Below are 72,089 nucleotides of genomic sequence, written 5' to 3' on the forward strand. Positions count from 1 at the left end.
CTGGGATAATTGTGCACCGCCCTATGGGACTCCCAATCACGGCCGGATGTGATACAGCCTGGATCAATCAGTTTATTCCAGTTCAGAATAAAAATGATGACTTCCATTTTAACAGCAACAGCTCCAACCCATACTTTCTTTCGACAATAATTTCTACAGTAAGATGTACAGTAGGCCTGATCATTTTTCATCTGCACTATTACTTAGGGTTGCACTATCAAAAAGCCTGTGTGTGTGTTCTGCTATTCATCTGTGTGATGTGATCAATCAGTTTGTTCCAGTTCAGAATTAAAATTATTTATTGGATTTTAACAGCAACAGTTCCAACCTAGACAGAAATGTAAGAGTTTTTAAATGGGGGAAAATAAACATGAATAGCTAGTTATATGGCTATTTCATTTCATTGTTATGGTCTATATTGCATGTGTTTTGTTTTAGGCATAAGGGCAATGAAATGTACCAATATTTACATATAGTTGCATATGTTTCCTTGGGTCCCAAGAAAACACAGAATTTCTCATTTGGGTCCCAGGCTGAACAATTTTAAGAACCTCTGCACTACATGAACAACAGTTTGCGGACACCTGCTCGTCGTACATCTCATTCCAAAACCACGAGGCATTAATATGGAGTTGGGCCCTCCTTTGGTGCTTTAACAGCCTCCACTCTTCTGGGAAGGCTTTCCACTAGATGTTGGAAAATTGCTGCGGGGACTTGCTTCCATTCAGCGACAAGAGCATTAGTGAGGTCGGGCACTGGTGTTGGGCGATTAGGCCTGGCTAGCAGTCTGCGTTCCAATTCATCCCAAAGGTGTTCGTTGAGGTCCAGGCTCTGTGCAGGCCAGTCAAGTTCTTCTACACCGATCTCAACAAACCATTTCTGTATAGACCTCGCTTTGTGCACGGGGGCATTGTCATGCAGAAACAGGAGAAGGCTTTCCCCAAACTGTTGCCACTAAATTGGAAGCACAGAATCGTCTAGAATGTCATTGTGTGCTGTAGCGTTAAGATTTCCCTTCACCGGATCTAAGGGGCCTAGCCCAAACCATGAAAAACAGCCCCAGACCATTATTCCTCCTCCACAAAACTTTAGTTGGCACTATGCATTGGGGCAGGTAGTGTTCTCCTGGCATCCACCAAACCCAGATTTCGTCCGTTGGACTGCTTGGTGAAGCGTGTGTATTGAACACGATAGGAGACAGAGAGCTGGTTTCAAGCGCAGGGCGCAGCAGGTGTTTATTTGTAAAGGACCACAGGAGGAGGCAGGTAGCTGGGTCCAGGGGCAGGCAGAAGGTCATACACAGGGGGGTCCAAAAAGGCAACAGTACAGGCAGGGAAAAGGCTAGTAACGTCGTCTGGGAGATCAGGCAATAGATATGCTAAAAGGTACAGGCAGGGAAATGGCAAAAAGCATCATACCCAGGAGGATTAAATTACGGTGAAAAACAGAGCGCCGACTAGAAGTGCGTCACAAAACAAACAATACCTCAATGACGGGGTGCAAAGAACTGAACTAAATAGTGTGTGATAATGACATACAGGTGTGTGAATAGGTGATCAGAATTCAGGTGATTGTCAGTGTATATGTAACAGTTTGGGCCGCCTGGCTCGTTGCGAACTAATTTGCCAGAATTTTACATAATTATGACATAACATTGAAGGTTGTGCAATGTAACAGGAATATTTAGACTTATGGATGCCACCCGTTAGATAAAATACGGAACGGTTCTGTATTTCACTGAAAGAATAAACGTTTTGTTTTCGAGATGATAGTTTCCGGATTCGACCATATTAATGACCTAATTATTAAGTATTTATAGGTGTTATTATGTTATAATTAAGTTTATGATTTGATATTTGATAGAGCAGTCTGAGCGGTGGTAGGCAGCAGCAGGCTCGTAAGCATTCATTCAAACAGCACTTTTGTGCGTTTGCCAGCAGCTCTTCGCAATGCTTCAAGCATTGCGCTGTTTATGACTTCAAGCCTATCAACTCCCGAGATTAGGCTGGTGTAATCGATGTGAAATGGCTAGCTAGTTAGCGGGGTGCGCGCTAATAGCGTTTCAAACGTCACTCGCTCTGAGACTTGGAGTAGTTGTTCCCCTTGCTCTGCATGGGTAACGCTGGTTCGAGGGTGGCTGTTGTCGATGTGTTCCTGGTTCGAGCCCAGGTAGGAGCGAGGAGAGGGACGGAAGCTATACTGTTACACTGGCAATACTAAAGTGCCTATAAGAACATCCAATAGTCAAAGGTATATGATATACAAATCGTATAGAGAGAAATAGTCCTATAATTCCTATAATAACTACAGCCTAAAACTTCTTACCTGGGAATATTGAAGACTCATGTTAAAAGGAACCACCAGCTTTCATATGTTCTCATGTTCCGAGCAAGGAACTTAAACGTTAGCTTTCTTACATGGCACATATTGCACTTTTACTTTCTTCTCCAACACTTTGTTTTTGTATTATTTAGACCAAATTGAACATGTTTCATTATTTATTTGAGGCTAAATTGATTTTATTGATGTATTATATTAAGGTAAAATAAGTGTTCATTCAGTATTGTTGTAATTGTCATTATTACAAATTTAATTAAAAAAATAAAAATAAAAATCGTCCGATTAATCGGTATCGGCTTTTTTTGGTCCTCCAATAATCGGTATCGGTATCGGCGTTGAAAAATCATAATCGGTCGACCTCTACCTGTTAGCAACTGGTGTGGCTGAACTAGCCACACATTTGAAGGGGTGTCCACATACTTTTGTATATATAGTGTATTGTGGGTACATCTTGCTCTGAGGGTTCCCATGGGGACTCCCAAAGAGCTCTGTCAGAGGCGAGAGGTCTCTAACCCCGATCTCATTCTTTCACTGTTGATTCACTGCTTATGTTTGCTCGACTTTAGAGACTAATATACCAGTATAGGCCTACTGGATGGAGACAGGTGAAATGGTCTCTGACACAGGGGTCAGTGAGTGCGGTTTATGGAACAGTACATGATGTAGCCTGACAGGGACTGATAGCCTCAGTGTTATCCTCCATGTTGTTCATAGTAGAGAGGCTCTCCTCTTCACCCCAATTAGGTGGTCCTAAGGTAAGAGAGAAATGCAAGACTTGTAGGCAAACAAACATAGAGGGGAATACAATATATTGTCATCACAACATACTGTAACATCTTGGTTTTTCATATAGCTGTCTGTCATGTCCACTCCTACTCAATTCTGCCATGCCAAACAACCACATAAGAATGAACGCATACAGATTTTGAAGCATAAACAGCTTGAAAACACACTGTGCATCTGATTGACCACTATTCAAAACCTTCCAGCTTCTGAACATCTTCATGAAAACACGTTTTACATATCTAATCTCCTAATCCATTATAACAATCGTCTTTGTAAACAGAGCGATAACAATGAAGTGTATGTGCAGTGGGTCTGCCATGGGAAAAGGATTCCACTCATCTTTTACTCAAAAGCTCACAAACACCTTGTAAACCCTAGAAATCACACAATTACAGGTCAGAACCCCTCTGACACATTGGTGCGGCTGGCTTTCGGGTTAAGCGGGCGGGTGTGAAGAAGCACAGTCTGGCGGGTTTTCGAAGGAAGTATGACTCGACCTTCGTCTCCTGAGCCCGTTGGGGAGTTGCAGTGATGATACAAGATCGGAAAAAAAGGGTAAAATACAAACAAACGTGCTTTTAGGGAGTCCCATGCCTAAACTATTGAAATGATGGACCTCGCAGGCCAACATATTTACAACTAACTCAAGATAGACCAGAGCCTGTTATTTCCAATGGGAACAAATGAATCATATTGGGTGCAGAACCATTAAGTATGTTGGCAGAGCCAAGAAGGAGCTAGTGAGATCCTATTGGCGCTTTCTAGCATTTATTTGCATATTTCCATTAGGGAACACCTATGGACCATAACGCTCTGTTTCAAAAGTGAACGCAGTGTTGTGTTTGGTTGGCGGATCTGCACATCTGTACTGAGACTGAGGTAGGCATGGCAGGTAGCTCAGATGGGAGTACGTCTGAGATGGATGAAAATAGTAGGATTACTGATGAGTCTAACTGTACAGAAGAAAAATAGGAAAAGGTGGGTTGGATGAGGGTCGATTTACCACAGAAAAAATCTGGAACAGAAAACAGGCAGGGAGATGAGGTACAAGAGAACAAAGTAATGGTGCTTTTTTACAAGCCAACCAGCAAAATGGTACATTCAATATTGTTGTCAAAGGCCATCAAATCAGATATGGGACATGTAAAAGATGGAAGGTGCGCGGGGGAAAGGAAAGGTATTGATATTTGCGGTTAATATAGCTCAGAGGGACAAGTTATTGAAAATGGAGGCTCGAAATGGAAGTAGGTTGAAATGCCAAATCCCTGGCAGTAAGGCGAAAGTGAGAGGGGTGATTGCGGGAGTTCCCGACGGAGCAGTGGCGACGTGTCACTCAGTGTAGGTGGTGCAGAGCCCCGCCTGTTCTTTTCCCCTTAAGTCTAGCTCAGTGCTTTCTGTGGTGGTGGGGCAGCCAGCGGAAAATACGGAGCGTAGGGGTTGGTAATGTTCTCTAGTTGCGACGTGATTGGCTCAGTGTTCTGTCACTCATGGGGACACGACGTCACTGCAAAATCTACAGGTAGAGCTCTAAAATTCAAGCCCCTTGGGTGCTGCCATAGACTTACATTAGAAGGGCCCATCCAAGAAGGCTCAAGGTCATTGGCCACAGATAAAACGATGTCAAATAGCTAAGATAGGACTGATCATGTCAACATCATACTTTCAAAATCTTAGCTAGCAAGCTAGACAAGCAGTCACCGTCACGCATCACGTCGGCAATCTACTGGCAAATCATTTTCAATCCTTGTCATATGAAGATAAATTATAGACGTATCGGTGCTCATAGGCCATAAAAATTACACAAGTTGGAAATCGCAAATTCAATGAGTGCAGCCCTGGGTTCGTTCCCATGCCAGCCGCACCAATGTTCAATCCCAGGCTGTGTCACAGCCGGCCGTGACCGGGAGACCCATGATAAGGTGCACAATTTGCCCAGCGTTGTCCTCGTTAGGGTTAGGGTGAGGGTTTGGCCGGCCGGGATGTCCTTGTCTTATCGTGCTCTAGCGAATCCTTGTGGTGGGCCGGTCGGTCAACATCGGTCGTCATTTCGACAGTGTTTCCTCTGACAAGTTGTTGCGGCTGGCTTCCAGCCGAGCAATGTGTTGTTAAGCGAGTTGTTAAGTTGTTAAGCGAGCAATGTGTCAAGAAGCGGTGCGGCGTGGCTCTCGAACTTCGCCGAGTCCATAGGGGAGTTGCAGCGATGAGACAAGATCATAACTACCAATTGTATATCATGAAAAAGGGGGTAACGCCATGGGCCAGAAAAGTTTGAATACATTGGCCATGCTGTCAATTCAGCAGGACTTCTGCCGCATTCTAAACAACTGGAAACTAATAACTGGGAAATCTCAGACTTTAGTGAGTTCAAGACAACTGGGAACTCGAATAAAACTAGCTCCGACTGGAAAACACCAAAAATAATCCAACTCGTAATTCCAAGTCGAGCCTCTTTCTAAGTCGAGCCCACAACAAGGACTGCCGCGCCACCTTCCTGTTCAAGTGAGCACAGCACAACAAGGTGAGTCCAAAAATGTATTGTATACTGCTGCATAAATAATGTAATATCCCAGGGGGATATGTATACTCTAGTCGAGAAAGTAATAGTAAGTGTATGTTGTGTAGTAAGCTGTTAGTAGCCCATCTGCTCACCCTAACAATTTGGTCCCTTTCCCCCTCATAACTTAGCCTACTGTTCTGACTTGGTGGTGCACATTTAGCCTATAGCCTGTTTTAGAGAAAGGTCATCATTGAATATTGTAAACACTTTCATTGTCTGCTTATGTACCCCCTTTATTTATCCTACAGTCTTGACTTGGTGTACAGGGAGAATACTGTAGGAACAGCCCATGTTCTGAATTCTGTTGCTGTATATTTCAAAAGTGCTGAACAAATAGTTATATTGACTATGTCCAAGCTCGCTCATTAATGTCTCTAATAGAAATTACGAATTGCCTCTTATCCGCTCGTCCTCCCCTTATGCCATAGTATATATATATATATATATCTCAATTGTCAGTAGAAACCAAATTTGTTTAAGCAAGAAAAGGGAGGGTGGAGTAGAAAGCACTACAGTGCTGCTAGAGTTTGAAGGGAATCTTCCGACACGAGTACTGTACATCTAGGATTCATCAGCTTTTATGTTAGGGAGTTTGTGCCAGCACCGCTTCGGTGCTATAAGTGCCAGTACATGGGACATGTGGCTAGCATCTGTAAGAGGCAGAGACATTGTGCACATTTTGGGGGACCTCATGAATATGGCAAGTGTGGGGTGGAGGACAAGGCAAGGTGCTGTAACTGTGGTGGGGAGCATAGTGCAGCCGAGGTAGAGATATAAGTTCACAAACAAGGTAACGTATGCTGAAGCAGCACAGGAGAGTTCAAAGTACAGAACCTGTGAGGAAATAGGTGCAGAGGCCTCTGATGGAAGGGGGAGTGAGGGGGAGTGTGGGAGTAGCACAAACTGGGGTTTCCACGAAATGTGTGACCAAGTAATCGTTGGTGGTGAACAGGGTTCATGTGTAGTGTGATGAATTTGAGTGATCAGGTTAAGAAAATGTTTGCGCGTATATATGTGGTGGTATGCACGGCCAAAGATTTCATGGGAATTAGAGAAGGAACTGGAGTAATGAGGCATGATATGTTGAATCAGCTAAGTGGTTGCAACATCCCGTTTAGTATGTTTTTTTTCAGTCCTTCAATGGAACGCTAGAGGTTTAATAGCTAACGGGCAGGAGTTTAAGAAGTTTGTATATGACATGTAGTGCCAGATGTACTGTGTGTCCAAGAGACATGGCTCAAACCTCAACTGGAGTTTGTGAATCCAGGATTCAGTTCGGTATGGTGTGATAGAGTGGAGGGGTCGGGTGGGGGTTGTGCTATGTTCGTTAATCTTAAGGCTAGGGGGCAGTATTTTCGTTTTTGGCTAAAAAACGTACCCATTTGAAACTGCCTATTTCTCAGCCCCCGAAACTAGAATATGCATATAATTGTCAGATTAGGATAGAAAACACTCTAAAGTTTCCAAAACTGTCTTAATATTGTCTGTGAGTTTAACAGAACTGATATTGCAGGCGAAAACCGGAGGAAAATCCAATCAGGAAGTGCCTTCTTTTTTTTTTTACCTCTCTGTTCTTATGCATGCCTAACGTGCATTTAAAGGGATATCAACCACATTCCTTTTTCTATGGCTTCCCTAAGGTGTCAACAGTCATTAGACAACGTTTCAGGCTTGAAAGATCACATTGCGTAAGTGGATAGGTGGGGGCTCTCAGAGTGAGTTGTGCGCAACAGAGAAAGGCGGCCATTGTTTCTCCCGGTCCTAATGAAAAACCAACACTCCCGGTTGATATATTATCGAATATATATTTGAAAAACATCCTGAGGATTGATTATAAAAAACGTTTGACATGTTTCTGTGGAAATTATGGATATTATTTGGCATTTTCGTATGCGTTTTCGTGACCGCTCTTTCCGGTGGATTTCGGAGCATAACGCACCAAACGAATGGAGGTATTTGGATATAAAAGTAATATTTATCGAACAAAAAGAACATTTGATTGCTTTTCTTACTTTCGTGACCAAGCTAACCAAGCTAATATAAGGCTAAGCTAATGTAGCATAGAAAGCTACACTCACAAAAGCTTGGATTTCTTTCGCTGTAAAATATATTTTCAAAATCTGACACGATAGGTGGATTAACAACAAGCTAAGCTGTGTTTTGGTATATTTCACTTGTGATTGCATGATTATAAATATTTTTAGGAATATTTTTTAATCTGATACGTTTGGAAATTTCCGTCTTCCTTTCAGGACCTGAATGATGCTGTCGTTTTTTTCTTCATGACGCACAACCCAAATGGCGTTTTTTTTTGTGATAAAAGTAATATTTATCGAACAAAAATAAGATTTGTTGTGTAACTGGGAGTCTCGTGAGTGGAAACGTCTGAAGATTATCTAAGGTAAGCGATGAATTTTATTGTTTTTCACGCTTTCGTGACTATGCTAATTTCGGGTTAGCTGATGTAGCATTGAAAACTACACTCACAAAAGCTTGGATTTCTTTCGCTGTAAAATATATTTTCAAAATCTGACACCATAGGTGGATTTAACAACAAGCTAAGCTGTGTTTTGGTATATTTCACTTGTGATTGCATGATTATAAATATTTTTTGTAATATTATTTGACTGTGGCGCTATGCTATTCAGCGTTGATGATGACAATTATCCCGGGTCCGGGATGGGTGGTTCAGAAAGGTTAAAGAGGGGATTGCGTACAGACTATTGGAGATACAGGAATAGAAATATGTAGGAATAGAGGTAACATTGTAATAGTTAACTTCTATAACCCCTGCAAACCTTGCACAGTTAGAAGGGATTGATAGGATGTGTAGGGGTAGGAGGATAATATGGTGTGGTGATCTTATTGCCCATGATGAACTCTGGGGAAGTATGCATAATGACTGGGGTGATACCTGCTGGGTGGAAACGTGCGGTGGTGTTCCCATTTGTTAAACCAGATAACAATCCCGCTAGGCCGGGAAAATCTCAGACTTTTGCAGGGGTTATAGAAGTGCTGACATCCAACATGGTTAAATTGATGGAAAAGTTGATACTGAGTAGGACGATGTATCTCTTGGAAGTCAGGGGGTTGATGAGCGTAGCACACAGAGTGGGTTCAAGAGAGGGAGGTCTGCCATGGATGCCCTGGTGACAGTTAGTACAGAGATAGCCAAGGAAATGACAATAAAATACGTGATATTTTAACATTAAGAAAGCTTACGATGCCATGTTGAGGGAAGGGTTGTTGATCAAGTTTAGTGTATTGGGCATTGGGGGACGTCTGTATAACTGGATTGTGGACGTCCTGTTCGATCGAGTCATACGGGTGAGGGTGGGTTCAGAATTGTCAACGGGGTTTGACGTGGACAATGGTACTCCTCAGGGAAGTGGGATTAGTCTGGTGTTGTTCACCCTGATGATAGATGACAAATTAAAGGAGGTGGGACAGGGCGTGGGTGTGGCAGTGCAGCAATATCTAACAAGTAATCTAACAATTCCACAGCAACTACCTAATACACACACATCTAAGCAAAGGGATGGAAGAAGAATATGTACATATAAATATATGGATGGGTCATGACCGACCGGCATAGACAAGATGCAATAGATGGTATAAAATACAGTATATACTTCTAGGATGAGTAGTGCAAGATATGTAAACATCATTATTAAAGTGACTAGTGATCCATTTGTTAGAGTGGCCAATGATTTCAAGTCTGTATGTAGGCAGCAGCCTACTGGTGTTAGTGATGGCTGTTTTACAGTCTGATGGCCTTGGGATAGAAGCTATTTTTCAGTCTCTCGGTCCCAGCTTTGATGCACCTGTACTGACCTCGCCTTCTGGATGGTAGCGGGGTAACCAGGCAGTGGCTCGGGTGGTCGTTTTTCTTGATGATCTTTTTGGCTTTCCTGTGTCATCGGGTGCTATAGATGTCCTGGAGGGCAAGTAGTTTGCCCCCGGTGATGTGTTGTGCAGACCGCACCGCCCTCTGGAGAGCCCTGTGGTTGTGGGCGGTGCAGTTGCCGTACCAGGCGGTGATACAGCCTGACAGGATGCTCTCAATTGTGAATCTGTAGAAGTTTGTGAGGGTTGTAGGTGACAAGACACATTTCTTCAGCCTCCTGAGGTTGAAGAGGCGCTGTTGCGCCTTCTTCACTACATTGTCTGTGTGGGTGGACAATTTCAGTGTATCCATGATGTGTACACTGAGGAACTTGAAACTTTCCACCTTCTCCATTGCTGTCCCGTCGATGTGGATAGGGGGGTGCTCCCTCTGCTGTTTCTTGAAGTCCACGATCATCTCCTTTGTTTTGTTGACGTTGAGTGAGAGGTTGTTTTCTTGACACCGCACTCCGAGTGCCCTCACCTCCTCCCTGTTGGCTGTCTCGTTGTTATTGGTAATCAACTGTTGTGTCGTCTGCAAGCTTGATGTTTGAGTTGGAGGCTCAGCGAAGTGGAAATGTTGTTTCCTACCTTCATCACCTGGGGGCGGCCCGTCAGAAAGTCCAGGGACCAATCACACAGGGCGGGGTTGAGACCCAAGGCCTCAAGTTAATGATGAGCTTGGAGGGTACTGTGGTGTTGAATGCTGAGCTGTAGTCAATGAACAGCATTCTTACATAGGTATTCCTCTTGTCCAGATGGGATAGGGCAGTGTGCAGTATGATGGTGATTGCATCGTCTGTGGACCTATTGGGGCAAATTGCAGTGGGTCTAGGGTGGCAGGTAAGGTGAAGGTGATATGATCCTTGACTAGTCTCTCAAAGCACTTCATGATGACAGAAGTGAGTGCTAAGGGGCGATAGTCATTCAGTTCAGTTATCTTTGCCTTCTTGGGTGCAGGAACAATGGTGGCCATCTTGAAGCATGTGGGGACAGCAGACTGGGATAGGGAGAGATGTCCGTAAACACACCAGCCAGCTGGTCTGCGCATGCTCTGAGGACCCAGCTAGGGATGCCTTCTGGGCCGGCAGTGTTGTGAGGGTTAACACGTTTAAATGTCTTGCTCACGTCGGCCACGGAGATGGAGAGGGGGGGGGTTGCAGTCCTTGGTAGCGGACCGCGTCGGTGGCACTGTATATCCTCAAAGCGGGCAAAGAAGGTGTTTATTTTGTCTGGAAGCAAGACGTTGGTGTCCGTGAAGTGGCTGGTTTTCTTTTTGTAGTCCGTGATTGTCTGTAGACCCTGTCACATACGTCTCGTGTCTGAGCCGTTCAATTGCGACTCCACTTTGTCCCTACACTGACGTTTTGCTCGTTTGATTGTCTTGTGGGGGGGAAAACTACACTGTTTGTATTCTGCCATATTCCCGGTCATCTTTCCGTGGTTTGTACTTTCAATTTTGCGCGAATTCCGCCATCTATCCACGGTTTCTGGTTAGGGTAGGTTTTAATAGTCTCAGTGGAAACAACATCTCCTATGCACTTCCCTATAAACTCACTCACTGAATCAGCGTATAAATCTATATTGTTCTCTGAGGCTACCTGGACATGTCCCAGTCCGCGTGATCAAAACAGTCTTGAAGCGCGGATTCCGATTGGTCAGACCAGCGTTGAATGGTCCTAGTCACGGGTACATCCTGTTTGAGTTTCTGCCTATAGGAGGGGAGAAGCAAAATGGAGTTGTGGTCGGATTTGCCGAACGGATGGCGGGGGAGGTCCTTGTATGCATTGCGGTAGTTAGAGTAGCAGTGATCCAGTGTTTTGCCAGCCCGGGTACTACAATCGATATGCTGATAGAATTTAGGCAGCCTTGTTCTCAAATTTTCTCTGTTGAAATCCCCAGCTACAATAAATGCAGCCTCAGATATATGGTTTCCAGTTTGCATTGAGTCCAGTGGAGTTCCTTGACGGCCGCCGTGGTGTCAGCTTGGGGATATATACTGCAGTGACAATAACTGGTGAGAATTATCTTGGGAGATAATACAGACTGCATTTGATTGTGAGGTCCGGTGAACAGAAGGACTTGAGTTCCTGTATGCTGTTACAATTACACCATGAGTCGTTAATCATGAAACATACGAGATGCGAGATGTTTATTCCTGTCTGCTCGACGCACAAAGATTCCCGGTGGCTGTACCGACTCCGACAGCATGTCCCCAGAGAGCCATGTTTCCGTTAAACAGAGTATGTTACAATCCCAGATGTCTCTCTGGAAAGTGTTGTGGAAAATCTTGAGTCAAATATTTGCACAGATCCCGGAACCTGTAGATTCAGTTAGACTTTATTACAAAGTAACAGAGCCGAGCAATTCCATGAAACAGCTAAATTCTCATATCACAGAGCCCTGCTTGTATTGTATTCCGTCTTTGCATAACGTATAGAATCCCCTCCCTCTATATGAAAATAGCTTCCCTTGACCTTCCTCCACCATTATCTTTCCATCTCAGTTCTTGCTTGTTAACGCCCACATCTGACAGCTGTCTAGGTTATAATGGTAGCGGGGCCCTGGTCCTATATGTTCCATTCCTTATATAGCCATTCTGTCTCAGCTCTTCAAAGTGGACAGTCTAGATCAGGGGTGGGCAAACTTTTTGACTCGCGGGCCACAATGGGTTCTAAAATTTGACAGAGGGGCCGGGCCAGGAGCATTTGGAGGGAGTGTTTGGGCCGGATATACTAAAGCATTAAATGTAGTGTGTGCAAACCTCATAGCACAGTAAGAACACTACAACCCAATTTATTAACTGTCTTTCAAATGTGAAAAATAGCCCTTATCAGTTAATAAATTTGTCTCAAGGAATATGCAAGATATGGCATTTACATACTATTTCGCAGATACCGGGATGAGGAAATGTAAATAGATTAAAATAACATACGCACTGTGATTTATCAAGATTGCGTCTGTTTTTAATAAGTTTCAATCGAAGGTGCAAAGTTAAAGAAATCAACATTTATTGAAAAATTGAATCACTTTCAACATTCAAAACATATTATTACACAACGAAATACTCAAGCTCAATAATATCTACTTGTGTTAAACTCCGCAAAATCATGGATGGATTGTCCTGACCGCGCGCTCTACAAACTCGCCACAGACGCCCTCGCCTTCACGCGCAAACAGTACACGTGTATCGTTGCCAAGCACACAGACATAGGCTGTATTAAATATCCTACCTGCAGCTGAAAATTTAAATTTAAATTAAGAGCGATGTGCGGCGTGTTAATAAAGCTACTGTACCGCTGCTGTGCGTAAATGCGCATTGCTCTTAATTAAAAGACGCACTTCCATATAATTTGGACAAGTTCGGCGGGCCGGATTAAAAAGCCTAACGGGCCGTATGTGGCCCGCGGGCCGTAGTTTGCCCATGTCTGGTCTAGATGCTACTAATAATGGAGATGTTATCATAGTGATGAGTTTAGCTCCCACAAAAGCAGCCCCAGCCCTTCGTCTACCTTGTTATCTAGAGACTGGACATTAGCCAATAAAATCCTTGAAGCGGGTGGGTGGTGTGCGCGCCTCCGAAGTCTGACCAGAAGGCCGCTCCGTCTACAGTATGTGCCCTCTGTTCCTTCTGTCTTTGTCGGTTATTGTTCCCATGTGTGAGTACCTATGCGGTGGTGCAGCGGTTATACTGCGTGCTTTATATATTGTGTATTACGGGTATCGTCCCGTGTCGTTCAACGAGGTATACCCTCGCTCTTTTGTTTGGGTACAGCCCAGTGTTTTTGTATACGTGTTTCTTTAGGGTGTATTAAAAACCACTATTGTGTATTCCTGCGCCTGTCTCCAAATCCTTTATACCAGCGTGACAATTGTACTGTGATACGAAAAACGGCATCAGTGTGCTTTAGGACCATGCCGACTCCTTAGAGTGGTCGGATAGGCTGTTTAGAGGTTTCAGTCGGCTGTATGTAGGACCACGCCGACACCACAGAGCAGGAGGACAGGCTGTGTGAAGGCAAAGCTTCTGAAAGGCTGGCTGGACCAGCATGGGAACGTTGAACAGAGGCAGCTGCTGTCAGTCTGTTGGTGTTGCGCTCTTTCTCTGAGTTGTTAAAGCAAGCAGAGCAGAAACTGGCTGTTTCATCCCCTCTTGACTGAGGTAAATGAATTAGCTAGCTAGTAGCTACCACAGCCAGTTCAGCTCTAACCTGTAGCTATCTGTCAGACAGTAATAGTAGCCACCTCATATCGCTAACAGCTGTTGTTTGTATGGAAATGTTTTGTATCCTTTTTGTCCCGTTTCAACAGAAGTAAATGAACTTCGGCTGTTGATGTAGAGAGAGCTGGCCAAAAGTAGGTATTATTTTTGCCTCATTTACACTAGACCCGAATCAAACGATGAAACCAGCAGCCCAACGTTTCTATTAGGGTCAGTATTGCAATGTAATGTTATTGATTTGTTTCCCTAGCTAATTCCCTACTTTTCACCATCAGTACACAACACTATGATCATCATGTCGAAGCAGGGTCAGATGGTGACAGGTGTCTCAGTAGGGTCAGACAGCCAGGCAAGACCAGTCTACAGAGCTCAGGTGAATTTAGCAGTATATCAGTCAATCAATCAAATGGATTTATAAAGCCTTTTTTTACATCAGCAGATGTCACATAGTGCTTATACAGAAACCCAAGCAATGCAGATGTTAAACTGTATATTAACAATATCAGTGAATTAACAATATCAGTAATTGATACAAAGTTCCATCTTGAGTTGATGGGTAGATCTACAGTAGCTACGGGACAGCATCTTAAGCTTAAAGCTACAGTCTGGGATCTGAGAATAATGGTCATTTCAATTGTTGAACCATTGATTCTATTCTTGGATAATATAATGTATAAATGTACACCAAGGTATTTTTTCTGTCTTGCCTCGTCTTAGGAGGATCAGATGGTGACTGGTCTCAGCAAAGTCAGGCAGCCAGGGAAGACCAGTCTGTGACAGAGCTGAGGTGAATTTTTGCAGATACAACACTTTATTCTCTCTGCGCAGCAAACACTGGGCAAGCCAGATGCTTCAAAGATTGAAACTATTTTAAGGAAGTCTGACAAACCTCCAAAGTTGATTTCCAAACTGTAACAAGGGTTGATAGAGGCTTTCCCCGATGACACAAATCATGTAAAACAAAAACGTGAGGAAGACCTAGTAGAAGCTATTGATGATGAATGGATAAAAATACTGTATGTTTGAATGCCCGGCCACGTTCATATAATCTCAGACATAAATTACTGCAGTTTAAGACCATCCATAGAACATACTATATGCCGGTGTAACTGAATAACATGCACTCAGAAATGTCATTCCTCTGCTGGAACTGTAAAACACAAAAGGGGACATACAGTATTTGCATATATTATACTTTTCACCCCCCTTAGCATTTTTCCTATTTTGTTGCCTTACAACCTGGAATTAAAATATATTTTGGGGGGGGTTATATCATTTGATTTACCCAACATGCCTACCACTTTGAAGATGCAAAATATTTTTTTTATTGTGAAACAATCAAGAAATAAGACAAAAAAAAGAGAAATTGAGCGTGCATAACCATTCACCCCCCCAAAGTCAATACTTTGTAGAGCCACCTTTTGCAGAAATTACAGCTGCAAGTCTCTTGGGATATGTCTATAAGCTTGGCACATCTAGCAACTGAGATTTTTGCCCACTCTTCAAGGCAAAACTGATCCAGCTCCTTCAAGTTAGATGGGTTTCTGCTGGTGTACAGCAATCTTTAAGTCATACCACAGAATCTCAATTGGATTGAGGTCTGGGCTTTGACTAGGCCATTCCAAGACATTTAAATGTTCCCCTTAAACCACTCGAGTGCTGCTTTAGCAGTAGGCTTAGGGTCATTCAAATATATAACAATATATATATATAACAATATATATATATATATAACAATATATATATATATATATACTTTACCTGATCACAGTTTGTCGGATAGAGAGCTCTCTCGAGCTGTACTGGCTGTTCTTCTTTTGTGGGTTTTATGGCAGACTACAACACAAAATGTGCATTACCGACACCACCTGGACGGGGTTGAAAAAACCAAGGCAAAAAATAAAACCCATACGTGATAGGGAAAATGAATCCACCCCAAATAAAACAATAAAAAAACACATTGACCAAACCAAAACCCCAAAACTCCCACTACTTCCTTCAAATCTCCATATCTCCTTTCTCAGGCTCTATGACTTGTGACGGTGGTACGGCTTGTGAAAATACTCCATGCAACTCCTCCGCCGAGAGGTCTTTCAGTCCCAGGAACCGTGCACACATTGGAAGTCCTACGAAAAAAATGGGTCTGCCTATGGAAATCAAAGGCCCGTCCAACTGATTCGTTCTGGCGCCGGGTCTGCCAAAAAGTTTAGATCCTTTTCATTCAGCGTGGTTTTAGAGAATTAGCTAAAACAGCGTTTGTATTTTCTCCCCTCATTATTGTTCATGGTGACAAAAGTTGTTCCGTTTCACAACGTGAATTGGACACTTCAATTTCAGATGACCTTCATCACGACATGTCGCCTACTCCACACGCCAGCACCATGGCGAGCGCGCGAAAATATCCACCGCAGGAGTCTCTCCATCCATCACACCCCAAGGCCACACGGAGGTAGGTTTCTGTCCATTCGATGCTCATTTTGTTTTAATGTATTTATCATTTTGAAAGAAAGCCATCTCTGCCAAAAATCAACAAGGTCATCTCGCATCACCCCAATTTGCCAAAATCCCTTTTGGCATACGTTACCCATCGGAACGTGTAGCCCCAGGCATCATTCTCGAACAAATAAAAACATTTATGCAACCTAACTGGGGTCGCATTCATATCAGCAGGTTGCACACAGTGGGGTATATGATGCCACACCTGACTGAGTTGATATTCGTGTTTTTTTTGGCTCTGTGTAGTATGTCTACTGCATATAGGGCGGGAAATCATTTGAAGCATCATGTGCTGTTGTGTTGGATCAGGGCTATCTATTTCAATGCGATCTTGTGAATAACATGTTTATTCTTCCGCAAACCGCCCTCTGTGCACACTGACATCGTTTGTGGCAGTCTTTTCTCATAAAGGAGCTGCTGGGTATTCTTTTTAACAGGAAAACTCTGTGGTGGTCCAAAAGGAGAAACCAACGTGTTTATTTTTTAATACAACGACAGCTACCAAGAGACCAAGGTGCTGTTTACTACTTTGGTAACCAGCATGCCATTTATAGCTACATTATTAAGTAATGCTGCTGTAAACTGTGACTTGACTTGTTCCGAACCTGTAAAAATGAGTGTTCTATAAAGACTAGGTTACAAGAGCAATGACTAAACTGACTGGTGAAATGTGGGCCCTTTTTTCTCCAGACATGGAGCCCAATAAGCCATAAAGCGTATATTTCTTTCTTCTATGTCAGACTATTTAATACATTGTATCTCAGAGTGGATTATTCAGTTTTACATCTTCCTCTGTAATATGCATTTGCACTGACAAGAGTAGAGCATTTTAATAAAAATAGAAGAAAGGAAAATCCTGCCGTGCGAATGACTGGAACTTTTGAAGTCTTTCTGTTGAAGGTACAGTATATATAAAGCAGTTTTTGTCTTGTTCAGATAAGAGTAAAAGCTTTTATTGCTTTGATTACTCAGAAGATAGGGTAAGCTGCGTTATATAGAGTCTCGGGGGGACTGGAGCAAGGTGAGGAGAACCATATTAACAACCCCAATAAGGAGTATAGGGAGACAACTGACATGGCGTTTCTTATTACATGAGTTGTGCCACTGTTTGACGTTGTTCATATCCCAGACCAGGATATTTATTTATTTCATTTTAGGGGAGGATCAGCTTAATATTGCAGAAAGATTGTTGCTGCCATCAATGTAATTGTCTGCATCATTTCCAAACCCCCATATCTTTTTTTGGTAATGTCACGGCTGTCGTAAGAAGAGGACCAAGGTGCAGCGTGGTGAGCGTACATACTTTTAATAGTAGATGTCGCCGACAAAACAATACCAAAACAAACTTGAAGCTGAAGGCAATGTGCCATCAAACAAAGTTAACTTCCCACAAACACAGGTGGAAAAAAGGGCAGCCTAAGTATGGTTCTCAATCAGAGACAACGATAGACAGCTGCCTCTGATTGAGAACCACACCCGGCCAAACACAAAGAAATAGAAAACATAGAAATAAAGAAACTAGAATGCCCACCCTAGTCACACCCTGGCCTAACCAAAATAGAGAATAAAAGCCTCTCTATGGCCAGGGCGTGACAGGTAAATATATATATCCATATACATACACGTACATACCCATACACATACATATGCATACATATAAACATATATACATACACATACCTATATAGATATACATACTTATTTTTTGAAAATACCTTTATTATTCCCCACAAACCCTACCACCCCTCCCTCAATTGGAGTAAACTAATAAACAATAACACTTAGGCTTCTACCTTCAGTTTATACATCTTATACACATTTTACAGACACAATCTATTTTAAAATAGTTATATTTTGCTTGTTTTTAGTCCATTCAGTTTGATTTCTATGTGTAACTGTACTATTTCACAACATGTCTGAATCTATATACATTTTACAGACCTCGTATGTTTTACATAGGCCAGGATATTGACTCTATACAACTATATGATGAAATTGAATGCACAAATATTTACCTAAAAGAAAGATTAAACAAGTTTTGTAGAGTCAAGCCTTTAGGCCCTTTCAGTAATTTGTGGTAGCACAGTTGAATGCGCCTCAAAATTACTTTTTTTATTTATTTGTGCCTTATGAGAGTTGGCATTATGACAGTGATTTATTTCATGGAGTTAAATTGTGTTTTGTAGTTGTCTAATGTTGAGCATCAAGTGTAACCACCTGTCATTTGCAAGGTCACTAAAATGTCGTTAGCTTCACAGTGCCATCTTACTTATTTTTTATTCCTACACTTGTGAAGGATGGCTCTCAACTCTTCCCAAACCTGCCATTCAAATCCTTGAATGCCAATACCAAACTCCCTCAAACATGACAGGACAAACTCATTGCCCCGTGACATGTGTATGAACACTGTTTGAGTGATTGAGACACAGTCGCTCAGCACCAGGATGGAGGAGGAGTAGTGGAGTTGTTCTGGCCTAGAACCAAAATGGCTGCCCTTCATCTGTCAATTGGACCACTCCCTCCTCCAGTTTCCCTAGTGCAGGAGGAAAAACAACCCAGCAGATGGTGTGAGAGATTGGGTGCTCCTGGGAGCCCAGCAGGGTTGTTTGGTCCACATGAGCCTCGGTCCAGAACCCCCGACTCAAGCTGGTTAGCCGTCTGTGGCCCTTACAGTGCCCCTCCTCTGCAGCTCACGTGACCCTCGGCCACTACAGTAAGGGGTGTGCTTAACACCGCCTGGTATGTACATTGTAAGGGTTGACATGTGAGACATCAGCTGGTCTCTCTGTATGTTAGTTAGAGACTGATGAACGGGGGGGGATCAGTGGGTTCATCTGACGACATATTTGAGATCCATGTGAGTCAAGCAACTAAATCGGAAATCACACAGCATTTTTCTATATGACCTTAATAATATATGCACTCTATGTGGTGCAGTAAATTCACATCTCAAGTGGTTTAGCTGGCATGATCATTATAAATCAGTGCACACAGGTCTCTATCAATATCCTTCACCTTCCATTGTTACGCATACAACCTCCCAATGTCATTGACAATGTCGTCTCACTCATCGTGTCTGTGTTCAGAGAGGGTTTATCACTGTCATGTATTAGGGACACTAACTCACATTGGGAAATGCACTTGAACAATCAGGGGCGGACTGGGACAAAAATTCAGCCCTGGCATTTTAGCCACAACTCGGGAACCGCGGTCCATATTGACCCCGTTCCACAGTCCGCCAGTTGAGTATTTCAGCAGTACACTATAGTACAGCGTTCCTCAGCTTTTACTATACCAGTGGCTGGTGAAACATAGTCCTCCTCCTTTTAAACCAGCTCATGTTTAAGACAAATACGTTTATGACAAATACATGTAAAAGCACAACTGGAGATAGAACTCACCACTAAAAATGTGCCTTGTTGCCTCTCTGTTGTGCAGTCTGTCTCTGCATCTTCTCTGCTGTCACTCTGTTTCTGTCTGTCTGTCACTCCTAAGTGTCAATTGCTATTACATATAGAACTGGCAGTACATCTGTGTCTCTCTGTTTTCCTCCTACCTCCACTGCACTCACCTCTGAGCTGTCTCTGCTAAGCCTAGCATCCTTTCCCACAGCACTGGTACTAGAAGACCAGGGGACCTGTGCCTGTGCCCAGCAATATCCTAGTTGTGAATTAATAAACACATTTATTAGATAAAGAAGAACAATTACTGACTGCTGCAGCAGCAGATGAGATGTCTGTGCTGCTAAACATCACTGGGACCAGAAGACCTCTCTCCACTGGCTTCCAGTTGAAGCTCGCATCCGCTACAAGACCATGGTGCTTGCCTACGGAGCTGTGAGGGGAACGGCACCTCCGTACCTTCAGGCTCTGATCAGGCCCTACACCCAAACAAGGGCACTGCGTTCATCCACCTCTGGCCTGCTCGCCTCCCTACCTCTGAGGAAGTACAGTTCCCGCTCAGCCCAGTCAAAACTGTTCGCTGCTCTGGCACCCCAATGGTGGAACAAACTCCCTCACGACGCCAGGTCAGCGGAGTCAATCACCACCTTCCGGAGACACCTGAAACCCCACCTCTTTAAGGAATACCTAGGATAGGATAAAGTAATCCTTCTAACCCCCCCCCCCCTTAAAAGAGTTAGATGCACTATTGTAAAGTGGTTGTTCCACTGGATATCATAAGGTGAATGCACCAATTTGTAAGTCGCTCTGGATAAGAGCGTCTGCTAAATGACTTAAATGTAAATGTAAATGTAAAGACCACAGGACCACACTGTCTGAGCTGGGCCCAGCAACATCCTAGGGTAACAATTTATTTTAAGGGTCCACAATAAACCATTTATAAGGCATTTACAAACTGTTTGCTCATAATTTATTAAACATTACTCCCACATTTGTAAATGTTAGTAAGTTAGTTATTCACAGTGTACAGTGGTAGCAGTGGCAGAATCATGTTATGGGTGTGCTTGTCACCGGTAGGGACTAGGGAGTTTGTTAGGATCAAAATAAATATGAAAGGAGCAAAGCCCAGGTAAAAAGTTAGAGGAAAACCCACCTCAGTCTTCTGAAAACCTAACCCTGGGTTCTAATAAGCTCTGTGGAATTGTTTTAGGAAGGTCATACCAAGGATAATTTAGCTATATGATTTTGAATTTTAAGACCCCTTCAATTATCAAAAGAAAATATACCAAAAATATTCGAAACATTTTATTTGGCTTAACCGCTATTAGCCCATACAAACACATCGAAGAACAGATTCACTACATGGAACAAAAGATAGTCCCCCTCAAAAAATCAAAAGGAAGTTTGTTCGGAAGTGTCTGCCCTATATCTGAGAGATATAAGGAAACATTGGTTATTTTTTTACGTTATTTTTGGCACTAAACAGTCTCTATATATACTTCCATAAATTTTTTCAGCTGGTACTGAGGGACCTTCAGACGAGTCTTGTGAGGCCATTGGGCATCCTAGAGCAAAACTGACATGTACTGTATGTGTTTGTGAGAGTCACCTTTCCACAGAGATGTCGCATTAGTGTGTAGCCCAAACTTGCTGCTGTAAGTCGCTGTGGATAAGAGCTAAATGACAAAAAATGCAAATGTGAATGTTAACTGTTCGGATGTTACAGACAGAAGTTGTTAAATTGGCTGTACCTACTTCAGATGAGTCCCAAGACGCTTGTGGGGTCGTAGATCAAAACGGAGAACACCATCGTGTTTGTGAGAGTCTCGTCTTTCCAGAATCTTTTCATAATAGTTTGTAGGCCAAACAGACGATTTTGTGAGAAGGATGATTTTCGGGGTGTCTCATGGTCTGACAAACACCGCTCTAGCTCTGTCACATTTCACCACAGATGCGGAAGTGCGACATAGGCGGATGCCGTGGATCGAGACGCATCCAAAGCAACAAAAAAAATCTATCTCTAGCTAAAAGTGACAGATTTTTATGAGGATTTTATTATAATGCCAATTAGATTTAAGCGGGGGAGCGGACATCGACCTTCGAGGGTTAACTCAGGTGGGGTGGAGACTTCAATATCAAATTATGATATTGAAGTTTTTATTTATGTTTCTTAATTTGATAAATTTTCTATAACTTCCTTTTCCTTTAAAAATGTGGAGTAGGTCGTGTAGGGGAAAAACAGCTAATTTAATCCCTTTTTAGATTTAATTTTAATGTAGCAAAATGTGATAAAAGTTCAAGGGACTGTAGACTTTCTATAGGCACTGTAATACCTTATAATAGCCTAACTACATATTTCAAATTAGCGCATGTCATGTCCCCCTGCCCACTTAGCTAAGTGTTTTAAATATTAGCCTACAAATAATTCAATAGAAGAAAACAGAGAGAGAGAAGGAGAGCGAGAGTGACAGTTCCTTAATGTTTTGGCTGTATAATACAGCCAATGGCTACATTAAGGAACTGGAAGTCTCTCTCTTTCTGTTTTATTCTATAGCATTCCATATAAAAACCTTCAGTGTCATAGAACGATGCCAGGAGTAGTTTATGTCGATGCTGATAGATTTCCAGCGTTGTCCTTTGGTTGACAGTGTGGTTGAGCGTATACATATCTTTGTGCCAAGAAGTGATGGGCCTTTCAGCGAATTAAATAGGCAGGACTTTCCAGCCTCCAGTGGCGAAAAAGCAGAGAAAACATTCTGTGACGTGGGTGACTGGAGTCTCTGACAATTTTATGGTCTTTCTTCTGACACTGCCTATTATATAGGTCCTGGATGGCAGGAAGCTTGGACCCAGTGATGTACTGGGCCATACGCACTACCCTCTGTAGCGCCTTACGATCAGATGCCGAGCAGTTGCCATACCCAGGCGGTAATGCAACCGGTCAGGATGCTCTCGATCGTGCAGCTGTAGAACATTTTAAGGATCTGGGGACCCATGCAAAATCTTTTCAGTCTCCCGAGGGGGGGAAAGGTTTTGTCGTGACCTCTTGGACCATGACAGTTCGTTGGTGATGTGGACACCAAGGAACTTGAAACTCTCGACCTGCTCCACTACAGCCACGTCGATGTTAATGGGGGCCTGTTCGGCCAGCCTTTTCCTGCAGTCCACGATCAGCTCCTTTGTCTTGCTCACATTGAGAGGTTGTTGTCCTAGCACCACACTGCCAGTTCTCTGACCTCCTCCCTATAGACTGTCACATCGTTGTCGGTGATCAGGCCTACCACTGTTGTGTCAGGAGGGGACTAAGTACACACCCCTGAGGGTCCCCAGTGTTGAGGATCAGTGTGGCAAATGTGTTGTTGCCTACCCTTTTGCAGAGGGAGGTGTTATGTCCCAGGGTCCTTAGCTTAGTGATGAGCTTCGTGGGCACTATGGTGTTGAACGCTGAGCTGTAGTCAATGAACAGCATTCTCACATAGGTGTTCCTTTTGTCCAGGTGGGAAAAGGCAGAGTGGAGTGCGATTGAGATTGCGTCGTCTGTGGATCTGTTGGGGCGGTATGCAAATTAGAGTGGGTCTAGGGTATCCGGGAGGATGCTGTTGATGTGAGCCATGACCAGCCTTTCAAAGCACTTCATGGCTACCTACGTGAGTGCTAAGCGCGGTAATCATTTAGGCAGGTTACCTTCACTTCCTTGGGCACAGGGACTATTGTGGTCTGCTTGAAACATGTAGGTATTACAGACTCGGTCAGGGAGAGGTTGAAAATGTCAGTGAAGACACTTGCCAGTTGGTCAGCGCATGCTTTGAGTACACGTCCTGGTAATATGTCTGGCCCTGCGGATTTGTGAATGTTAACCTGTTTAAAGGTCTTGCTCACATCGGCTACCGAGAGCGTTATCACACAGTCATCCAGAACAGCTGGTGCTCTCATACATGCTTCAGTGTTGCTTGCCTCAAAGCGAGCATAAAAGGCATAAAAGGCATGTAACTCGTCTGGTAGGCTTGCGTCACTGGGCAGCTCGTGTCTGGGTTTCCATTTGTAGTCAGTAATAGTTTTCGAGCCCTGCCACATCCGACGAGCGTTAGAGCCGGTGTAGTAGGATTCAATCTTAATCCTGTATTGACGCTTTGCTTGTTTGATAGTTTGTCTGAGGGCATAGCAGGATTTCTTATAAGCGTCCGGATATATGGCCAATGTACCACAGCTAAGGGCTGTTCTTATGCACGACGTAACACGGAGTGCCTGGACACAGCCCTTAGCCGTGGTATATTGGCCATATATCACAAACCCCAGAGGTGCCTTATTGCTGTTATATACTGGTTTCCAACGTAATTAGAGCAGTAAAAATACATGTTTTGTCATACCCGTACATGTTTTGTCATACCCATATACTGATATACCACGGATGTCAACCAATCAGCATTCAGGGCTCGAACCACCCAGTTTATAAAAGCCATATAAGCAATATAATGACTTGTTAGGCTATATTTCAAGTAACCTAGTGTCTAAATGTTCCCCTGAATCCCCCTAACTGGCAGCAGTAGGCTACATGATCTATGTCAGTGTGCGTGAGTTTCTTTCTCTGTTTTCTTACTACCTCAACTGCATCACTGTCCTCTGCGGCAGCGGCTTTTAGGGTTTGCGTTTGCGGTGATGTGGACTGGTGTGGCTAAAATGCAGAATTTTTGTCCCAGTCCACCCCTGATTGTTCCAGTGCATTTCCAAATGTGAGTTAGTGTCCCGAATTCATGACAGTGATAAACCCTCTCTGAACACAGAAACGATGAGTGAGACGACATTGTCAATGACATTGGGAGGTTATATGCGTAACAATGGAAGGTGAAGGATATTGATGCCCACTGATTTATAATGATCATGCCAGCTAAACCACTTAAGATGTGACTTTACTGTACCACATAGAGTGCATATTTTGTTAAGGACATATAGATAGATGCTGTGTGATTTCCGGTTTAATTGCAAGACTCATATGGATCTCAAATATGTCCTCACGTGAACCCTAAAAGTTCTGGTTCTACTGGTCCGACTGCTGTCTCCGTGAGATATGACAGACATGGCAGCAGCGGAGGACAGTTATGCAGTTGGAAGGAAGAGAACGAAACTCTCGCTATCAATCATGTGAAAAGGATGTGGTTGTGGTGGTAGAAGTATGTAACACGTGATGCGCAGCTGTTTTCTGGAGGATTGGTCAGGCAGCATAGGGGTGAAGACGGATGCACTTAAAGACACTTTTCACGTCTTCTGGCTGACCAATCGGGCACAGGGGTCTCAAGGTTGACAACTCTCTGATGCATGACAGTGAAACAGGGTTTCCGTTGGCGTTCCTTACAGCAAGGTCAGCACTTTTGTACACACAGTTCTGTTCTGGTGTTCTGCACCCACCGAGAACACAGAGACAGCCCCGCTGATGGACTGTCTGCAGCCACCTGTGTGTGTGTGTGTGTGTGTGTCGAGCTCTGTTGTTTACCACATTCTGTTCTGACCCTCTCTCTCCCATGCAGCACACAATCAACTACTATATTCAGTTGAAACCCCCTAGCTAATGTATTTTTTCAGTGCAAGGGGTAAGGTTTCTTGATTAAACACAGTCAATTGTCAGATGCTATATTTTCCCAACATAAATACAGTATATTTTTCTCTGCATAATACCCACTTTCATTTAAAATAACACACAGCTAAAAGCATTGCTAAAGCATTGTAGTTCTATATCAGTGATCTGCTGAGACCCATCCGCTGCAGTGAAGCCAGGAGAGACAGGTGTGTGTCAGACGATCCAAAGCACAGATAAGGTCTATAATCATCTCCCTATAGAAGGACATTAAGAAGATATTGTCACAGCCAAGGTGATAATATTTGACACTGCAGGAATAGCTTGGAGTGGCATGAAGTGTAGACAGATAAAGGGTGCCAAGGTGCCCCTTAATCGCCCCACGTTCAACCTCCTGTCTTTAGTTTATATATCCAGAGATACTAGAGAACGTTAACACATACATAGGCTATATTCATGTTTTACTGAATAGTCTACACACAAAGACCAGTCCTTGTAGCCTACTGTCAATTCCAAGGACCTGTCGTCCAGACTCAGACTCAAACCTCCCAATAGGCTTTCCTCATAATCCGTTGTCATGCACTGTTTCAATAGCTAATTACACTGCATATATTTACAGAACTATAACTTCTCGGGTTACTATCTTATAGGTAATACATTGTGAACTATAACTAGTGAAAAGAAAGCAGTCGGTCTTCAATGAGACTATATGAAGGTGTCTAAGCTCAAAGTCTGCTTTTCAACAGACGACAATAACCCTGCCCCTTGTCTCCACTCTCCTAATGAATTGGTTTTACCCTGTTTGGGGAAAATGTACCCTTCCCTCCCCTCCTAATTTTCCAATTTGCTGTGTCATTTATATGTAATTGAGGATAGCATTGGGCCATATTAGTCCCACAAATAGGATAATACACTTTATTGAAGTGCAGCTTAATAAAGAGGCCCTTGTAAACCAAACATCAATTGTGGCCCTTGGAGGAGACTCTCTGGTATATTGTGGGGTTTTGTATAAGAGGCTGTAATTATTTCTTGGAGGGCAATCCTGGTTGCTACTCCACTACCATTATATGGACACTCTTTTTTCCCAATGGGTTGTAATGAAAAAGAGAGTGCTGTGTTGCTCTGCTAGTGTTTGCAACTCATATTCTTTAACCAAATAGGAAAAGCTTGTTTTCACCTGCAGAGACCTGGGCCTGCATAGGAATGTAAAGGTATTAGTATTTTTAAACATCAGAGCACCTTGCAGGAAGGTGGCTTTTCTTTCTGTTTGGGGGAAGTGGAACTTTGTGCCCTTGATGCTTAACTGTTCACACACTGTAAACAGTCAAAGCAGAACATTACACTTGTTCTGCTTTGTGCGTCAAGACAAACCCTACCCTGATATCGAAGCATCTTGGGCCACATTCAAAAGCTTTAAACGTTTTAAAAGCTGGCAAATTATGTGTAAAATACAATTGGCTAACAGAGCCTGTTACACTTTGGTTTTCATTGTCTACTTTTTCCTTTAAAAGTTGCGAAAACATTTCATGGATACCTGAGCTTGGTAGATACACTCTGCACTATATCACTTTACAAATCACTGTGAAATCACCAAAGCCTTAAACTCCCGTCTCTGGGTGGAGTATCTGGTTATTTGCAGGGCTGAATTCAGAGGACGTTTTGGCAGCAGATGTTCCCCTCAGCCTGTCGCTAGGATTCCTTAGTGGCAGAGGGGCCGCCCATGAAAACGCCATTAGGCCCCACCAGTCGCCAGACGAGCATGTGCCCAGACTGTCAAATTGGGGCCAAGCCACAGCCGCCCTACCACCCTCTACCAGCGCCATGAGTCTTTTGCCCTATCAACCCTTAGATGCAAAACTACATAACATGAAAAGGAAATGTGTCAATCCTTGTCGTACAATACACCTTGGTAGACATAACAACAAAACACCACCTGGGCCGTGACCCTGGCACCAGCTGAACTGAGTGAGAGGCGCAGTGGTGGCAGATGGGGAGTCTGTGAATAAATCGATTAGGGAGCCTTTGACGGATGGGGTTTGTAGGGGCGCACGACACACCAGAGAATTAATTTGGCTAGGCGAAAAAGCCATGCCAGGACCATTCATCTCGGCACAAATTTGGCAATTTCCCGGGTCTAGGGGCTCAATTAGGCAGTGTTTCCAACAGTTTTTTTGGGGGGGGGGGAATAAGGCGCATTGAGGAATACGTAGCGCTGATGTTTCAGATGTGTACGTTAATGATGAAAGATTGACGGAATAAGGAATGAGCAAAAGATAGAGAGGAATAGCTGAATGTGTATAAGCTCTGATCACACCAGGTAGATTCCACAGAGGTAAAGTTATTTGCTATACACCCAGGTTAAATGAAACAACCTCGTTTAGCCATAGTCAATCCCTTTCTCTCCAATAGCTGAATTGCGTCCTGTATTTCTGAATCTCCTGTGATGAGTTCCACCCCACCCTAGTCCTCACCCTCTGATTCAGTGTCTCTCCAGATGATTTATGTAGCAGGGTCACTGTATGACCTCCAAACCCGCCCCATCCATTCAGCACCTGTCACCAAACCGCCTATGTGCGCTTACTGAAAACCCGGCCATGCGTGGAAAAATGGCAATTTTCCATCCTCCCTAAAAATCCTTTCAGTGGGAAAGTAGGAATGTGATAAGTAAAACAGGTGTGCCACTCAATGTGCTAACGAGGGAGTTGAACTGCACGCACCATTGGCCACAACATCTGTCACGCTGCTGAATTAGATTCTACCCCTGGAAGTTTGCAGAGTGAGAGGCGATGATGGGGAGCTTAGATTGGATACAAATTAGATGGGGGGGCACAGAACCCCTGGTCTCCCTCCTGGTCCCCAGAGTGTAGAGGGCTTGTGACAAATTATAGAGTGGCATATTGGAGGGGTACAGACCCATACCTGTCAGAGCCCAGGGCGGTACCCCCTCTGACCCCTACACCCTCCCCTAAGAGATGCTAATGAGCTCGTCAACCTTAACCAGGCCTAATTGGAGGCGTTGCGTGTCCCTTAAGGTCGGAGGGCGGGTTAGAGCCAGCAGTGCGACAGCTTACCACTTCCTGCTAGCTAGGGTCACATGGCTCACCTCTGTTCTCGGTATAAACAAATTCAAGAAAAGACAGACACCTTGCATTTTAACAGACGCTCTTATCCACATCGACTTACAGGAGCAATTAGCATGAAGTGCTTTGCTCACGGGCACATCGGCAGATTTTTCTCCTAGTTGGCTTGGGGATTCAAACCAGCAACCTTCCGGTTACTGGCCCAACGGTCTTAACCGCTAGGCTACCTGCCGCCCTTAAGCTTGCTATTACGGTGTGGTAGGACTGGAGTTGCAATTTGTGGTTGCGATTATAAAACAAGTTGAAAGATGCCTCTATTTCAAGACTGAATTGATGAACAGAGCACGACTGAATGAACCCCCATATAATGCAACGAATGACAGCACTGTTTTTCATTTTGCCTCGTCTTTCAATACAGAGAGAGCACTTGTATAAACACATTCACAGCTAATTAGCTGAAAGACCTTGAAATGGGTCCATTTTCAAAAAGCTAAACGCGTTCAGGCTATGGTGGATGGCACAATCGAGAAAGCCAAGGTATACATTTTGTGCTTATTTTTCTCTGAATAGGGTAGCTATTGGATAAGACTGTCATCGGTGAGGACTGTTAATCATTGTATTGGAAATCAGGGCAGTCTGGCTGACAGCTAAGGTTGCAGTCAGGAAGTGAAGCTCCGTAGAGCTATTCCACTGTAACATACTGCCACCTACTGGGTATAGAGGACAAGTGCATCCTAGAGAACTAAGTGGAAGCAATCTTACCCACAAAAAAATTCCATTACAGGAAAAAGTGATAAATGATGTACAATTGGCAAAAGAATCGTAGAAATAACATTTTATTTATACAAAATTAAGTGAATATATTGATAAGTTATCAAAACATCACATCAGGGTAAGCCTACACGAAACACAGCCCTTATTTGAAGTGTTTCTAAAATCCCCTATGGGAAAAATGTTTGACTGTTAGATTTTATGGGTATTATGACACGTCCACTGTGGGGTTTTATAGTGCACAGTATCAGTTATAGTGTACAGTATCAGTTTGTCAAACACCACCTGTTTTCCCAGTACTCTTGTCTCATCCTCCCTCCACTCCTTAAATGTCCCTCCCCCATTCCTCTCTCCTAACCTCCGCTGTCTCTGCTAATCTCTCCCGCTACTCCTCTTTTTCTCACTTTTTCTCACTTTTCCTTTACCTTTTCCCTCCCCTTTTCTGCTCCCCCTTCGACCTCTCCTCCCTCCCTCACTCTCTCCAGCTCAGCCCCAGTGTCTGGGCGATGAAGGAGAAGATGTGAGTATCCTCCAGGATGGCCTTAGCAGTAGGCTTGCCCGCTCCGTGACCGCTGCGGGTGTCCACCCTGACCATGAGAGGCTGGCGCTGCCCGGGGCTGCTGCCCACACCGTGCTGCAGTGTGGCACAGTACTTCAGGGTGTGGAGGGGCACCACCCGGTCGTCATGGTCGGCAGTCAGTAGGAGCATGGCAGGGTAGGCAGCGCCAGCGTGAGAGCTAGGGGGGAGGTTGTGAAGAGGGGAGTACCTGAGGGTGAGAGGGGAGAGGAGGGAGGAAGAATGTATTTATTGTACAAATTACAAAGTGCATGTGCAAAGGTAGAACGCGCCGTCCAATGCAGTTGTGTTTATGTTCAGTATGTGATGTATGTTTAGTGTGTGTGTGTGTGTGTGTGATTGAGTATGCCAGACTTACTCAATGAGCCATTTGAACTGCTCAGGGTGGTCTGCGCAGCCGTAGTCAGTGGTCCAGGCGTGGCCGATGGTGAACTTGTGGAACTTGAGCATGTCCATCACCCCAACTTCAGCCACAGCACAGCCGAACAGGTCCGGACGTTGGTTCACACATGCCGCTGGGTGTGCGTGAGAGAAAGAGTTAAATCTCAGACACACCGGTGTCCGCAAAGACCTTGGAAGTCGTCAGCCACTCAGCCTGGTTAAAATACTCCAAACCAGGAAGTGGCAGCAGTGTTGTTTGGCAATGCATATCCATGTGTATTGCTTATGGTCTAGATTCCAAGCTGGCTGCGCTAATGTTGTTATTTTGTAGAAAGCACTTGTTGATACTAGCCAGATAACTACCTAGCAAGATGACAAAGAACACATTTAATTCACTCTCCATAATCCCATACTGCCAGCCCATAGCAAAAATGTTTAGCATATTTGCTAGCTAGCACAACATTACTAGACAGCTAGCTAAGGACACTGCACTAACTCGGCAGCTAACACAGGAAGCTGTTTCATGAAAACTAACGAACCCATTGTGATTAAATTATAACGTTAATAATAGCTACAGTGGTTAGCTAGCTTGGAGGAAGTATTTAGTGTTGTGTGCATTGCGTCTGTGCACTTAGCTAGCTACCATCCCATAGCCTACGTTGCATATGAAGTGTGACTGGCTCATCCGTGGAGACAATGCCCTCTTTTTTTCCCTTTTTTGTTGGCTTCCCCACGTGGGGGTTCGTGCCCTCTGATTGGCCCAAAGTCAAGTTGTTGTCCACGAACAATTGCCGTTTTGAATGTGCAGTGAAAGTGCAGTAACTGCAATCAACTGTTATTTTGGATGCAGTATTTGCAACATACTGCAATCGTTTTTTAATAAGGGTGGGTTGGCACACAGCAGGCTCTGCTTTTGTTCTAGCAAGCAAAGGAACGGGCTCCCACTGTGATAAGTACCTATCGGCAGTGAGATTCTCGGTGTGTTGTGAGAGAGAGAGAGAGAGAGAGACCTGTCTTACACTTGTTACACTTCTTAAAACATACCCAACTCACTTTGACCGTCACACACACTACAACAACATCCAATCTTTCCTAAATGGCCAATTAAAATAGGGAAGAACACTTTAGTTGGGTTTGTACAATGCAATATGGTTGGCAGTCTTTCTAAATCATGTAGCTTACTACTGTTTAATGTGCTGTGTAATCACTGAATTAATTGAAGCTAAGTAGCTAACTACTATTGGATATATTTTAAATTAACAATCATACTGAAGATATAAAAAAATGAAATTAGATAATACAGTAATGACTGATCGAACTAGGAGACAATTTAGAAAGATGGTCTTAAAACACGCACACACACACACACACTCTTCCCCATCCCCTCTCCATACCCACGAGCAGTCCCCCATTGGAGGCTCCGTTGATGGCTATGCGGCTGGCTGTGGTGTAGTTCTCTTGGATCAGATACTCTGCTGCACACTGGAAGTCGTCAAAGCAATTCATCTTGTTCCCCAGGGCACCACCTAGACAGAGACAGGAATTCAACTCAACAGGATACAGCCATAGTCTATAGATATTATTACTGTTATATTCATAATATTTGCCATTTAGCAGACATTTTTAACCAAAGCATGCAAACCATCCATACATTTTACGTGCAGGTGGACCCGGGAATCGAACCCACTATCCTGGCGTTGCAACCGCCAAAGCAGCACCATGCTCTACCAACTGGGCTACAGAGATAGACTGAGCCTGGATCTCAATAGTCATAACTACAGTCGTTTCCTGCTCATCTTATTTGCTCCACCCGAGGATGAAAGGTGAAGGCAGAATAGTGAAAAGCTGTGCTCTTAAAATAGACAGCCCATAGTCTTAGGTTAAATCAAGCTATTTCTATGTGTCTTTATGCGGTGAAGACACAGTACCTTTGTGCCAGGTCTGTCCGTACTCCCCTCCTCCTCTGATGTTGGCTACAGCCAGGATTCCCCCCAGGTGTCTGACAAACAGCAGGTACGGAACACTGACAGACACAGAGACACAGAGAGAGAGACAGAGAGAGGACAGGTGTCACTCAAATCCCACCGACACAGAATACAGGTCATTTGGATGAATTATACTTATGAATTCCTGGAGGGGAAAGATACATAACGTTCCACTGGAGACTCATGCATTGTGATACTAACTTGTAGTATGGTTGGATGGAGTTCTCAAAACCTCCATATCCGTACAGGAAGACAGGATGTGATCCGTCCTTCTTTAGACCACGGGCGTGCACCAGAAACATGGGGATTTTAGTTCCATCCTTACTGGGGTAAAACACCTGAAACACACAACAATGTCCTCATACTGAGATTGTCCAGATACTATAAGTTGTTACTGTGCTTAGTTGCAATCTGCTGTTGTCATACCTGGTTGGTCTCATAGTCCTCCTGTTGAATACCCTTCACCTCTACCTGTCGGAACACCGTGGGTTCTGGAGACGCCTGGCTCAGGTCACAGTGGTAGATCACACCTGGGAGGGACACGACACATAGGTAGGGGGTTTGAGGTCATGAGGAGGTCAAAGGTTAGAGATGAAGAGAAAGTTGGCAGAGAAGGTACCCAACATTAGTATTCAAAGTTAGTCTTCTTTGTGTTGAACGTTAGCCATCACTCCATAGTGAGGATGTTAACCCTAATGAATCATAATTAGGTGAAAACAAACACTTCAGGTTATGCCAATGAACATCAGCCTCGTCCATAGGTTAGTCCCAATAAATGACATATCCTTTTCATATATCTCACACCGCAAAATAAGTTGAGTATCCCCTGCGAGACAGTACAGTACCTGGCGTGGTGAAGGAGGTGAACTTGTAGAAGAAGTCAGTGTGTTTCTTCTTACAGCTGAGGCCCACCACAGTGCCCACGTCCAGAGGCAGATCTCTGACCAGACCACCAGTGGACAGCTCATACAACTGCAGGATGTCCTTCACGTCATGGACATAGTTGACCAACAGGTGGTGCTGGTTCACACAGGCCACAGAGCCTATAGGAACACAGAGAAAATGCTCACAATGTAGGCTAATTGGTTTCTTTATGAGCATATCAGCAGGTCATTTATTTCTGTTTAAAACTTGAAGCATTATAACAAAAGCATAATGCACCAACAACCTGACATATACACTGAGTGTACAAAACATTAGGAACACCTTCCTAATATTGAGTTGCACCCCCCTTTGTCCTCAGAACAGCCTCGATTCGTCGGGGCATGGACTCTACAAGGTGTCGAAAGTGTTCCACAGGGACGCTGGCCCATGTTGTCTCCAATGCTTCCCACAGTTGTGTCAAGTTGGCTGGTAGTGGATCTCTACTCTAAATAGCCTGTTCCGTCTCATCCCACAGATGCTCAATTGGATTGAGATCTGGTGACTGGGGAAGCCACTGCAGTAAGCTGAATTCACTGTCATGTTCGTGGAACCATTCCTGGATAATCCTACCCTTGTGGCATGGGGCATTATCCTCCTGAAAATGTTTTATTCACTGCTGCCATGAAGGGATGCACCTGATTGGCAATGATGTTCAAATATCCTGTGGCATTCAAACGTTGCTCCACTTTTATCAAGGAAACCAATGTGTGCCATGAAAACACCCCCCACACTATCACACCACCAGCCTGCAATGTTGACACGCAGCATGATGGATGCATGTACTCGTGGTTTTCTCCATACCCTAGTCCTCCCATCAGCATGAAACAACATGAACCGGGATTCATCAGACCAAGCAATGTTTTTCCAATTTTCCAGTGTCCAGTGTTTTTGTTCCTTAGCCCACAGCAGCCGCAGTTTCTTGTTTTTTGCTGAAAGAAGTGGAACTCTGTAAGGTCATCGGCTGCCATACCCCATTCATGTTAATGTACGACGAGTTGTGCATTCTTTTAAGGGACACCAATGCTGTACTGGACTGTCACTTGACTAACTGTAGCCCATCTGTTACGCTGCTCAATTAGTTTATCATGTATGCTCATTTTTCAACGTTAAAGTACACTGCTGTTTTTCTATTGTCCAACAGATGGCAGTCTGCTTCTGTACAGCATGGAACACAAACTCTGTTTACTCCTTTCACCTCAAATGGACTTTGTCTAAGATACAGTAACTACACTGGACATTCTAGTAGAGGTCGACCGATTAATCGCCATTTTCATAACAATCGTTAATCAGCCTTTTGGACGCCGATTACATTGCAATCCATAAGGAAACTGCGTGGCAGGCTGACCACCTGTTACGCGAGTGCAGCGTCAAAAGGACCTTGCTGATGCAAGGAGCCAAGGTAAGTTGCTAGCTAGCATTAAATTGATCTTATAAAAAACAATCAATCTTCACATAATCCCTAGTTAACTACACATGGTTGATGATATAAATAGGTTAACTAGCTTGTCCTGCGTTGCATATAATCAATGCTGTGCCTGTTTCAACTTCGCCAAAAGGGTGATGATTTAACAAAAGCGCATTCGTGAAAAAAGCATATTCGTTGCACAAATGTACCTAACCATAAACATCAATGCCTTTCTTAAAATCAATACACAGAAGTATATTTCTTTAAACCTACATATTTAGTTAAAATAAATGCATGTTAGCAGGCAATATTAACTAGGGACATTGTGTCACTTCTCTTGCAAGCAGATTCAGGGTATATGCAACAGTCTGGGCCGTATATACCCTGTTTCTTCCAAACAAAGACCGTAATTAAATCTGCCATAATTTTACATAATTATGACATAACATTGAAGGTTGTGCAATGTAACAGCAATATTTAGTCTTAGGGTTCCCACCCGTTTGACAAAATACGGAATGGTTCCGTATTTCACTGAAAGAATAAACGTTTTGTTTTCGAAATGATAGTTTCCGGATTTGACCATATTAATGACCAAAGGCTCATATTTCTGTGTGTTTATTATAATTAAGTCTATGATTTGATATAGCAGTCTGTCTGAGCGGTGGTAGATAGCAGCAGGAATTCAAACAGCACTTTACTGCGTTTGCGAGCAGCTCTTAGCAATGCTGGAAGCACAGCGCTGTTTATGAATTCAAGCCTATCAACCCCCGAGATTAGGCTGGCAATACTAAAGTGCCTATAAGAACATCCAATAGTCAAAGGAATATGAAATACAAATGGTATAGAGAAATAGTCGACGCGTCATAATTCCTATAATAACTACAACCTAAAATTTCTTACCTGGGAATATTGAAGAACTGTGAATACTGAACAACCAGCTTTCATATGTTCTCATGTTCTGAGCAAGGAACTTAAACGTTAGCTATTTTACATGGCACATATTGCACTTTTTTTGGTCCTTCAATAACCGGTATCGTGTTGAAAAATCATAATCGGTCGATCTCTACATTCTAGTATAGGGAGTTCAGCCAAGAAGTGCAATGCTAGTAAGTGAAGTAGAATATGAATAGAACTAAATGTCAATACTGCAGCTTGAGTTTCTTGATTTCCAACAGTATGTAAACTCAGCAAAAAAAGAAACGTCCTCTCACTGTCAACTGCGTTTATTTTCAGCAAACTTAACATGTGTAAATATTTGTATGAACATAACAAGATTCAACAACTGAGACATAAACTAAAAACAAGTTCCACAGACATGTGACTAACAGAAATTGAATAATGTGTCCCTGAACAAAGGGGGGTCAAAATCAAAAGTAACAGTCAGTATCTGGTGTTGCCACCAGCTGCATTAAGTACTGTAGTGCATCTCCTCCTCATGGACTGCACCAGATTTGCCAGTTCTTGCTGTGAGATGTTACCCCACTCTTCCACCAAGGCACCTGCAAGTTCCCGGACATTTCTGGGGTGAATGGCCCGAGCCATCACCCTCCGATCCAACAGGTCCCAGACGTGCTCAATGGGATTGAGATCTGTGCTCTTCGCTGGCCATGGCAGAACACTGACATTCCTGTCTTGCAGGAAATCACGCACAGAACGAGCAGTATGGCTGGTGGCATAGTCATGCTGAAGGGTCATGTCAGGATGAGCCTGCAGGAAGGGTACCACATGAGGGAGGAGGATGTCTTCCCTGTAACGCACAGCGGTGAGATTGCGTGCAATGACAACAAGCTCAGGCTGATGATGCTGTGACACACCGCTCCAGACCATGACGGACCCTCCACCTCCAAATCGATCCCGCTCTAGAGTACAGGCCTCAGTGTAACGCTCATTCCTTCGACGATAAACGCAAATCCGACCATCACCCCTGGTGAGACAAAAACGCGACATTCCTGGTATAACTCGGGCAGTTGTTGTTGCCATCCTGTACCTGTCCCACAGGTGTGATGATTGGATGTACCGATCCTGTGCAGGTGTTGTTACATGTGGTCTGCCACTGCCGAGGACGATCAGCTGTCCGTCCTGTCTCCCTGCAGTGCTGTCTTAGGCGTCTCACAGTACAGACCTGGCCACATCTGCAGTCCTCATGCCTCCTTGCAGCATGCCTAAGGCATGTACACACAGATGAGCAGGGACCCTGGGCATCTTTCTTTTGGTGTTTTTCAGAGTCAGTAGAAAGGCCTCTTAGTGTCCTAAGTTTTCATAACTGTGACCTTAATTGCCTACCGTCTGTAAGCTGTTAGTGTCTTAACGACCGTTCCACAGGTGCATGTTCATTAATTGTTTATGGTTCATTGAACAAACAGTGTTTAAACCCTTTACAATGGAGATCTGTGAAGTTATTTGGATTTTTATGAATTATCTTTGAAAGACAGGGTCCTGAAAAAGGGACATTTCTTTTTTTGCTGAGTTTTTGTGTGTATGTGTACACCTGCAGTTAAGGTTATACTCGTGTGTATGAGTTTGTACATTTCTAAGTGTAAGTGCACAGACGGATGGATAGAGAGAGAGTGAGAGAGACACACAACCTTGACCCTATCAATACACTGAGCATACATCACAAACCAGACTAGACATCTATGGCATCACATTCAGTACCCATTTAAAATCTCTCAGCTAACAGAATGAGGGCTTTATTTTCGGCTTGCGCGAAGGAGGCACAAGTGTCAAAAAATGCAATTTCGTCATGCAAACGGGTCTTTCCAGCCCTAACGCCAGATTCGGCAATTTATATGTCTAACATCAGCTCACGTGCACTGAGGTGGTTAGGGGTGGCAATAGCAGGTGTGTCCTTAAAAACAAGCGCAAAAGTGACAATTTCATGTAGCGCTAATGAGACCCACAAGAAGCAGATCTTAACGGCAACGCTGTTGATAATGTCATGGATTTTGCGGAAGCGCAGACTATCCAGCCACGACACACAGTGCCCATGGAAGGAGAGCCTTTTGTGCCAGTGAATCTCGTATGCAGAAACATTTAAAAAACAATTGGTTTCCCCCTATTTCGTTTAATTTAATTAAAAACCAAGCATAGCCTACCCTCACCTTAATTAAGGCTGGTTTAACAGCATCGCATATGTGCGTCCTTTTATCCTGATCATTAGTCAAAAGTAGCCTATGAATAAAGGGGTTTTAAATGGTATACTGAAATTTTTTGAAGGTTTTTGCCCCACTACATTGAAAAAGTGTGCCAGATCTTACCAAGCCTGGATAGGTATCTTATGACCTATCAACTTGCTACGTCACAAACCTCTTGCAGGTGTGTTGGATGTCAGAACGTAATTCATGAGACAAAGTTCCCGGACAATGCTTAAAGTGCCTTCAGAAAGTATTCATACCCCTTGACTTATTCCACATTTTGTTGTGTTACAGTCTGAATTGAAACTTGATTTAATATAACTTTTTCTCACCCATCTACACACAATATCCCATAATGACAAAGTGAAAACATGTTTTTATAAATTTTTGCACATTTATTGAAACTGAAATAAAGAAATATCTAATATCTAGTATTCACACCCCTGAGTCAATACTTTGTAGAAGCACCTTTGGCAGCGATTACAGCTGTGAGTCTTTCTGAGTCAGTCTCTAAGAGCTTTCTACACCTGGATTGTGCAGCATTTGCCCGTTAATCTTTTGAGAATTCTTCAAGCTCTGTCAAATTGGTTGCTGATTATTGCTAGACAACCATTTTCAGGTATTGCCATAGAATTTCAAGTAGATGCAGTTGAAGTCGGAAGTTTACATACACCTTAGCCAAATACATTTAAACTCAGTTTTTCACAATTCCTGACATTTAATCCTAGTAAAAAGTCCCTGTTTTAGGTCGGTTAGGATCACCACTTTATTTTAAGAATGTGAATTGTCATAATAATAGTTTAGAGAATTATTTATTTCAGCTTTTATTTCTTTCATCACATTCCCAGTGGGTCAGAAGTTTACATACACTCACTTAGTATTTGGTAGCATTGCCTTTACATTGTTTCACTTGGGTCAAACAATTCGGGTAGCCTTCCACAAGCTTCCCACAATAAGTTGGGTGAATTTTGGCCCATTCCTCTTGACAGAGCTGGTGTAACTGAGTCAGGTTTGTAGGCCTCCTTGCTCGCACACGCTTTTCAGTTCTGCCCACAAATTTTCTATAGGATTGAGGTCAGGGCTTTGTGATGGCCACTCCAATACCTTGACTTTGTTGTCCTTAAGCCATTTTGCCACAACTTTGGAAGTATGCTTGGGGTCATTGTCCATTTGGAAGACCCATTTGCGACAAAGCTTTAACTTCCTGACTGATTTCTTGAGACGTTGCTTCAATATATCCACAAATTTTTCGTTCCTCATGATGCCATCTATTTTGTGAAGTGCACCAGTCCCTCCTGCAGCAAAGCACCCCCACAACATGATGCTGCCACCACTGTGCTTCACGGTTGGGATGGTGTTCTTCGGCTTGCAAGCCTCACCCTTTTTCCTCCAAACATAACGATGGTCATTATGGCCAAACAGTTCTGTTTTTTTTCATCAGACCAGAGGACATTTCTCCAAAAAGAACAATCTTTGTCCCCATGTGCAGTTGCAAACCGTAGTCTGGCTTTTTTATGGCTGTTTTGGAGCAGTGGCTTCTTCCTTGCTGAGCGGCCTTTCAGGTTATGTCGATATAGGACTCGTTTTACTGTGGATATAGATACTTTTGTACCTGTTTCCTCCAGCATCTTCACAAGGTCCTTTGCTGTTGTTCTGGGATTGATTTGCACTTTTCGCACCAAAGTACGTTAATCTCTAGGAGACAGAACGCGTCTCCTTCCTGAGAGGTATGACGGCTGAATTTTCACAGTCAACTTAGTGTATGTAAACTTATGACCCACTGGAATTGTGATACAGTGAATTTTAAGTGAAATAATCTGTCTGTAAACAATTGTTGGGAAAATGATTTGTGTCATGCAAAAAGTAGATGTCCTAACCGACTTGCCAAAATTATAGTTTGTTAACAAGAAATTTGTAGAGTGGTTGAAAAACGAGTTTTAATGACTCCAACCTAAGTGTATGTAAACTTCCGACTTCAGCTATATAAGCCAAAACTGTAACTCGGCCACTCAGGAACATTCAATGTCTTCTTGGTAAGCAACTCCTGTGTAGATTTGCCCTTGTGTTTTAGGTTATTGTCCTGCTGGAAGGTGAATTCATCTCCCAGTGTCTGGTGAAAAGCAGACTGAAACAAGTTTACTTCTAGGATTTTGTCTGTGCTCCATTAAGTTTCTTTTTTATCTTGAAAAACTCCCCAGTCCATAACAATTACAAGTATACCCATAACATAAAGCAGCCACCACTATGCTTGAAAATATGAAGAGTGTTACTGTAATGTGTTATATTGGATTTGCCCCAAACATTACACTTTGTATTCAGGACAAAAAGTGAATTGCTTTGCGACATTTTTTGCAGTATTACTTTAGTGTCTTGTTGCAAACAGGATGCATGTTTTGGAATATTTTATTCTATACAGGCTTCCTTCTTTTCCCTCAGTCAATAAGGTTAGTATTGTGGAGTAGCTACAATGTCGTTGATCCACCCTCAGTTTTCTCCTATCACAGCCATTAAACTCTGTAACTGTCACCATTGGCCTCATGGTGAAATCCCTGAACGGTTTCCTTCCTCTCCAGCAACTGAGTTTGGAAGGAGAGTGGTAGTGACTGGGTGTATTGATACACCATCCAAAGTGTAATTAATAACTTCACCATGCTCAAAAGGATATTCAATGTCTGCTTTTTTTTTTTTTTTACCCATCAACCAATAGGTGCCATTATTTGGGAGGCATTGGAAAACCTTTGCGGTTGAATCTGTGTTTGAAATCCACTGCTCGACTGAGGGACCTTATAGATAATTGTATGTGTGGGGTACAGAGATGAGGTAGTCATTCAAAAATCATATTAAACACTATTATTGCACACAGACTGAGTCCATGGAACTTATTACGTAACGTGTTAAGCCAATTTTTACTCCTGAACTTATTTAGGCTTACCATAACAAAGGGGTTGAATACTTATTGACTCAAGACATTTCAGCTTTTCATGTTTAATTCAAAAAATATATTTCCACTTTGACATTATGGGATATTGTGTGTTAGCCAGTGACAAAAAAAATCTAAATTTCATCCATTTTAAATTCAGGCTGTAACACAACAAAATGTGGGGGAAAATCAAGGGGTGTGAATACTTTCTGAAGGCACTGAACAATGGTGAACCATTGGTTGATGCAATGCAACACCTGCACATCTAGTTAGCCAGGAACTTGACCGAGGGCCGATCTAGTACCTTGCTACGTCACAAACCTCTTGCAGGTGTTTTGTTCTAAAACATGATACATGAGACAAAGTTCCCTTACTTGCAAAAGTTTTACTTTTTATTTTAAATTCATGATATGACGAAGGTCGGTTAACCAAGACGAGAAGTTACCACTCACTGTGGTTGATAGACTGAAGCATGAATATGTCAATTAAAAAAGTTAAACCTAACCACACGGTATATATTTAATCCAGTGGTCTCCATCCCTGATTCTGGATATTCACGTCGAAGGTTTTCGTTTCAGCCCAGCACTAAAAACATCTGATTCCGCTAATCACCATCATCAGGATTAGGTATTAGGTCATATCAGTTGTTTTAGTAGTGGGCCGGAACAAAATCCTGCACACCCTGTAGCTCTTCAGAACGGAGGGAGGGTTTGAGACCACTGCTCAAGTTGTCTTACCCAGGACGTCCTTGTCATGCTGGGGTAGGAGGGTCCTCCAGTGGTCCTTGTCTGGTTTCTCCAGGTCAATGTTGATCAGGCAGTAACGAGGGGCGTCCAGGTTGGTGCGGAAGGTGAACACACTGCCCTCGTTGGTGATGTAGGAGTACTGTGCCTCAAAGTTAGCCACCAGCTTCACCCAGGGCAGCAGGCCTATAGGTACAGACGGAGTCAAACACTGAACAAAAATATAAACGCAACAGGTTAATTGTTGGTCCCATGTTTCATGAGCTGAAATAAAAGACCCCAGAAATGCTCCATACGCACAAAAAGCTTATTTCTCTCAAATTTTGGGCACAAATTAGTTTACATCCCTGTTAATGAGCATTTTATTGGGGGTGGAGTAGTGCTGAGGAGTATTTCTGTCTGCAATAAAGCCCTTTTGCGGGGAAAAACTCATTCTGATTGGCTGGGCCTGGCTCCCCTGTGGGTGGGCCTGACTCCCAAGTGGGTGGGCCTATGCCCTCCCAAGCCCACCCATGTGAAATCCATAGATTAGGGCCTAATGAATTTATTTCAATTGACTGATTTCCTGTAACTCAGCAAAATCTTTGAAATTGTTGCATGTTGCGTTTATATTTTTGTTCAGTATATATTGGCACACTTGCAATATACAATGGAGTGCAATGGAGCAGAATGTGGTTAGAGATAAATTACCAGTAAACTAGAATCACTTGCCTCCAACCACATTCATTTACATTTTGAATAATTTCATCCAGGCCATTTGAAAAACCAAAATGTCAGTTTTTCTTGGTCCTGTGCAGTTGTAAACCAAATACCAAAAGTTGTTTTAATTCCAACATATTTTAGAAGAAAAAGTGAATCATGCAAGGGAGCGAAAATATTTGACCGCATCTGTACAGGACAATAAGAACAGGGTCTGATTAAGACGGTAGGGACAGACCTGTGATGCCATTGGGCAGCTTCTGCAGGTCACAGTACCACAGCTGGTTGACTGGCTCACAGCCCTCTGTGATGTCCAGCACTGCATACCTGCCGTCATCTGACACCTAGAGAGAGAGAGCGAGAGAGAGAGAGAGAGAGCAATGCGAGTCTTTACTTACAAACTGAGATCAAATGATAGAAAGAGAAGACAGATCCGAGAGAAAGAGAGGCAAATAAGGTGGAGGAGAGAGACAAAAGTGAGGGAGATGAGACATAAAGAGAGAGTCATAGCAGTAGAGTTACATGGAGAATGTGGTGTACAACAGGTAGGAAATGGAATGAAAAAAGCATTTGCTCTTCTAAGCCCACCGTTACTCCACTGTGCCATTTTGGATTGTCAGGGAACTCAGCCACCAGGATGTCCTCTGATTGGTTGGTGCCAATCACATGGTAGTAGAGTTTCTGGTTGAGGTTGGATGTGGTCTCTGTGCCTGTGTGGAGAAATGCAGAAAGCTGATTGGGTAACATCACCTTTAGCGGAGTTGCATCAACTGGATGCATGCGGTTTTCAGGGATAATTCAACCTAGCTTCCTTTTCCGCTGAAAACTGGATATGGGAACTAGGGCTGTGGTGGTCATGTAATTTTGTCAGCCGCTGATTGACCGTTAATTAGCATAAACACAGGGCCTCCCAGGTGGCGCAGTGGTCTAAGGCTAATCTCTAATCTCTGCCACCAGAGATTCTGGGTTCGAGCCCAGGCTCTGTCGTAGCCGGCCGCGACCGGGAGGCCCATGGGGCGGCGCACAATTGGCCCAGTGTCGTCCGGGTTAGGGAGGGTTTGGCCGGCAGGGATATCCTTGTCTCATCGTGCACTAGTGACTCCTGTGTCGGGCCGGGCGCAGTGCACGCTGATCAGGTTGCCAGGTGTACAGTGTTTCCTCCGACACATTGGTGCGGGTGACTTCCGGGTTGGATGTGCATTGTGTCAAGAAGCAGTGTGGCTAGGTTGGGTTGTGTTTCGGAGGACGCATGGCTCTCGACCTTCGCCTCTCCTGAGTCCGTACGGGAGTTGCAGCGATGAGACAAGACTGTAACTACTACCAATTGGATACCATGAAATTGGGGAGATAAAAGGGGTAAAAAAATAAATAATAATAATTAGCATAAACACGTTTAGCATCTCCTTGCTTCCTAACATAGCCTACAAGCCACTGATTCAGATTTTTGGAACATCTACATTTTAAAAAAGTATAATAAATCAATTTAATACAGCCTACACCAGTGGTTCCCAAAATTGTTATAGTCCCGTACCCCTTCAAACATTCAACTTCCAGTGGCATACCACCTCTAGCACCAGGGTCAGCGCACTCTCAAATGTTGTTTTTTGCCATCATTGTAACTAAGCCTGCCACACACACTATACGATACATTTAATAAACATAAGAATGACAGTGAGTTTTTGTCACAACCCGGCTCGTGGGAAATGACAAAGAGCTCTTACAGGACCAGGGCACAAATAATAATAAAATAATGAGCAATAATTTTGCTCTTTATTTAACCATCTTATATATAAAACCTTATTTGTTCATCAAAAATTGTGAATAACTAACCACAGGTTAATGAGACGGGTGTGTTTGAAAGGATGCACATAACTCTGCAATGTTGGGTTGTATTGGAGAATGTCATTTTCCACACACAGTCTGTGCCTGTATTTAGTTTTCATGCCTGTGAGGGCCGAGAATCCACTCTCACATAGGTACGTGGTTGCAAAGGGCATCAGTGTCTTAACAGCGCGATTTGCCAAGGCAGGATACTCTGAGCGCAGCCCAATCCAGAAATCTAGCAGTGGCTTCTGATTAAATAACATTTTCACAGAACCGCTTGTTGCAATTTGGATGAGGCTCTCTTGCTCAGATATCAGTAAGTGGACTGGAGGCAGGGCATGAAAGGGATAACGAATCCAGTTGTTTGTGTCACCCGTTTCGGGAAAGTACCTGCGTAATTGTGCTCCCAACTCACTGAGGTGCTTCGCTATATCACATTTGACATTGTCCGTAAGCTTGAGTTTATTTGCACAAAAAAAATCATACAATGATGGAAAGACCTGTGTGTTGTCCTTGTTAATACAGACAGAAGAGCTCCAACTTCATAATCATTGCCTCAATTCTGTCCCGCACATTGAATATAGTTGCGGAGAGTCCCTGTAATCCTAGATTCAGATCATTCAGGCGAGAAAAAACATCACCCAGATAGGCCAGTCGTGTGAGAAACTCGTCATCATGCAAGAGGTCAGACAAGTGAAAATTATGGTAAAAAAAACTTTAAGCTCATCTCTCAATTAAAAAAAAAAAACGTGTCAATACTTTGCCCCTTGATAACCAGCGCACTTCTGAATGTTGTAAAAGCGTTACATGGTCGCTGCCCATATTGTTGCATAGTGCAGAAAATACACAATAGTTCAGGGGCCTTGCTTTAACAAAGTTAACCATTTTCACTGTAGTGTCCAAAACGTCTTTCAAGCTGTCAGGCATTCCTTTGGCAGCAAGAGCCTCTCAGTGGATGCTGCAGTGTACCCAAGTGGCGTTGGGCGCAACTGCTTGCACGTGCGTTACCACTCCACTATGTCTCCCTGTCATGGCTTTTGCGCCATCAGTATAGATACCAACACATCTTGACCACCAAAGTTCATTCGATGTCACAAAGCTGTCCAATATCCTCTCCTGTTGTCCTGGTTTCCAGTGGTTTGCAGTGGTCTTCCTTAATTGACCCCCCATAAACATAACGGACATGTACCAGGAGCTGTGCCAGGCCCGCCCTGTCTGTTGACTCATCCAGCTGTAAAGCATAGAATTCACTGGCTTGTATGCCATGTCACTGATGTGTCGTGAAACAGTGTTGTTTGATGAAGTCATTGTCTGTATAGTTTTTTGTGGCCTTTTCCCCCAGCATTGTCCCAGCCATATCCACGGCAGCAGGACGAATTAAGTCCTCCACAATAGTATGGGGCTTGTCTGTCCTAGCCACTCGGTAGCTCACCATATAAGACACTTCTAGATCCTTCTTATTAACGGTCTTTTTCTTACTACTCGAAAGTCATCTTAATTCTCGCTCAAAAAACTCCTGTGGCTTATTTTTCAAATGGTCATGTTTTGTTTCTAAATGTCTGCACAAGAGTGAAGGTTTCATTGAGTTGTGAGATAGTACTTCTGCACATAAAACACACTGTGGTTGAGGAAAGGTCCCGTGTGGCTCAGTTGGTAGAGCATGGCGCTTGCAACGCCAGGGTTGTGGGTTCATTCCCCACGGGGGGACCAGGATGAATATGTATGAACTTTCCAATTTGTAAGTCGCTCTGGATAAGAGCGTCTGCTAAATGACTTAAATGTAAATGTAATGTAAATGAAAGGCACTACTCCCAATATAAGTGAACCTGAAATAAATGTAGTTCTCATCATATTTGCGCCTCTTCGATGGTCCAACGTCCCTATCTGTTGTTCGGTGCTTTTCCGGGTAAAGGGGCAGTAGCTCTTCGGCTGCATCAGACACAACTGTCAGTGTCCATGCTAGCTGTGCTAACAACAGATGTAGAATTACTGATGCTAGCATTGGATGTGCTTGTGGAAGCAGAACAACTTGTGTCTTCAACAGGTGCAGGTGTAGTACTGCTGGTAGTAGCAGTACTACCAGTAGAGCTGGTATGTGTCTCTATGGACACGGGCCTTACTTTTTTTTAACCATTTATCAATTTTTGAGCAAACGGAATGAGCAGCAGCTACGTTTGGCTACATACGGACCGTTAGTGGAATTCCCGCGAGAGAGTAACGGTTAATGTGATTGGATGTTAATTATATGATATGAAGAAAAATGTAGTCTATTTCAGAAGAATAGAATAGCATACTCTAAGTTGTCCTTATGTTAGGCCCTGATATGGCTTATGCCATATGGCTGTGGGCTACACTAGTTCATTTAGCAGACAAGATTTGCTTCGAATTCCGTGGCATTTTTTTATTTATTGTTTTATAGTATGAAGAATACAATTGAATATAGCTTCATAAAATAGACAGGATATTTTCCCCAAATAATTTCAAAGGAAGTGCGCACATGCGGCTATTCTGTGTTGAGCGGTTAAGAATGAAACTGGTCCTCCTATATGCTTGATTTAGAGTTATTTATGTAACTTTCGTTGTGGTACAAACATTGGGATATGTGTTTTGATGTTTAATACATTCTAAGGCTGCATGATGGGACTCTAATGATGATTTGAAAAAAGTCGCAAGCTGCGCACACTTCACCAGTCTCTCATTCACACTTCACCAGTCTCTCATTCACACTTCATCAGTCTCTCATTCACACTTCATCAGTCTCTCATTCACACTTCATCAGTCTCTCATTCACACTTCATCAGTCTCTCATTCACACTTCATCAGTCTCTCATGCACACTTCTTCAGTCTCTCATTCACACTTCATCAGTCTCTCATTCACACTTCATCAGTCTCTCATTCACACTTCATCAGTCTCTCATGCACACTTCTTCAGTCTCTCATTCACACTTCATCAGTCTCTCATTCACACTTCATCAGTCTCTCATTCACACTTCATCAGTCTCTCATTCACACTTCATCAGTCTCTCATTCACACTTCATCAGTCTCTCATTCACACTTCTTCAGTCTCTCATTCACACTTCATCAGTCTCTCATTCACACTTCATTAGTCTCTCATTCACACTTCATCAGTCTCTCATTCACACTTCATCAGTCTCTCATTCACACTTCATCAGTCTCTCATTCACACTTCATCAGTCTCTCATTCACACTTTCACAAGCACTTGATAATATTCTCACCAGGCCTCTAATTTCCCAGCGGCATCCCTCTTGTCTGACCATAATGCCCCCTAAAAAAATCCATACCTTTTGTGGACAAAGTAGCCGTTGTGCCCTTGGGCTGAATATAATAGGCTAATTATAACTCCCTTCTCCTGGCTGCCGTGCTCTGGCTGCCGCACCTCTCACTCACATGGCTCTGTCAGATGTAGATCCCAAATGAACACAACCACTCGCATACATATTTTTTTTTTTAAAGCAATGAGGTTGATCGTTTAGCTTAAAATGTTGATAAACTATTAGGTAATTTTTTTCACATTATAAGAGCAGCAATGCGCACACGGCAGTAAGCTATAAGCGCAAATGTTCCAAAATGCAATCAATTAGCGGGAAAACACTATTCTCGAAAGTGACGGCAAAATGCGATTATGCATGTAATGGTGCATTTCTATGGTGAAAATTATCTTCCCCAAACTTGAAACTCTTGCACAGCCTATGTATGCCAGTTAGGCTCTACACCGGTTATAAAGTGGATTAATGTGCTTAACTTTAAGAAGTTATTTGGTCACTTTAGTTGTGATACAAACCTTATCAAAACCTATAGGCCTATGGGCTAGGATACATACGGTGTGCGACTATGATTTGAAAAAGCTGCACAATGCCTTAATGCACAAGCTGTGCATCATTCACAAGTGATAATACATCATTCACAAGTGATAGGCTAATGTTGTCACCCATCAGACTATTCTTCATTTAATGTTATCTTTACATATATATGTGTCATATTAACTTTGATTTAGAATGGACCATTATCATGCACCTGTCAGGGGCATGGGAAAAACAGGGGCATGGGAAAAAAAATACATGCTTAATTTTCATGCCAGCCATGTTGCGTAACATGAGCTCATGAACATGTTCAATTACATTTGCATTGATGTCAGAGAGATAAGAACAGGCCTGGGCAACTCCAGTCCTCGGGGCCAGATTGGTGTCACGCTTTGCCCCAGCTAACACACCCGACTCCAATAATCAACTAACCATGAATTTCAGTTGAAATGCAATTAGTTTAAATCAGCTGTGTGACACCAATCAAGCCCCCGAGGACTGGAGTTGCCCAGGCCTGGATTAGAGGGACAATAGAGTGCTGAGTACCAGGCAGTTAGCAAGTTTGGTAGGCTACTAATGACCATCAGCAGCATCAGAGCTTGGAGAAGCCTAATTACCGTGGCTAAACGGCCACGTGGCATTTAACTGCCGTCATGACTCGTGACCGCCGGTGTGGCGGTAATACGCTCACTTTAACAGCCCTAGTGGGAACTCCGCTCAGGCATTTATTTTACGCCTGCTACGTTGGGTTAAGGTAACACTGATCAGGGGTGATTGATGATTGGTGGAAACACACAGAGAGATATTTGGTAACAGCGTTATTTTACGTTCTAGGCATGGGGGAGAAAATGTGTTACGAGACATCATCATTTAGAGGATTGTCTACACTTCCTCTTTCTCGTTTTCTATTCTCCCAGTCGGTATTAAATACAACGTTTTGGCCCCGCCCGCCTGTGGGGAAACCCCAATGGCTCACAGCAAAAAACTTGACAGTCAATTACAAAACTGCCAGTTTTTCAACATTGCCTGCTCCCAAGCGTTCTCACCTTAGAAAAACATACTATTGTACGGCTTCCCTCATGCCCCTTTTCATGATGGCGCTAACTAACGTTAGCCACATCAGTGAGTGCTATCTAGCTACCAACCAGAACATTAAGCTAGCGAAGACCAACAACACAAATAAACAGACTATAAAGCTACAAGTAGTGAGTGGAGTTAAAAAACAGACTATACTAAACGAATAACTGTAAATGTCGTATGTGTGATTAAAGGTTTTCCACACATGCGGTGCCTTCAGAAAGTATTCAGACCCCTTGACTTTTCCCACATTTTGTTACGTTACAGCCTTATTCTAAAATTGATTAAATCGTTTTTTTTCTCTCAGTCTACACACAATACCTCATAATGAAAAAGATAACTGTTTTTATCCATTTGAACAAAAAACAAAAATATGACATTTGCATAAGTATTCAGACCCTTTACTCAGTACTTTGTTGAAGCACCTTTGACAGCGATTACTGCCTTGAGTCTTCTTGGGTATGACGCTACAAGCTTGGCACACCTGTATTTGGGGAGTTTCTCCCATTGTTCTCTGTAGATCCTCTCAAGCTCTGTCAGGTTGGATGGGGAGCGTCACTGCACAGCTATTTCCAGGTCTCTCCAGAGATGTTTGATCTGTTTCAAGTCCGAACACTGGCTGGACCACTCAAGGACATTCAGAGACTTGTCCCGAAGCCACTCCTGCGTTGTCTTGGCTGTGTGCTAATGTTGCTGTCCTGATGGAAGGTGAACCTTTGCCCCAGTCTGAGGTCCTGAGCGCCTCTGGAGCAGGTTTTCATCAAGGATCTCACTGTACATTTCTCTGTTGATCTTTGCCTCGATCCTGACTAGTGTTCCAGTCGCTGAAAAACATCCCACAGCATGATGCTACCACCACCATGCTTCACCGTAGGGATGGTGCCAGGTTTCCTCCAGACGGTGCCTTTTGGCAAACTCATAGCGGGCTGTCATGTGCATTTTACTGAGGAGTGGCTTCCGTCTGGTCACTCTACCATAACGGCCTAATCCCATCTCCACAGAGAAACTCCAGAGCTCTGTCAGAGTGACCATCGGGTTCTTGGTCACCTCCCTGACCATGGCCTTTCTTGCCCGATTGCTCAGTTTGGCCGGGGCGGCCAGCTCAAGGAAGAGTTTTAGTGGTTTCAAACTTATTCCATTTAAGAATGATGGAGGCCACTGTGTTCTTAGGGACCTTCAATGCTGCAGAAATGTTTTGGTACCCTTCCCCAGATCTGTGCCTAGACACAATCCTGTCTCGGAGCTCTACGGACAATTCCTTCGACCTCATGGCTTGGTTTTTGCTCTGACATGCACTGTCAACTGTGGGACCTTATATAGACAAGTGTGTGCTTTTCCAAATAATGTCCAATCAATTGAATTTACCACAGGTGGACTCCAAATAAAATTGTATAAACATCTCAAGGAGCGGCAGGTAGCCTAGTGGTTAGAGCGTTGGGCCAGTAACCTAGATAGATCGAATCCCCGAACTGACATGGTAAAAATCTGTCGTTCTGCCCCTGAACAAAGCAGTTAACCCACTGTTCCTAGGCCGTCATTGTAAATAAGAATTTGTTCTTAACTGACTTGTCTATTTAAATAAAGGTTAAATAAAAAATATATTTTTTAAAAGGTTGATCAATGGAAACAGGATGCACCTGAGCTCAATTTCGAGTCTCATAGCAAAGATTCTGAATACTTATGTAAATACGTTTTTTTTTATTTTTTTTATTTAGCAAATATTTTCCAAAAAACTGTTTTTGCTTTGTCATTATGATTGATGAGAGAAAGAAACGATTGAATCCATTTTAGAATAAGGCTGTAACGTAACAAAATTTGGAAAAAGGTCAAGCGGTCTGAATACTTTCCAAAGGCACTGTACATTAGCTACATGTAGCCTACTTGGACACCGGGTCACTACAATTTCCCACTCTCCCATACCGAATAGTCTGAAGCCACAGGGCTCTTCTCGCAGGCTCTATTTCCCTATGTGGGAGTATTGCGAACCGTAGGTTGGGATTTTTGACCTGGTTACATGGACATTGAACAACACGGCAGCTTTTTGGCATGTTTTGATATTTCTATATATCACAAAATCAACTACAAATTCGTTTTTTTTTTTTACAATGACAGTCAATGGGAAAGAATGATTGTTTTTCCCAATTAGTGAGAGTGGTTGAGGGGATATCCTTCTTATGACATGAATACCGACTGAATACCGAGTATTTCTGCCCTCCACCCATGTGCACTGTGCATGTATCTTCGCTTGTGTGCGTACGTGCTTGTACAATAGGTGTGTGTGTGTGTGTTTTTCAATGTGTCTGTGCACTTGAACACTATTTTGTGCTGTATACAGTAGATAACATACACATGTGTTTGTGTATGTTTGTGTGCCTGTGTGTGTCTCACCATCAGCCTTGCCGTCCTGCCGGGGGTAGCAGTTATAAAACACCCCGCGGGCATCGTGGGTCCAGGCCAGGCAGCTGAACTTCACCCTGTCCAGGACATCAGGCAGCTTCATGAGGTCATCAGCCTTCAGGAAGTGCACCGTCACCCAGTCGGAGCCGCTGGAGCTCAGGCCGTACGCAAAGTACTCACACTCCTCCGATAGGCGCCCCACTGGAAGGAGAGAGGAAGGGGAAGACGAGAGGCAAGGATAGAGGAAGAGAGGAAAAATAGACATGACATTATGTGTGATATTCAAGTGTATAATGTAGTCCTATCAGTGGTGTTTTTGTGTTTTAGCAATGTACTCCCCATTTGTCACAGCAATCAAATCTAATAACAAAGGAAGAATGTACATGGCTTGACATGTGTGTATTACAGTAACCAGGAGCTCACTCTTCAAGGCTACAGTCCCATCCTCAGACAGTGCGTTAGGGTCAAAGAAGACTGTGGCTGGTCCATCCAGAGAGTCCTGCACATAGAGTGCATCCTGGTTCTGCAGGCCCTGGTTATGGAAGTAGAAATACCTACAGAGGAAACCAGCACACAGTAACACCGGTTACATCATGGAGAGCATCAGACATACATATGTACTCTTTATACAGTGTATACCAACCCAACCAGTGTAATAACCTGTATGTGACATATGTCCTATTATAATATATATATAATCCAAGATGGCGTAGCAGTCAGATGTCCTTTGTCCTCGTCCTGTCCCGTGTATATATTTTTTATATATTTTTCTTCGCATTTCTTTTTATATATATATTTTTTCTTCTTAAAAACTCAACTTCAAAACACTCTCCTGCAACCTACCTCACCAAATGTGGTGCGGATGTGTTTTTTTTTCTCCTCAAAGGTATTATTCACCTCGTATCCGAAATCTAACAACAAAATGCTAGCCAGAAGTTAGCCAGCTCACAAGCTAACGTGAGTAGTTCAGCTAACCACAGCTAGCGCTTATCAGCTATCCTTTAGCTCGGAAAACTATTGCCAGTTTTGTACAACGCGACTCAGACCAGAGCATACCAGACCTATTTTCTCTCCATATCCCCGGATTTTTACCGCAAGCTCTGGACATTTACACCTGGATCTTGCAGCTAACTAGCTGCTATCCGAGTGACTATTGGCTAACATCAATTCCGGAGCAAACACCAATTATCCCGGAGCTAGCCAGCTGAAGAGTTCCATCAGCCACTCCTGGGCTACAATCACCTATCCGGACCCGTTTTACTGCCGATGCGGAGCCCCACCGGGCCTTCACGACTGGGATACCGACGTTATCTGCCCGAGGGAGTTATTCAACTGGCCCCTCCATCGCGACGTAACCTGAACGCCCATATGCTAACTGCGGCCCGCTAATCGTTAGCTGTCTTGAGCATATCGGCTGCTATCTGAACAGGTCTATCGAACAATCTTACGCCGCGGGCTAGCTTAGTGGAGGCCTCACTGCTCCATCTACGGCTGCCCCCTGGACACTATGATCACTTGGCTACATAGCTGATGCTTGCTTGACTGTCCATTAATTCACGGTACTCCATTCCGTTTATTTGTGTTTTATCTGTCGGCTCTGTGCTTTAACTCAGGATCTGTGTGTAGTTAATCCGACCCTCTCTGCCTAGCCGTCGCCATTTTTACCTGCTGCTGCTGTGTTAACTGACTAGCTGCTGTTATCTCACCTGTTGTTTTAGCTAGCTCTCCCAATCAAGACCTGCAATCACTTTATGCCTTATTGTATGTCTCCCTCAAATATCAATATGCCTTGCATACTGTTGTTCAGGCTAGTTATCATTGTTTTGGTTTGCAATGGACCCCGTAGTTCCACTCTCCGTACCTCCGATACCTCCTTTGTCCCACCCCCCACACATGCGGTGACCTCACCCATTGAGACCAGCATGTCCAGAGATACAACCTCTCTTATCATCACCCAGTGCCTGGGCTTGCCTCCGCTGTACCCACGCCCCACCATACCCCTGTCTGCACATTATGCCAGAATCTATTCTACCACGCCCATAAATCTGCTCCTTTTATTCTTTGTCCCCAACGCTCTAGGCGACCAGTTTTGATAGCCTTTAGCCGCACCCTCATCCTACTACTCCTCTGTTCCTCGGGTGATGTGGAGGTAAACCCAGGCCCTGCATGTCCCCAGTCACCCTCATTTGTTGACTTCTGTGATCGAAAAAGTCTTGGCCTCATGCATGTCAACATCAGAAGCCTCCTCCCTAAGTTTGCCTTACTAACCGCTTTAGCACACTCTGCCAACCCTGATGTCCTTGCCGTGTCCGAATCCTGGCTTAGGAAGGCCACCAAAAATTCTGAGATTTCCATACCCAACTATAACACTTTCCGTCAAGATAGAACTGCCAAAGGGGGAGGAGTTGCAATCTACTGCAGAGATAGCCTGCAAAGTTCTGTCATACTTTCCAGGTCTATGCCCAAACAGTTCGAACTTCTAATTTTAAAAATTAATCTCTCCAGAAATAAGTCTCTCACTGTTGCCGCCTGCTACCGACCCCCCTCAGCTCCCAGCTGTGCCCTGGACACCATCTGTGAATTGATCGCTCCCCATCTAGCTTCAGAGTTTGTTCTGTTAGGTGACCTAAACTGGGATATGCTTAACACCCCGGCAGTCCTACAATCCAAGCTTGATGCCCTCAATCTCACACAAATCATCAAGGAACCCACCAGGTACAACCCTAAATCCGTAAACATGGGCACCCTAATAGACATTATCCTGACCAACCTGCCCTCCAAATACACCTCTGCTGTCTTCAATCAAGATCTCAGTGATCACTGCCTCATTGCCTGTATCCGCCATGGGTCCGCGGTCAAACGACCACCCCTCATCACTGTCAAACGCTCCCTAAAACACTTCTGCGAGCAGGCCTTTCTAATCGACCTGGCCCGGGTACCCTGGAAGGATATTGACCTCATCCCGTCAGTTGAGGATGCCTGGTCATTCTTTAAATGTTACTTCCTCACCATATTAGACAAGCATGCTCCGTTCAAAAAATGCAGAACCAAGAACAGATATAGCCCTTGGTTCACTCCAGACCTGACTGCCCTCGACCAGCACAAAAACATCCTGTGGCGAACTGCAATAGCATCGAAGAGCCCCCGCGATATGCAACTGTTCAGGGAAGTCAGGAACCAATACACGCAGTCAGTCAGGAAAGCAAAGGCCAGCTTTTTCAAGCAGAAATTTGCATCCTGTAGCTCTAACTCCAAAAAGTTCTGGGATACTGTAAAGTCCATGGAGAACAAGAGCCCCTCCTCCCAGCTGCCCACTGCACTGAGGCTAGGTAACACGGTCACCACCGATAAATCCGTGATAATCGAAGACTTCAACAAGCATTTCTCAATGGCTGGCCATGCCTTCCTTCTGGCGACTCCAACCTTGGCCAACAGCCCCGCCCCCTCCGCTGCTACTCGCCCAAGCCTCCCCAGCTTCTCCTTTACCCAAATCCAGATAGCAGATGTTCTGAAAGAGCTGGAAACCCTGGACCCATACAAATCAGCTGGGCTTGACAATCTGGACCCCCTATTTCTGAAACTGTCCGCCGCCATTGTCGCACCCCCTATCACCAGCCTGTTCAACCTCTCCTTCGTATCATCTGAGATCCCCAAGGATTGGAAAGCTGCCGCGGTCATCCCCCTCTTCAAAGGGGGAGACACCCTGGACCCAAACTGTTACAGACCTATATCCATCCTGCCCTGCCTATCTAAGGTCTTCGAAAGCCAAGTCAACAAACAGATCACTGACCATCTCGAATCCCACCGTACCTTCTCCGCTGTGCAATCCGGTTTCCGAGCCGGTCATGGGTGCACCTCAGCCACGCTCAAGGTACTAAACGATATCATAACCGCCATCGATAAAAGACATTACTGTGCAGCCGTCTTCATCGACCTGGCCAAGGCTTTCGACTCTGTCAATCACCATATTCTTATCGGCAGACTCAGTAGCCTCGGTTTTTCTAATGACTGCCTTGCCTGGTTCACCAACTACTTTGCAGACAGAGTTCAGTGTGTCAAATCGGAGGGCATGTTGTCCGGTCCTCTGGCAGTCTCTATGGGGGTACCACAGGGTTCAATTCTCGGGCCGACTCTTTTCTCTGTATACATCAATGATGTTGCTCTTGCTGCGGGCGATTCCCTGATCCACCTCTACGCAGACGACACCATTCTATATACTTCCGGCCCTTCCTTGGACACTGTACTATCTAACCTCCAAACGAGCTTCAATGCCATACAACACTCCTTCCGTGGCCTCCAACTGCTCTTAAACGCTAGTAAAACCAAATGCATGCTTTTCAACCGTTCGCTGCCTGCACCCGCACGCCCGACTAGCATCACCACCCTGGACGGTTCCGACCTAGAATATGTGGACATCTATAAGTACCTAGGTGTCTGGCTAGACTGCAAACTCTCCTTCCAGACTCATATCAAACATCTCCAATCCAAAATCAAAGCTAGAATCGGCTTTCTATTCCGCAACAAAGCCTCCTTCACTCACGCCGCCAAACTTACCCTAGTAAAACTGACTATCCTACCGATCCTCGACTTCGGCGATGTCATCTACAAAATAGCTTCCAATACTCTACTCAGCAAACTGGATGCAGTTTATCACAGTGCCATTCGTTTTGTTACTAAAGCACCTTATACGACCCACCACTGCGACCTGTATGCCCTAGTCGGCTGGCCCTCGCTACATGTTCGTCGTCAGACCCACTGGCTCCAGGTCATCTACAAGGCTATGCTAGGTAAAGTGCCGCCTTATCTCAGTTCACTGGTCACGATGGCTACACCCACCCGCAACACGCGCTCCAGCAGGTGTATCTCACTGATCATCCCTAAAGCCAAAACCTCATTTGGACGCCTTTCCTTCCAGTTCTCTGCTGCCTGCGACTGGAACGAATTGCAAAAATCTCTGAAGTTGGAGACTTTTATCTCCCTCAACAACTTTAAAAATCTGCTATCCGAGCAGCTAACCGATCGCTGCAGCTGTACATAGTCCATCTGTAAACTACCCACCCAATTTACCTACCTCACCCCCCATACTGCTTTTATTTATTTACTTTTCTGCTCTTTTGCACACCAGTATCTCTTCTTGCACATGATCATCTGATGATTTATCACTCCAGTGTTAATCTGCTAAATTGTAATTATTCGATTTATTGCCTACCTCATGCCTTTTGCACACATTGTATATAGATTCTCTTTTTTTTTCTTTTTTTTTTTCTACCATGTTATTGACTTGTTTATTGTTTACTCCATGTGTAACTCTGTGTTGTCTGTTCACACTGCTATGCTTTATCTTGGCCAGGTCGCAGTTGCAAATGAGAACTTGTCCTCAACTAGCCTACCTGGTTAAATAAAGGTGAAATAAAAAATAAATAAAAAAATAATAATGGCAGTACGTACCTGCAGTTATTAAGTAGTTACCTCTTTTGCCCTCAATTTTGTGAATTTTCTTGGGAAACAGAAACAACAGTACGCAGGCTTTTGCTCCAGCCCAGCACAATCTGTTGATTCAGCTTATCAACTGATTCCTAACCTGTTCTTGTAAGGGCAGCTGTATTTTAGTTAGCATGTTTCCGCTCTTGCAGGGGCAGCTGTAGTTTAGTTCCTAACCTATTTCCTCGCTTGTAGGGGCAGCTGTATTTTAGTTCCTACCCGTTTCCTCGCTTATAGGGGCAGCCTTATTTTAGTTCCTACCTGTTTCCTCTCTTGTAGGGGCAGCTGTATTTGGGGTAGTCATAGAGCTCAGTTAGCCGCTGGTGAAACTGAGGCCTGACCGCACACTGATCCAGGAATGGCATGGTCAGCTTATTCTGCTCCTCCACAAAGGCCTGGGCAAACACATGCACACGCACACACACACACACGTCAGAGTTCAGGAACAGGTTAGAACTATAATGTTGCAATTCATCACTTGTTATTGTGTATTTTCCATCACAATCACCTTTGTTTCATCACTGTTAGGATCTTCCAACCAGGCATAAGGGTCATATATCTTAACCCCATGGTAGTCATCCACCTACAGGATTAAAAACGGCACTTAAGTATTACAATACACACAAAAAAACACACTTACATTGCACACAATGTTTGAAAAGGATGAGTCACTACCGCCCCTGTCCATTTGACAGCAGAGTCCCATAGAATGTCAGTAAATCATCTTATATTACATTTAATGGGGTATGATGTGGCAATTTCCACTTGATTCCAATTCAAAACGATATTGTAACAATAACACAACTGACTGATTTATGGCCTATAGCATATTGTTCATCCCTCTGGCTAAAGACAAAATTACCCCAACAGTTCCTCAGAACTACACGCCTTTGTTAGAATCTGCAGCGGGAACAGTATCTCACACGTTATTTTATTACCTTGAAGCTAGAATCCTTAGTTACTACATTAAAATATATATATGTGTATACCCATTGATTCTTGAAGAATGTAACTCATGAGCTTAGTTCAACTGTTGTACCCCATCAAAACCCCAAATACAAGATTATTTTACTCCAATGTTAGTAAACAATGTACATATAAACAAACACTGTATAGCCTCAAAACATAGTTGAAACAATACTTGTTTTGTCATGGATGGTCAGTCTGCATCCATACCGGTCTATGAATTGTAGTGGTTACATTTCTCCAGGCCCATCCCTCCGCTTTTTACCAAAACAAAGGCGGGGCGTCCTCTTTGTTATTGTTTTAATTAAGGATTCTAGCTTTAATCTTATGACATTTCTGCTGTATAAAGATAAACGCCATAATTGGACATTTTTTCAGGGTTACTCAGCTCAGCCACACTAGTTTTGCACACAGTGAAGGCCTGCTCTTTTTTGCTCTCTCATCCTGCAATCTCTTCCTTCTTGTGCGCGTCGCCTACCACTTTAAGAATGGGCGAGAGAGGTTGGAAGTTGAAAGTGCTGTTGGAATTTGACACCGACCTTACTCTCATCTCTCCGAGCTGACGGGTACTTAAATGCCATGGCAGAGTGTTTAAATGTGTTCTTATGTCTCTTCAAAGCCGTCCGTCTGTTTTACGTTCTTTGTTTGTCCGCCTGTCTGTCCGTACCACTACTCCACACGCTGCATGACTCAGTGACAGGATGCCCGAAGTGAAAGTGAAATCATGTTCCCCTCTCGTGTTTGACGGTTTCACTAGTTAGGACAGCCACAAAGTCAAACTGGTCTCTTATCGTAAAAAAACAACAACATGAAAACAAACATTTGCTTTTTGGTCTTAATTTAAGTATAGACATAAGGTTAGCACTGTGGTTTGGATCATGGTTAGGTTTAAAATGGGATTTTATGAAGATAATTTGTAGAAATAGGCGGGGTTTAGGACGTTGTGGCTGTGTTAACTAGTGACTACCGGGTTTCACAAACTGACATGGGCAAAGATTTGTTATAACTAATGCCGCGTTCAAGTGCCAGTCGGAACTAGGAAACTCAGAAATATCCTACTTGTAAACCGTTTGAGCGCGGCACGTGTATAACTACAACCATTTAGCAAATTTCAGAGTTCCCTGGTTCAGAACGAAGCATAAGTCATTGTTTTATCTGTGACATCGGTCTGTCTCGCTGTCTGTCCTGCTCCCAACAGGATGTGATGTAATCACCATTCAGGCAGGTCAGAGCAAGGCACTGTCAATGAATACGGTGCTATTATTTATTTAAAAGTTGTTGCTATGTTTTGGGCCGATGCCATCACTTTTTTGGGGGGAATACATTACTTTACACCATTTCATAACAGACTTTTAGTTGCGCAACCCTGGCACATCACCTCTACTGGAAATCTACGTCATAGTCTCATTTTCTCTCTGTGTATTTGTTTATTTGTCTGAAGTGTGGGGGTATTTTAAGTGCAGAAAAAACTACGCCCTGTTTTGAGTATTAACGTTGAAAGGCAGATTAACTACCTGCCCTCCAGGACACCTACACCACCCGATGTCACAGGAAGGCCATAAAGATCATCAAGGACAACAACCACCCGATCCACTGCCTGTTCACCCCGCTATCATCCAGAAGGCGAGGTCAGTACAGGTGCATCAAAGCAGGGGCCGAGAGACTGAAAAACAGCTTATATCTCAAGGCCATCAGACTGTTAAACAGCCACCACTAACATTGAGTGGCTGCTGCCAACATACTGTCTCAACTCCAGCCAATTTAATAATGGAAATTTATGTAAAAAATGTATCACTAGCCACTTTAAACAATGCCACTTAATATAATGTTTACATACCCTACATTACTCATCTCATATGTATATACTGTACTCTATACCATCTACTGCATCTTGCCATCTTTATGTAATACATGTATCACTAGCCACTTTAAACTATGCCACTTTTATGTTTACATACCCTACATTATTCATCTCATATGTATATACTGTACTCGATACCATCTCTTGCATCTTGCCTATGCCGTTCTGTACCATCACTCATTCATATATCTTTATGTACATATTCTTTATCCCTTTACACTTGTGTGTATAAGGTAGTTGTTGTGGAATTGTTAGGTTAGATTACTCGTTGGTTATTACTGCATTGTCGGAACTAGAAGCACAAGCATTTCGCTACACTCGCATTAACATCTGCTAACCATGTGTATGTGACAAATACAATTTGATTTGATTTGAAATGGAAAAGGAAAACAAGGGAAGATTTGAGATGGTGTCTGAGTGTGTATGAACAGCAGGTTGACGTTTATTGTCATGAGTCTTGTTCTGGAGGCAGAACTGAACAATTTCCCCTTAGATAGGCCAGCTCTAAAGTCAAAATTGGCTATATTGTAATTTAAGGTTAGGGTTAGGCATTAGGTTTAGCAGTGTGGTTAAGGTTGGGGTTAAGGTTAGAGTTAGGTTTAAAATCAAATGTTATGCCTTTTGGCTGCGCCAGAAAGTGACCACTACAGAGCTGCCTCAAGAACAAGATTCATGACGAAAAACACTGAACAAAGGAGGTTTTGTTTGGTGTTAGTGGATGACTGTAATATACAGTACAGTTGAAGTCGGAAGTTTACATACACCTCAGCCAAATACATTTACACTCAGCTTTTCACAATTCCTGACATTTAGTCCTAGTAAAAATCCCCTGTCTTAGGTCAGTTCGGATCACCACTTTATTTTAAGAATGTGAGATGTCAGAATAATAGTAGAGAGAATGATTTATTTCAGCTTTTATTTCTTTCATCACATTCCCAGTGGGTTAGAAGTTTACATACACTCACTTAGTATTTGGCAGCATTGCCTTTAAATTGTTTAACTTGGGTCAAACGTTTCAGGTAGCTTTCCACAAGCTTCCCACAATAAGTTGGGTGAATATTGGCTCATTCCTCCTGAGAGAGCTGGGGTAACTGAGTCAGGTTTGTAGGCCTCCTTGCTCGCACACACTTTTTCAGTTCTGCCCACAAATTTTCTATAGTATTGAGGTCAGGGCTTTGTGATGGCCACACCAATACCTTGACTTTGTTGTCCTTAAGCCATTTTGCCACAACTTTGGAAGTATGCTTGGGGTCATTGTCCATTTGGAAGACCCATTTGCGACCAAGCTTTAACTTCCTGACTGATGTCTTGAGATGTTGCTTCAATATATCCACATAATTGTCCTCCCTCATGATGCCATCTATTTTGTGAAGTGCACCAGTCCCACCTGCAGCAAAGCACCCCCACAACATGATGCTGCCACCCCCATGTTTCACGGTTGGGATGGTGTTCTTCGGCTTGCAAGCCTCCCCCTTTTTCCTCCAAACAAAATGATGGTCATTATAGCCAAATAGATCTATTTTGTTTTATCAGACCAGAGGACATTTCTCCAAAAAGTACGATCTTTGTCCCCATGTGCAGTTGCAAACCGTAGTCTGGCATTTTTATGGCTGTTTTGGAGCAGTGGCTTCTTCCTTGCTGAGTGGCTTTTCAGGTTGATATAGGACTTGTTTTACTGTGGAAAGAGATACTTTTGTACCTGTTTCCTCCAGCATCTTCACAAGGTCCTTTGCTGTTGTTCTGGGATTGATTTGCACTTTTCGCACCACAGTACATTCATCAATAGGAGACAGAACGAGTCTCCTTCCTTAGCGGTATGACGGCTGCGTGGTCCCATGGTGTTTATACTTGCGTACTATTGTTTGTACAGATGAACGTGGAACCTTCAGGCGTTTGGAAATTGCTCCCAAGGATGAACCTGACTTGTGGAGGTCTACAATTTATTTTTTGAAGTCTTGGCTGATTTCTTTTGATTTTTCCATGATGTCAAGCAAAGAGGCAATGAGTTTGAAGGTAGGCCTTGAAATACATCCACAGGTACACCTCCAATTGACTCAAATTATGTCAATTAGCCTATCAGAAGCTTCTAAAGCCATGACATAATTTTCTGAAATTTTCCAAGCTGTTTCAAGGCACAGTCAACTTAGTGTATGTAATCTTCTGACCCACTCAAATTGTGATACAGTGAATTATAAGTAAAACAATCTGTCTGTAAACAATTGTTGGAAAAATGACTTGTGTCATGCACAAAGCAGATGTCCTACCCGACACACACACACGCATGCACACACGCATACACACACTTGCGTACGCACTGTAGTTGCTCACAAACATAACCCAACAACAACAAAAACGCCTGCACACACCATTGAGGTAGATCAATTGAATGCCAGCTGGTGGAGTTGACCTGTACATTTCCAGAATTTCAGCAGAGGTTTGTATTGGGCAAACAGAAATGTCAAGAAACAACAAAGACATTAAGGTAAGGAAAACCGTCCTCACAGAAGTTTTTTTTCACAAAGTTATGTAGCCTATTCCTGGGTATCAAGCATTCATGAACAAACATGATTCCCTCTCTGTCTCTCTCTCTCTCTCTCTCTCTCTGTCTCTCTCATGTTCTCTCTCACGTTCTCTCTCTCTCTCTCTCTCTCGTGGTCTCTCTCTCTGTCTCTCTCTGTCACTCACTCACTCACTCACTCACACACACACACACACACACACACACACACACACACACACACACACACACACACACACACACACACACACACACACACACACACACACACACACACACACACACACACACACACACACACGTGAAGGCTGTTCTGTTTCCAGGATCCTGTTGCGCAACACAGTAGAGGTGGTGTGGACAGATCTGCGTTAGCAACACTACCTGCTTCCTGTGGTGTTGTGTCTCCTCCAGTGTCCTGACAGCTTCACTCACCTGTCTGTGTCCTCAGGGGTTGGCTATCCGTCCTCACCTCAAGCCTAAACACACAGGCCCATCATGCTCTGAGGTCTCTCCACCCTGTCTGTCTCCTACCTTTCAGGAACTACAGCATATTGTATTATGTATATGTGATTTCCATTTTTTTAAATTTAATTGAACCTTTATTTAACGAGGCAGGTGATACATGGTTGGGATACGAAAGTGATATGTGGTTTTCACGCCTGGCCATCTTAAGATGAATGCACTAGCTGTGGGTCGCTCTGGATGGGAGCGTCTGCTGAATGGCTACATTGTCATGTAAAAGTATTGGTATATATACAGTGCATTCGAAAAGTTTTCAGACCACTTGACTTTTTCCTTATTCTAAAATTGATTCAATGATTTTTCCCCCCTCATCAATCTACACACAATACCTGATAAAGACAAAGCGAAAACATTTTTGCACATTTCTATAACAAAAAAATATATAATAAAACAGTAATACAGTGTGATACAGGACATCCTTTCATAGACCATAGTGTTGTTATTGATACAGTAGCTGTGTCATGATTAAAGAGAACAGGTTCTGATACAAATTCATCTGACTATTAGCAATTCAGCAAGTCATACCCAAAAGGAAATGATGTCACCAATCAACCTTATTCCTAAATGACACTCCTATAGGAAACTCCCAATTTTCCTAGACTGTCCTTACGACTCAACACAACCTGCTTATAAAAATAGCTAATGTCAACAATCCTCCACAGTTTCACTGCCAAATGAAACAAACACACAGGTGATAAGCTCACAATTTATCTTTTTTTACATGATTACATTTCCGACGCAGATTACTTTTCTGAGGTGACTCATATCTGCCATTTACTGTGCTTTCTATTGAAGTAGTGTGATAACACCTACAGTAATTCCATTTATGAGGTTAATGATTACTGTTTATGGCCTTGAGAGAGAGTGTATCGCTCTTGTTGTTTAACTTCAAGGAGATGGAAGGACTTCTGACAGTGCCCCATCAAAACTACTATACCACTCGTTCTTTCACATCCCACTGTCCTGCCTTCGTCCTCTCCATATTTTCTATCCTGTCTCTCTCTCTCTCCCCCCCCCCCCCCCTCTTGTCCTCCTCTATGGCCTTCAGGTATTCACCTGTTACCTAATGGAGCAGGTGTTTTGGACCCCCCTGACTCTGGCAGACAGACAGATAGTCTCTCCTCAGGTTGTGTGGAGAAACTACAGAGGCAGGCCAGAGACCACACACAATACACACAACAACCCTGGGTGGTCCTCTCAACACTGGGAAAACATGAAGACGTTTTTTGTTGTTGAGAAATTAGCCTGTCAAGCGGACTGTTATTGCTTCACTGTTTTTTCTGGTCAAAAACAGCTGCTGCCACTACTTATTTTCAATAGTAGACTACTATTGATCTGTTTGTTTTTGTCACGTCTTCCACCGAAGCTGGTCCCTCTCCTTGTTCGGGCGGCGTTCGGCGGTCGAAGTCAACGACCTTCCAGCCATCGCTGATCCACTTTTCATTTTCCATTGGTTTTGTCTTGTCTTCCATCACACCTGGTTCCAATTCCATCAATGACATGTTGTGTATTTAACCCTCTGTTCCCCCCCATGTCCTTGTCCGTAATTGTTTCTTGTAGGTCTTGTGCACGGTATGCTGGTATTACCGGGTTTTGTTTGACCCATTTCATGTATTGTTCTGTTGGCGGTGGTTTATGGATATTAAAGACACCTTTGTAAATCAGTTTTCGCTCTCCTGCGCCTCACTTCTCTGCCGCCAGTACACACCTCACTACAGTTTTTCATATGTATAAGGCTTGAGGTCGATGTTGCATGCCTCCAATACGATTGTGTCAAATAGAAACATTGTTTGTGAAGCATAAAAAAGCAGACAAGATAATGTAAACGTTCAAACTTCTGGTGTAGCATTATTTTAACTCTACGAGTGTATATTTGACACAAACTATTTTTAAGCTTGGTGAGAGGCTATGAGCCTTCACAATTTACTGCTATTCCTCTATTGTGGTTTCATCAATTAATTAGCTGAGGAGTAAGAGGGTTTTGTGTAGGCAGACATTTGTTGTAATGTGGCGCATCCTTTGCGCATCATGGACTGGCCCTAAGGAATGGAGGGACCTGAAACAGGTTTTGAGTTTCGGACGTTCAGTCTGTCCAATCCATAAAGCTGTGAAAACGACTTGGAGAAGGAGGGAGGAAGGGGTCAGGGATGAGAGGCATGCAGTCATACAGATGGTTCATTTTGGTCTAATTAGTGTTGCAGTGAAAAGCAAGATGGTGTCCCAAATGGAACCAAATGGAACCCTACAGTGCATTACTTTTGACCAGGCCCATAGTTCTCCGGTCAAAAGTAGGCTAGTGCACTATGTAGGGAATACACTCTTAGAAAAAAAGGTGAACCCTTTAAAGAACCCTTTTTGGTTCCAGGTAGAACACTTTCAGGTTCCATGTAAAACCCTTTCCACAGAGGGTTCTACATGCAACTCAAATGGGTTCTACCTGGGACCAAAAAGGATTCTCTCATGGGGACAGCCAAAGAACCCTTTAGGAACCTTTTTTCTAAGGGGGTGCCATTTGGGATGCACAGCCCAAGACAAATGAAGCTTGAAATAGTGGAACATACATGTTTTTGTATCAGTAATGCCCATTTATAAATGTAGATGGCAAGGATTTACAGAAAATACAGTACATTTAAAGTACACTTATCTTTGCCAGACAAGCAAACAAAGTTTGACCCCAAAAAAGAGGACGATGAGCGTGATGATGATGATGAGTATGAACTGTTGAAGGCAATTGTAGATTGCATCAGTGGAGATGAAGACGAGCGCAATGAGTCAGAGTATTGAGGAGGATGACAATGAAAACAACAGGGACAATGACGACAATGACAGGAAGTTCGGACTTAGCACGTAGGACAGCAACATCCCCTATACATTACCTCACCACCATACTGTAACTCTGTTAGCAAACTGATTGATCGATCAGTCAGCATGCATGCAGCCCTAACTGGCCTGCTGTAACTAAGGTGTGGTGAGGCTGGGTTTAGTGGGGAGGAAAGTGAACCAGGCCACAGACAGTTGCGTGGTTATGAAAGCAGCCAGAGCCAGACAGGCCGTTGAGACAGTGGTCCTCCCCGCCCATCTGTGTTAGACCATTAGCATAAGGGCTAATGGGCTAACACATACAATCAGGTAGCCTGCCAATTTGTACCGGGATTAGCCAGTCAGATTACAGAGAAGCCACGAGACAGCCTGAGAGGGAGAGGATGTAGTGGCTCCTGAAACGGTATTGGCTCTCGGTTCACTGCCAAGTGAAGGGATGATGTGGAGACCATGTTATGGCACTGAAAAAGACACGCATAGATAACGAGAGAGGGAAAGAAAGAGCTCAGAGCATATATGCTGCGTCCACTCGTTACACTGTCAGTGAATTGCAAAACTCAAACACACACACACACACAGACACAAACACACACACTGTGAAGGGAGCATTGTGATCAGTCATACTCTACTCTCAGTGTAGCGTATGGGGGACTGACAAGAGATAATATGTGATGACATATTATATTGACTATTTTGATTATCATTGTGGTCATAAATTCAATATGAGATATATATTTTTTTAATTGTACCTTTATTTAACTAGGTAGCTATACTCCTATCTGCAGAGTCATCGTCTAGTCTACATTTGTAAGACCACGCACCGGTGCTAGCATTGCCTAATGACATTACAAGCAATACAAGTAATACAACAATGGTCTGTGATAGTATTGGTATTGGGATCTAAGTATCATTCATCTTGGCAATCTACAGCTAAATGCTATCCATGTGGTAGCATAGCTAAAATCTCTTTGTCTGAGCTCAGTTACAGTAGTTGGAGACAGCATGGCACAAGTTAATCCACTAACACTAACACCGTCTCTAACATTGCGATGGTGTGGCTTCTAGGCTAAACTCATACATGTACATAATTCATATCTACTGTTTAGATTCAGGAACGTCTACCAGCACACTGTACAGCTGCCTTGTGGGATACTTCTAAGAGTGGTGTAAACTGGCTTTTAAGTGGGCTATCTTCAAAGAGACTGAGCTAAAGGCTATGAATGTATCAGAGATGTAAATTCTCTCAACTTTCTAACCATTTCTCAGTACAGAGGAAGTAGTGGCAGGAGGTGTTGCATGGTGTCTGTGCCCTCAGACTGCGGCTAGCTCATGCTGGCTAATGTAACTGTTTTTGTTTACTGGCTAGCTTACACTACTGACACAAGTTAGTTAACTTCCAGAATTCAAAACCATTAGGCCTAGATTTTTGGTAGCTTTGGCAAGCACACGGTAACTAGCTATCTAACTTTTATGTGCACCATTCAGTTTTAGTTTACTGGAATTAGCATGTTGAGTCTAGCCAACTTTCATTGTTTTTACTATGTTTATTCTGTTTTTGTTAGCTGGAGCATGCACATGCTTAAACAAGCTCCTTCACCTTTTACTGCTATCACATTTCAGGGAAGACCCAGAAGCAGTGTCGAAGTAACACAAGTTTATTACTAGAACAGGGGCAGGCAAAATGACAGGTCAAGGGCAGGCAGAGGTCAGTAATCTAGATCAGAGTCAAAAGGTACAGAACGCCAGGCAGTCTCAAGGCAGGCTGAGGTCAATAATCCAGGGCGGTGTGACAAGGTACAGAACGGCAGGTAGGCAGAATGGTCAAAACCAGGAAAACTAGAAAACAGGAACTATAGAAAAAGACAGGCGCAAGGGGAAAAATGCTGGGAGAAAAAAAACAAAAAAACAACATTATTAATTATGAAATCATAAAAAATATTAATAACGTTTCACCCATGAGGCCAAAGAGGGCGCTTTTGGTCATTGACTGCAGGAAGAAAAAAAAATCTATGTGACAAAACTATTTGATTTGTGTTAGCTTGGGACAGCACATGCAGCTCATGCTAGCTACTGTCTTTATGTGTCAAAAGCATTTTTTTGAAGTTGGGACATGCTGTCTTGTTTATTTTACTATAGGTCCCCATTGTTTGATTTTTGGTAAGATTTGTCACCATGACAGTTGTAGCTTATGGGTGGTATTAGCACAAACCCAAACCCCGCACTAATTAGAAAACACAGGCTTTATCCACATGCCACCCACGTGTGGTCCAACTCCAAAACATCCCCGAGGGGTGTTCCACTGTTTGCATGGGCTAGGGGTTAACATGTGGGCTCGTCTACTGGGGTGACCACCAAAGACCCTCAGAACAACTTTACCACAGATCCGTCTGTTAGACAGGGAGGATTTCAGCCCAAATCCCATGGATCAATACAAGTGTCTGCTAATTAGGCTGGTGGAGAAATTGAAAAAAGAACGAGAGGAGGAGGAGGAAAAGAGGAGGACAAACAAATAGAACACCCTATGCTGATTCAGTCGTGTCTGGGCAGCGGACAACCCCCAGACAGACACACCCAGGGAGCAAAACAGGGGAAGTACAGGTGATGAGGTTATCTGACTTCACACATCACTAAGTAACACAACATCTCTCTTAGTCCCTCCTCTCTCTCTCCCCCTCACCACTTATTTCTTGGCATTCTCCAGTCCAGTGTTAACGCAATTGGTTTCTCTGACCCCAATCCTCCCCACCCCCTCCTTCTCCTCCCTCCTTCTTCTAGCCATCATCATCACTTTGACCTAATTCTCGATATTTAATCTGCTTCTTCTCCTCTTTCGGACAGCAAATCATCCCCCTAATTGTCTTAATCCTGCTAGTCTTTAACTGCCCCTCTAGGCCTTACACGTGCTCTGCCGTGGGGATGGAAAACAAACATGATAACTCCTCATCCCGTCAATTACAACTGATTCATAATACATGAAAATTGGACTGCCGTACTTTAGATCAGATGAGTAGCATATAAACACATTTTAGTGGTGTTTCGATTGATTTAGTTATTTGAAAGGAATAGAAATTGATAATAATATGGGAATATTTTTTATGTGGTGATAAAATTTTAGGAATGATTTCAGCTGTGTATTTACTGGTAATAATGAGTGAGATGACGTGAAAAGGAGGTGAGACATACCATTCAAATCATGCTCTTGGTAGTAAAAACAAAAATGGATTTTGAGCAGAAAAACTGATTGAAGAAAAAAACTGAAATACCATACTAGTAAGGTGTGGAATAATACCTTCTGTCGTAATAATAATGGACATCTAATGTATGTCATGTGTCTGTCAATCTCCCTGAAAAGCAACAATAGACCTAACCAGATGTAAACACATTCAATATTCCCATGGCTAACTTCATATGATCTCTAAAGGCAACACATCTGCACATTGTCAATTTCTACATGAGAATTTTATAGAGTAGCACTCTTAGTTGTCTCTGAGTCTCTGCCTGGCCCGGCTCCCGTTTCTCCACTGGGATTCTCTGCCTCTAACCCTATTACAGGGGCTGAGTCACTGGCTTACTGGTGCTCTTCCATGCCGTCCCTAGGAGGGGTGCGTCACTTGAGTGGGTTGAGTCATTGACGTGATCTTCCTGTCTGGGTTGGCGCCCCCCCCCTTGGGTTGTGCCGGGGCGGAGATCTTTGTGGGCTATACTCGGCCTTGTCTCAGGATGGTAAATTGGTGGTTGAAGATATCCCTCTAGTGGTGTGGGGGATGTGCTTTGGCAAAGTGGGTGGGGTTATGTCCTGCCTGTTTGGCCCTGTCCGGGGTATCATCGGATGGGGTCACAGTGTCTCCTGACCCCTCCTGTCTCAGCCTCCAGTATTTATGCTGCAGTAGTTTATGTGTCGGGGGGCTAGAGTCAGTCTGTTATATCTGGAGTACTTCTCCTGTCTTATCCGGTGTCCTGTGTGAATTTAAGTATGCTCTCTTTAATTCTCTCTTTCTCTCTTTCTTTCTCTCTCTCGGAGGACCTGAGCCCTAGGACCATGCCTCAGGACTACCTGGCATGATGATGCCTTGTTGTCCCCAGTCGACCTGGCCGTGCTGCTGCTCCAGTTTCAACTGTTCTGCCTGCGGCTATGGAACCCTGACCTGTTCACCGGACGTGCTACCTGTCCCAGACCTGCTGTTTTCAACTCTCTAGAGACAGCAGGAGCGGTAGAGATACTCTCAATGATCGGCTATGAAAAGCCAACTGACATTTACTCCTGAGGTTCTGACTTGTTGCACCCTCGACAACTACTGTGATTATTATTATTTGACCATGCTGGTCATTTATGAACATTTGAACATCTTGGCCATGTTCTGTTATAATCTCCACCCGGCACAGCCAGAAGAGGACTGGCCACCCCTCATAGCCTGGTTCCTCTCTAGGTTTCTTCTTAGGTTTTGGCCTTTCTAGGGAGTTGCTTCTACCCCTGCATTGCTTGCTGTTTGGGGTTTTAGGCTGGGTTTCTGTACAGCACTTTGAGATATCAGCTGATGTAAGAAGGGCTATATAAATACATTTGATTTGATTTAGTTGTAATATGGCTTTAAATCTAGCATTTCTGAGCCAAAGATATTAGCGTTGACTACTAAGCAGATGATCACCAGTGGAAAGGTTTGTGAGGGCTCCCGAGTGGCGCAGCGGGCTAAGGCACTGCATCTCAGTGCTAGAGGTGTCACTACAGACCCTGGTTTGATTCCAGGCTGTATCACAACCGGCTATGATTGGGAGTCCCATAGGGCGGTGCACAATTGGTTAAGGTTTGGCTTGGGTAGGCCGTCATTGTAAATAAGAATTTGTTCTTAACTGACTTGCCTAGTTTAATAAAATAACAATAAATAAAAAAGTTATTTGTGAAGCTACACATCTCCCTCCTTCCTCTTTGACAGTGTGTTACCTCGAGGTGTGAAGTTTACGGCTAGTTATTTTTGGCTGACACTGGTCTTATGTCATCATTGGTGGGTAGAGACACTCCTAAGGAAGTCTGAATGAGCTCTCGCTTTTTCTTCCTTAAATGGTCAATTACTTGGTGTATGACTTCACAATCACAGAGCGGCATCTTTCAATCATTGACCGGTGTGTCTCAAATGCTTAGGCTATGAATAGCCAACGGACATTTACGCCTGAGGTGTTGAACTATTGTACACTCTATGTCCACTGTGGTTCCCTTTCAGTCGGTCACTCAGTATAACGTCAACGGCCAATCATATTCACCTGAGGAAAACTGAAATCACGCCCAACAGGTCCACTGGATGTTGACCCTGCCCTCGGTAGCCCCGACTCCCTGGCTATATAACCAGGGCTCAAATTAATTTCCTCAATTCTTCACTTTTCAGCTCACCTGAAGGAAGAACTTTTCAAGGACAATAAGACTACGAGATTCAGCTCTGGATTAGCTGTCTGTTAGTGGGGAGAGAGTACTCGTCCCCCTAGATGTTGCGAGTTTTGGGTCTCGGTGTCTGTTTTGGTGTTTTTGTGTCTAAAAACCCACTACTTTCTGCTCTTCTTGTGAAGCCAGTGGATGACCAGTGGCAAGAGTCAGTTCAAAAAGGCTAACCAGCTGAGTTTGAACCCCTGACCGTGACCTAGAGCACATGGTTTCACAATGAAGGATACTCACTAGTGCTGTCCTGTTTGCCTGGGGTGGAAATACGCTTAGGAGGCTGACTTTGTGAGCAAGATTGGGGCTGCTGTCGAAGGGTCTTTGAAGGAAACTACCTCGAATGGGTTTGTCTGTGGTCGGGAGAGGGCATCAGCGGTGGTCGGAGTTGATATGGGAGTCAACCCAGCCGACTGAGGCTCATTCCGGTTTCTCTGTTCAGAGTCCGGATTCCCTGGTTGACACTGGAGGGTTTTCAGTGTAAATCGGATGATATCCGTCCGGGGCAGTCTAATGTCCCGGCCATGGATTTGACAGGGGAGAGTGAATCATTGGTGGTCAATGCACCTTTGATGGAGCTGTGTCATAGGGTGGCAAATCACCTGAGGATGGATTGGCTGTCTTCTCCCCTGTATCATCCCGGATCGCTCAACGTAGGTACTGCTCTACTTTCCAGGGGGGTGTCCTATCTCTGTGGAGTAGAAACTGCATCCTTCAGTGGTTGCCCATATATGGGACCGGTTCGGCAGGGCTCTGGATCCCAAAGGGATCTGGGAGCTCCTTTGGGAATGTATGCTTTGGCGTATCAGTGCCCTCGGACCCTGCATTATGCGTTTTCTCCGGTGGACCTTATTCAGGCCACCGTGGAGAGGGTCTGTCAGGAGGGTCCTTTGTCGATTCTGGGGGCTCCCCGTTAACACAGACAACCTTGGTTCCCAGAGATCATCCGTCTGTTGGGAGGGACCCGTGGAGGATTCTGTGTTGTCGGGATCTATTGTCGCAGGCGCACGGGAGAATTTGGCACCAACGACCACAGATATGGATCTGTGGGTTTGGCCCCTGAAAGGTTGAATTTGACGGCTAGGGGTTTACCCTCGAACGTGATTACAACTATACAGTCGGCGCATGCTCCCTCTACGAGACGGTTGTTTTCAGATAACTGCCGCACGTTTGAGATTTGGTGTCAGATTAAAGGAGTTTCTTCTTTTCAGAGCTCTTTGGTGGACATTTTGATGTTCATACAAGAGTTTTTTGAGCAGGGCTTTCCTTTTCAACATTAAAGTTGATATGGCAGCCATCTTGACGTGTCATGTAGGGATTGACGTCTCTACCCCAGGTTCTGATCCATTGGTGGTTACATCCTAATTCAGCTTTTGCATCCAATGTATACCTATGTTTACCTATGTCTTACAGGTCCCCGGCCTTCGATCTGTTCCCGGTCTCACCTCCTCCGTTTGCTTCCAGTGAACAACGGAGGTTGCATGGCCAGTGTCAGGTGCGCG

At 43.7% G+C, this 72,089-nt stretch overlaps 1 protein-coding gene across 1 annotated transcript; it reads right to left on the minus strand.

Moving 5' to 3' along the window:
• Positions 1 to 29,156: 29,156 nt before the first annotated feature.
• On the minus strand, positions 29,157 to 58,159 carry LOC139559050 (prolyl endopeptidase-like). The gene is made up of 15 exons (XM_071374699.1): positions 57,984 to 58,159; positions 56,987 to 57,061; positions 56,740 to 56,873; positions 51,421 to 51,551; positions 50,989 to 51,198; positions 42,464 to 42,585; positions 42,114 to 42,219; positions 41,171 to 41,362; positions 32,896 to 33,093; positions 32,477 to 32,580; positions 32,252 to 32,388; positions 31,994 to 32,088; positions 31,460 to 31,591; positions 30,043 to 30,199; positions 29,157 to 29,874 (listed from the first exon to the last, which is right to left on the minus strand). The coding sequence occupies exons 1-15, from the start codon at positions 58,023 to 58,025 to the stop codon at positions 29,580 to 29,582; spliced, it is 2,130 nt and encodes a 709-aa protein (XP_071230800.1). The 5' UTR covers positions 58,026 to 58,159; the 3' UTR covers positions 29,157 to 29,579.
• Positions 58,160 to 72,089: the final 13,930 nt, after the last annotated feature.

The sequence above is a fragment of the Salvelinus alpinus genome, chromosome 29 (assembly GCF_045679555.1).
Source record: "Salvelinus alpinus chromosome 29, SLU_Salpinus.1, whole genome shotgun sequence".
Lineage (NCBI taxonomy): Eukaryota > Metazoa > Chordata > Actinopteri > Salmoniformes > Salmonidae > Salvelinus > Salvelinus alpinus.

Coding starts and splice junctions, on each gene's coding strand:
- LOC139559050 (XM_071374699.1), bottom strand. CDS start 58,025: ATGGCATTTAAGTACCCGTCAGCTCGGAGAGATGAGAGTAAG. Junction 56,874..56,986: donor CTAACAGTGATGAAACAAAG/GTGATTGTGATG, acceptor GTGTTTGCCCAG/GCCTTTGTGGAGGAGCAGAA. Junction 41,363..42,113: donor GCTGCCCAATGGCATCACAG/GTCTGTCCCTAC, acceptor CTGTACCTATAG/GCCTGCTGCCCTGGGTGAAG.